The sequence below is a fragment of the Nicotiana sylvestris genome, chromosome 10 (genome assembly GCF_000393655.2).
Source record: "Nicotiana sylvestris chromosome 10, ASM39365v2, whole genome shotgun sequence".
NCBI classification, from domain to species: Eukaryota; Viridiplantae; Streptophyta; class Magnoliopsida; order Solanales; family Solanaceae; genus Nicotiana; species Nicotiana sylvestris.
In genome coordinates this window covers 75,916,917-75,988,637 of record NC_091066.1, presented here as the reverse complement: position 1 = coordinate 75,988,637, position 71,721 = coordinate 75,916,917, and the positions used below count along the sequence as shown (strand labels likewise).

General features: G+C 38.1%; 6 protein-coding genes and 1 non-coding gene across 9 annotated transcripts; 3 read left to right on the top strand and 4 right to left on the bottom strand.

The window, feature by feature from the left end:
* The first annotated feature begins 1,233 nt into the window (after positions 1-1,233).
* Positions 1,234-1,974, top strand: LOC104222711 (gibberellin-regulated protein 1-like). 2 transcript variants are annotated; one of them, XM_009773985.2, is made up of 3 exons: positions 1,234-1,381; positions 1,520-1,562; positions 1,634-1,974. In XM_009773985.2, exons 1-3 carry the CDS (start codon positions 1,298-1,300, stop codon positions 1,813-1,815), a joined length of 309 nt encoding a protein of 102 aa, XP_009772287.1. In that variant the 5' UTR covers positions 1,234-1,297; the 3' UTR covers positions 1,816-1,974. The 2 variants fall into 2 exon arrangements, with proteins under 2 accessions (XP_009772287.1, XP_009772286.1); XM_009773984.2 differs by having other exon boundaries at positions 1,235-1,384.
* A 2,174-nt stretch (positions 1,975-4,148) lies between these two features.
* On the bottom strand, positions 4,149-7,368 carry LOC104222710 (putative HVA22-like protein g). Of its 2 annotated transcripts, none has more exons than XM_009773982.2 (7): positions 7,127-7,368; positions 6,234-6,274; positions 6,049-6,147; positions 5,830-5,886; positions 5,685-5,748; positions 5,377-5,580; positions 4,149-5,028 (listed from the first exon to the last, which is right to left on the bottom strand). In XM_009773982.2, exons 2-7 carry the CDS (start codon positions 6,263-6,265, stop codon positions 4,624-4,626), a joined length of 861 nt encoding a protein of 286 aa, XP_009772284.1. In that variant the 5' UTR covers positions 6,266-6,274; positions 7,127-7,368; the 3' UTR covers positions 4,149-4,623. The 2 variants fall into 2 exon arrangements, with proteins under 2 accessions (XP_009772284.1, XP_009772285.1); XM_009773983.2 differs by having other exon boundaries at positions 7,131-7,352.
* An 11,545-nt stretch (positions 7,369-18,913) lies between these two features.
* On the bottom strand, positions 18,914-19,681 carry LOC138879552 (uncharacterized). The gene has a single exon (XM_070159167.1). It carries the CDS (start codon positions 19,679-19,681, stop codon positions 18,914-18,916), a length of 768 nt encoding a protein of 255 aa, XP_070015268.1.
* Positions 19,682-23,959: 4,278 nt separating this feature from the next.
* Positions 23,960-24,586, top strand: LOC138879550 (uncharacterized). Its single transcript, XM_070159166.1, has 2 exons — positions 23,960-24,262; positions 24,320-24,586. The coding sequence occupies exons 1-2, from the start codon at positions 23,960-23,962 to the stop codon at positions 24,584-24,586; spliced, it is 570 nt and encodes a 189-aa protein (XP_070015267.1).
* Positions 24,587-26,691: 2,105 nt separating this feature from the next.
* Positions 26,692-27,099, top strand: LOC138879549 (uncharacterized). The gene has a single exon (XM_070159165.1). It carries the CDS (start codon positions 26,692-26,694, stop codon positions 27,097-27,099), a length of 408 nt encoding a protein of 135 aa, XP_070015266.1.
* Positions 27,100-28,971: 1,872 nt separating this feature from the next.
* Positions 28,972-29,053, bottom strand: TRNAS-UGA (transfer RNA serine (anticodon UGA)). The gene has a single exon. It is a non-coding gene; the product is annotated as a tRNA-Ser (tRNA).
* An 818-nt stretch (positions 29,054-29,871) lies between these two features.
* On the bottom strand, positions 29,872-65,116 carry LOC104231803 (5'-3' exoribonuclease 3-like). Its single transcript, XM_070160029.1, is given in 24 exon segments — positions 29,872-30,977; positions 31,066-31,145; positions 31,603-31,678; positions 31,784-31,888; positions 32,473-32,630; positions 32,713-32,787; positions 32,864-32,904; positions 33,283-33,359; positions 33,472-33,600; positions 33,961-34,031; positions 35,119-35,214; positions 36,197-36,264; positions 36,267-36,291; positions 36,500-36,850; positions 37,483-37,569; positions 37,696-37,773; positions 51,744-51,908; positions 52,055-52,204; positions 55,868-55,930; positions 56,025-56,144; positions 56,283-56,474; positions 56,552-56,628; positions 57,053-57,155; positions 64,761-65,116. Coding segments are annotated over 24 exon segments (3,324 nt in total). The 5' UTR covers positions 64,965-65,116; the 3' UTR covers positions 29,872-30,244.
* Positions 65,117-71,721: the final 6,605 nt, after the last annotated feature.

Genomic DNA, 71,721 nt, shown 5'->3' with positions numbered 1-71,721 from the left:
GTAAACATTTTTCGTGGCAAGTGTGATACCTTGAATAAAACAACTTGATATATGTAGCTAAATTGTGTTAACAGTGTAAAAAGTTGCCTCCTTTCTTTTCTTATATGTATACAAGCACATCCAAGCTTCGATGGGTGAGATTAAGATAAAAAAACATAGTGTAAATTTCTTTCACAATATAGATGGATATAGCACCTTGCCTACTCATAAGTCATAAGTCATAAGTAAAGTTAACTCTTTATATTCCCTTCGTTCACTTTTAGTTGTTCATTTTTAACTTTGCACTTTCTTTAAGAAAAAATAAATGAAATATATATTTTATAAGTTTCTCCATAATAATTATTGTATAATATTTTATAAAGTGTACTGGCAAATGATTATCTGGGGAATAAATAGTTAATGATAATTAAGGGTAAAACAAGGAAAAAGAATTTTATCTTTCTCTTGAGTTGCTAAAATTGACAAGTAAAAATAATAATGTCTTTTTAGTATAATGAACAAGTAAAAATAAATGGAGCGAGTAATAATTAAGATAACTTGGCAAAAGATATGATCGTACCTAACTTGATTTTCACAAAATGGGCGAAACATATAGGATAACTTATATAAATCTTCTCATTTTTCAAGCCGAGCCAGTCCGTTAATTTGTTGAACTATTTAATGGAATTTATGGTCGACCTCTATTAGATATGACTGTGCCTATAGTGTTTGTAATTAACCTATAGTAGTTAACAGAGTCGTGCATTAATTGTGTGTGGAAAATTAAAACAAATGTCTAAATCAAATTGATCAGACCGCACAGTAACAATCCAAAAGACAATGCCAGCAGTACATTAACTTGAGTTGTCCAGTTCTTGTGTTTAATTGGTTCAGTCTGAGACAGCCCCTAGTTTCCAATAATATTGATACTATTATATTATGGAATAATAAAGCAGCCGATAGATTATAGGAGTAGTAATTTTTCAAAGAATATGTAAACATTAATCTTTTAATCAAGATAAAGTTGATCTTAAGATTACTTGTTTATAACAATTGGAACTTTCTGGTATGCAAAGAATTATTTTACTTCTATATATAAGATCAAGGGAAATGCATATCCTTTCCCTGTCTCCGCTAATGCCCCTATTTAGGTTATTGCCACGTCAAAGAAAGGAATAACAAAATAATTTTTAATTTTTCCAGCTGTTTACAGCTGTTGCTCACTTTCTCTCTCTATATAAGTGGATGGTTTTAAGCTTGAACTATAGTGCAAAAAGTTACTTCAGCTAAGTAGCAAGGACTTCGAGAGCTATTAGCCATGGCTATCTCCAAACGGATTCTTGTTGCTATGGTGTTTTTCTCTCTACTAGTTGTTCATCTTGTGGAAGCTGACAACCAAGTGGTGGTATTTTTTAATTAGCTTATGACTGTTGAAATATTTTTATGATACTACGTTTTTTCTTTTCTTTTTTGCATGCTTTAAAAATGATAGAAATTCCGTATGGTTACTAACGTCTGCTCATGAAACTTGATCATTCAGGTGAACAAGGATGCAACAAAGAGTTCTTATACCCCTAAATTAGGTATCCATATAAGCTACTTAATTTATTCTTTCCTTCTCTGAGTCTTGAGTTTTCTTTAACGAAATGTGCAGATTGTGGAGCAGCCTGTGAGGCAAGATGCCGTCTGGCGTCGAGGCAGAAAATATGCAAGAGAGCATGTGGGACTTGCTGCGCGCGTTGTAACTGCGCGCCACCTGGCACTTCCGGTAACCAAGAGCTGTGCCCCTGCTACTTTGCCATGACAACCCATGGTGGCAAGCGCAAGTGCCCCTGAATATATATAAGGACTTTAACAAATATGTATAAATATTAGACTTTACATTTACGAATACTCTCCTGTCTAAATATGCTTGCTATGATGATCACTCGTGTAATTTAATTTGCCTATGTGTATCGTTGTATATATAGCTAATAAGATGAGAAGCTTTTTGGACGTACGTGTTTGTCGCAAGATGCTACCTGAATTCTTACTAGGAGTACTATACGTGATAGTTACATATATAAGGTAATTGCATATCACGTTATGTTGATTGACTGGTGTTTTTGACATAACATCCGATCTGTGAAAATTGGGATGCTTGTAATTAAATTTTCGGAGTATCATGATTATCCTCTTTTTCTCTCGTATTCACTCAATTAACTAATAAGAACTAATTATACTATTTGTGGTGTGATGGATATTAATTCTTTTCATTTTTAGTCAAAATCTCGGGTTCGAGCCTAGGAATAAAAATAAAAAAAGTCTTGGTACAAACATTTCGCGGTGCAATTCAGATTAATCCGGCCCAACGCGAGTAAAAACTGATCATAAGAGTTAGTTACAGTTTCAGGTTTAGTTATAGGAATTTTGTCCATCTACATGCATAAATGGCCTTTCTTTGAAAATGCCATAGCTATAGCCTTTCTTTTTGTCCGAAAGTAGCTAGGTTCCAACAAGGTCGAGTGTCAAATCATTTCAAAAGTTAATCAAGTTGTTACTGAAAAGCAAAGTAGGATTATGATCAAAACAAAGAAAATATTAAGAAATTATCATGTTTTCTTGATTGATCTCTGAAGCTAAACAAAAAAAGGACACCTTCGAGTTTTCCATTTCTACGCTTGAAATTTGAAGGAAGCCTTATAATTACAACTACTATTTTTGGACATAAAAGGAAATATTAGTCGTAAATTTCTTTGAGGTATCGAAGGTAGAAAAAAATAAGAGCTAAAACCAATTAGGGCGTTTTCATAATAAAACTAAATATGCCCACAATTTTATTTTTATCTTAATCTTAGTAAAATCAGCCTAAGGAAATAAGTCAAAAAGGTTTTGAGAGATGATCTTTACTTGGTAAGGACAATACATTTGATTAAAGTACAACTTAAGTCATCATGGACATTTCTTAAATTTCTAACTTTATGAATAAGATGGTGTTTGGCTAAGTTTATAAGTCGGTCAAATTAGCTTATAAGTACTTTTTGGCTTACTTACGCATTTGGAAAGCATCAAAAGTGTTTATAAGTCAAGTATTATAAGCCATAAACTATAAGTTGGTCATCCCCGACTTCTTAAATTATAAGTACTTTTAGTTTGACCAAGACTTTTACTATTTTGTCCATAATATTATTTTATAATTCGAAAATACATTTAATGAAATAAAGCTCTTAACTCTATTCTTTACTTCCCTGCCATCTTCCCGGGCTTCTTTCCCAGAAACATTATCCACCGTAGACATGAACAACAAAAAGCACTTTACCTTCAATATTAAATCAATCAAATTGATTTGAGTAAGAAAAGTTCTATCTTTTGTTAGTCGATTTCTTCATCTCTTTGAAACGTTATTGTTTTCCACCATTCAAAGTTTTATTATGAATATGAACTAAATTATCCATTTTTAATTGCATTGTGTTTGTAATGAGCAACAACGCAGTAATAATCATCTCATTATTGTACTTTAGCTCATTATTGCTAAAATAATATATACTTAATCTAATCAATTTTGAACTAAAAGTAAATCCATAAGTTAATTTATACTTCATTAGTTTAGAATCAAAAATCTTGTATAGTTACGTATATATTTATTAAATAGTTTTAAGGGGCATTTAAGTCATTACACATTCCAAGAAAATGCTTATCATCACCTCTTTACTAAACACTTAACTGTTTATTATCGGTTTCAACACTTAAATCTAAACACATATCTGATTATTTATTAAATCATTTTCAGCATTTAAAAGTACTTTTCAGCATTTGATGCTTATCAGATACTTTGAATCAGCTAAGCCAAACGGGCTCCAATACTCTACAGCAGCATTCTTAATTTTTGATGGTTATTATGGACTGAATACATTATTCTTGGTACTTGGTTCAATGAAATTTCATGTATTATTAGTCTCACGGGTTACCTTCTAAATTTCGTTACACACGCAACAAATAAGAAATTATTAGCTTCAACAGTTCCTAAGAAGACCAGCATCAGATATGCTACCACCAATCCAGTGCTCAACAATTACACCTGCGAAGAGAGCACTCCTGAACAAACCTGGTCCACAGCACTTTTTTTTTTTTTTGTTTAGTCCACTGAGCTTCCAACTCAAGTGAGACGAGGAAAAGAGAAAAGTACCAACTTGTACAGACAGCAAAATTTTTACCGCAATCGGATTCAGAATTCAGTAACCCAATTACAATTAAGTAGTTAAAATCTCATCCCAAGACAACGTACAATGTATCTGAATTTACAGTAACTCTCTACGAAGCTGAAAGTTTCATCGGCTCATGATCATTGCCAGAGCAGGAGCAGCAAACTGGAAGTTTCCCCAGAAAATGAATTAAGTATGAATTAACATCTAAATCACTAAGCACCTAACAAAAGTACTTAAATTTGGATTTTGCATAGTTCATCATGAATGGTAATTGCGTCCGGTGGCCCCTCCCAACTTGACCCCCTCATACTTCTCAATCCATGCAAAAAAATCATGGACTCCTTCAGTACTCAATGTAAGAAGACATGACCTGTACATTGAACTCGCTATCCTAAAGAGCATCGTTTTACCCACCACCCAGATTTTCAAACTTACATGTGTAAGGACCGGATGCGACAAGTCAAGGATTGGGTGCAAGCCGTGTCTTCCTTGATCTGGCACGTGTTATTCGAACTGCTTCCTCCATCACTATCTCAACAGGAGGTTTTGCACTTCGATTGTCCGAGGAAGGCACTCGATCAATCTGCACCACTTGAGTTTCGCTGGAACTCGAAGCTTTGGTAGTTTGAGCGAGGGCTTCACTTGGAGTTGCTTTTTGTGCATTTAAGGAGGCGGCAGGGGCAGCTACTGGAGGCGGTTGTGAGGGCTTCAGCACTTCTATTGCGTCTGCTTCATTTTCACTTGAAGATTCAGTAGAAGCAGGAGATGCTTGTTCTTCAGTCTGTACCCGTGTTGTTGGGGCAGCTGATCTATGTTTTGGTGGTGTTACTGTGCGCTGGCAACCTCTACTGCTTTGCCTCTGTGGCTGCAATTCAAGAAAAAAACTCACAATTGACCCTCTAACACAGGAGTTAAATTCCAGCAATACAATTGTGGAGAGAAGATTGCAGGTGGGAGGTCATGATAGATAGGCAACAAAATGCATGCAATAAACATAGGCAAACAAATAAGATCTCAGGTGTGAAGCTACTAAAACCATATGATTTAATAAACAGCAAAGTCATTTGTATAACTGGACAAGCAAATTTGTGCTCCTAAGGAAAATAAGATTTCAGATGTCAAGCTACTAACACCATTTTACGTAAATAGCATGACTCAAAGACAGCACATGATTGAGATAGGAAGATCAACTCTGAGACACATTAATGAAAACCTGAGTTGCGCGAGGAGTTGACTGAGAAGCAATATATTGCAATATATCAAAAATCCTCGTCTGCACATAGCTAGCAGCATTCTGCCAGTATAGCAATGCCATATCTCCTGCTCTTGTCCTCAATTCCAACAAACTACGATCAATATCAGTCTCATGCCTTAACACTACGGGTCTAAAGAAGGAATCATAGACATATGTTGTTCCCTGCAATAATTTTATGCGAAGACAAGACAATTAGGAGAAGATGGCCAGCAGAACTAGTCAAAGATTGAAATTTCTTTCAAGTAGGAGAGGATATGTGTGGATACCTTAGTTTTGGGGCACCACAAGTATATGAAGAATGCCAACTTAGCTTCGCTGTACATTGGAACCCTTCAAAGCATAACAAAAGGGTTAACACTAGTTCGGTTTAACACTAGTTTATATGAACAGCTAAAACTTTACTATGATTACCATGAAACAAAAGCATCACCAAACCTCTCACAAACTGTCAATACAGCAACTAAGATCCTGAAAATTAGGAGGAATGACGAAGTTACAGGCAACATTCATGAGAAGATACTTTTGAGGTCTAAAGAGCGAGTGCTGCAAAATTAGGAGGAATAATGAAGTTATAGGTGACATTCATGAGAAGATACTTTAGAGGTCTAAAGAGCAAGTGCTGCAATATACCAATACTGGCACCAAAAGCGAAGTTCCTGAATATTAGGTTTATTCATTTCCACAGTTTTAAAGCACTCATAAGCAGGATAAGCATAACCAAAGACCAGCCTGCACAAGGAAAAGGAAGGATCATGATTTGGGAAACTAGGACTACTAATGTTCAAAACTTTATGATGGGATATTTTCAAACTCACACAAGCCCTCTAGTGAGAAAAGATCCAATCATCTTGAATTCCTGTGACAGGAAAAATGTGAGTGCTCGTTAAGCACGCTCTAACATTAGTAACATACAGAATTCAAGTGTTCAACACATAGGGGAAAGAAACTTATGAGGAGCAGTCAGTTTAAATTTAATAATACAAAGATAAGAAATACAGGAAGTGCCAAGAATGCCATTCCTTTGGGCCTTTTGTTTCAAAGGCAACGAGTAACAACAATAACAACGCCGCAATCACAAACTATTTTGGTTGGCTATGGGTATCCTCTATGCCCGATCCTTTTCCAATACTAATATGAGTATTCAATGAAATTGCTTTTGGCTTCTACTTAATTATTTATAGACCATATATTTCCATATAAATCCACTCAAGGATTATATAGAATCTTCTCATTAGCTAATGAGTTCCAAAACAAAAGGAACAACATTGAGCCCCAAACACACAATATAAAGACAACAATAGGCCACAACTTAGTCCAGAATCACAATCAAGCTAACTATTTACTTATTATATTTTTTATGGGAGTAAGACAATCAAGCATTCACTTTGTCAAACACAGAATCGCCTTGCATTGCACCACTCATTTCATATACTAAAAATTTACGCAGATTGTGATTCAAGACTTTATGGCACACTAAGCAATGGAGTTAAAACCAAAACAAATTCACTTACTACGTTCTCTAAATATCTCCCAAGTTATCTAAACGGCAGTAGAGAAAATAGTAAAAGCAAGGATCGATGTTGTATAAGGACAGACCTCGACTTGAACTATACATACTTAGAATACACACACACACACAGAGGGTACAAGAACGAATTAAATTAGATAGTGAATGAGGCAAAGTTTCACTTAGAAACCCGATCAATACCTACAGTTGATGAATCGAATAACTGAACAAAAATCTGTACAAGGCAATTGATCGTTGGTTAATAAACGGAGAAGCAGAGCATGTAGCTTAACGGAGTGATTGTTGTCTGTTTATGGAAGATACCGGCGCCGGCGAACCGTTGCGATGTCGGCGGCGAGGGAGGAGAGAGAGGGAAGACCAGATTGTGTCGTTTTAAAATTCTATCTATCTAGGAGTAATTCACTCCGGTACCATTTTTAATTAGACTAGTCTTAGGCTGGCGTTTTAGGCTATATATCTTATATCAATAAGTATAAACTTTATAAATTATATAAATATTATTAAATAATGTATTTGAGTTATAATTTTTTTTTAAAAACTATAAGCTCTTGAAAATGATGATCCTATTTAGTCAGCATTTTTTTTTGATAGCTTAGTAATTTATTATTTATCCTTATTTCATTTTAACTTAGGATGAAAATAATTGTCTAAGTAAATATATTCTAGACAGGGTAACTAAAGAAATAAAAAAAATATGACAAATAAATTATGTAGCTAAAAGGTAAATATTCATTGCTGAGTAGTATTTAACTATAGGTGTGTGATGGAGCCTATTAGGTAAGAGACGAATTTCAAAGCTAATTCTTATTTTAAAGTCAAATTGTGTAATAAACATTTTTTTAACCAAAAAAAGTCCTTTTCATCTAGTTGACGGAAATATGCACTACAGTAAATTATGGTATTTCCTTGGAAACAATCTAGGTAATTTTTAATTATTTAAAGTCCTAAATATAAGGACTTCTTAATTAATTCAAATAAAAAAATTTAAAATAATAAATTTGATTATACACTTAAATATTAGCAAGGAGAATAATTAAGTAACTATTTTGTTTAGTGTGAACTCTATTTTAAAAGGGTAAAAAAGACGAACGACATTTCGCTAAGGGCTTTCGTACTTTTAATAGAGTATATAGATTAGTGGGGTTTTGCATTTTAATTTGAATATTTGAGATGGGATTGATTATGTGAGGGTCTATGGTAATGGCGTGAGCTTCTTCATCATAACCGTCAAACTTGGAAATGTCGTAAGGTTAGTTTGATTTACAAATACATGTAGATATGTACTCTTATTCCATATTCTGTCTCACATGAGGACCCGTTTGGCCATAAGAAAAGATTTCTTTTGTCAATTTTTTTTATTTTTTTCTAAATCAGTGTTTGGCCATGAAATTTTAAATTTTCACGAGAAGCTGAATTTTGAAATTTTTCGGAATTACAAAAATTCAAAAACAGCTCCAAATTGTATTCATATCCCAACACAATTCTTATTTTCAAATATCATTTCAACTTAACTTTTATTTTTTACTTTTTTTCCGAAATTTTACAATTCTTATGTCCAAACGCCCACTTAATATGTTACTTCTCGCTTAATTTAATGTGACATATTATTTAATATCGCCAATCAAAAGTTGCATTTAGCTATGTGATGATTATTTTTTTATTATGCGGTCAACTAAACACTATACTTCCTCTATTCTAGTTTTGTGAATATTTTTGCTTTTCAAAATTTAAATTATGTAAATTTTGAACAATATTACTTTGAAATACATTTTTGTGTTATATTGATAAGAGAATAATTGAAGCTTATAATATTTTTTGTATAATTTTTGAATATCAGAATTTTAATTTTACAATATTGAGTTAATCCAATTCAATTTAACTTCAAAAATTAGTTAAATTGAATCTCGAAAAGCAACAAGGTTCATGTAACGTGGAAGCACATAGAGTATTATGTTACTATATGAGATGTTATGTTGGAATTAGGTATTCCAAACTATCAACCGAACGTGGTTTAATGTTTGTGGCTTTAAGTGAAAGATAGACTTCCTTTAGTACCTATGAACAACTCATGATTTGGAGAAATGTTAGCATCACTCTTTGATACCACTATCAAACGTAAAAGTAGGGGTAGCAAACTGACGGGTCGGTTGAATATGACCGGGTCAAAATAGATAATTCAAAAAACGAATAAATTATCTAATTCGATCCGTATTTGAAACGGATAAAAAACGGGTTATCCGGCGGATAATATGAATATCCATATTATCCATGACTTCTTGAATATTATCACTTATGGGAGAATTCCTAATCTTTCAAACTTGAGGAATCCCAATTTGAGGCATTACAAATATAAAAGTTAAACACATTAGTTGTCCATTGTTTAATCATTTTCTAAGTGAATAATATTGTTTTTATCCATATTCGACCCGTTTTTAAATGGTTCATTATCCAACCCATTTTTTTATGGATAATATGGATGAATAACTGTTTTCTTTTAACTATTTTGCCACCTCAACGTATCAGTGTATGAAGACCAGAGTATATCATTACCCTCCCAAAAGCAAAATAAGAAGTAAAAGGAATTAAAAAGAAAAGAAAAGATTCTTTCTTAGATTGCTCCCTAATAATTACTTGTACTATATACATACGTTTACGATGACAAAAACACCAAAAAGTTAATATGCCTAGTGCCCTTAATACTATACTATGATCACATAAACAAATTAAATTTAAGAAAGAAAGAAAAAAACACCAGCTACTTTTAAAAATATTAATATACATTAAATATTCACAAGGTTAATTGAAACAAAAACATAGGAGAAAGTTTAGAGATAAAATGCTGCAAAATTTTACAAAAGAATAAACTTGACTTACATCTCAAAAATGCAAAAAAATTATTGTGAGAAACTGGTGTATCTTATCAAGGAATGTGTAAAAGTTTTCATCAACAGTTAAAAATAATTATTTTTCGTTAGAACCTATTACAACCGTTATTGATCTAACCATTCTGCTGTGTGAAGGAACAGGTGGCTGACATATATAAGTAGCTCTAATAATATTTCATAATTCAAAAATGGGTAAAGTGTTTATCCTGTTCTTAAAATTTCATAAATTATTATAAACAATTAAGTCTTAATTTCAGTGTTCTGCTAAACTATCGCAATATCAATTACTTCCAATGAATCTGCTGGGAATAAAAGATTGAGGAGCCATGCATTTTGCACGTTTACTGTCTCATTAACTAACCAAAATTCAATTCATACTATATCGAGTTAAAAGTTTGATTAAAGTGTTTGATGCCCAAAAAAAAAAAAAAAAGTACTTTCAAGAAATATTAGTGTTGAAATAAATCTCTTGAGAAAACATATTTGATGTCTTCTTAATAGAATATATGAGTTCACCAACCTATATAGAGATCAGGTTCTCTATGAGTTTCTATAGAGAATGCTAATAAAACAGTAAGCAAATAAGACAGAGAGTTTTTATGTGGAAAAATCCCTGCTCAAGGGGATAAAAAATCACGATCTACACTGGTAGGATTTCAACTTCACTATGAGCAACTTTAGATTACAACCTATGCAATCTAGGAATTAAATTCTTAATCTCTCACTAACTTGTAATACACCTATTACAAGTCACTTTGCAGTACACCTATTACAAAGAATTCAACTCATGACTAACTCTAGTCACGACACAAACACTAAGGGTTTATGAATTTACAAGGGGTTCCTAAGTAACGCTTCTAGATAAGCAAAGTAGGAATTTCAATGAAGACCAATTACAAAGTTACAACTCAACTAAGGACATACAAAATACTAGCTCTAGGAACTGGTCCGTAGTAGTGTTAAACTTTGTTCTTGATGCATTTGAGAATTGAATGTTTGAATGTCAGATGCTTGAATGAATTCTCAAGTGTTCAAGTAATATTTTGTTGTAATGTTTAATGTTAATACAACATGGATGGCATCACTTGAATGATGTAATCACTTGGTAGGTCAAATGAGAAGTGACTGCAGAACTGTGCTGCACTATTTCTGTGCACAGTGCAGGCAGTCACTTTTCAGCTTTCCAGCTATAAACAGTTGACTTCATACTGCTGTCAGGGAAATACAAGGGTATAAGGTCCCTATGTTGATTTTCTATCTTCTGAAGTCGTAGCAATTCACATTAGCTGGAGTCCGTTGATTTGAGTTGTGTACCAAGTGTGTCAAGTTCCTTATCTGGTTCTTTGACAGTAAGTTTGTTAGATCATCAAAACATAAAGCAAAGGCATTGCAAACCCATCAATTTTCCCCTTTTTGATGATGAAAAACTTAGAAATTGATAACACATATTTAGAGCAAAATTAACCAGATGAAGCAACAGGAACCTCACAAGTTCACCCTAATTCTATGTTTCCCCTTTAATCAGATCCCTGTTTCAATTATACTTCCCTCTTTTGGCATCATTAAAAATACACAAGCAAGCAATCAACATAAAAAAGTCTAGCCTAGCTAGCTTATTACGCATATGTACACACAACATGATAGAAAAGAAAAACAGAGAAACATAAGCATTAAATAGCAAAAGAGGATAGTTTTTATAAAAACATATGCCTTTGCTATACAGCAAAGGCAAAGATTGGACTGTTATCAGCGGGAGTAGTACAAGTACATCCCATCCATACCATAAAATAAAATAAAAACAACTGTCAAAGTCATCAAAATAAAAACAGAATAATCCAGAAACTAGTCACTGAAGGGTTGCCTAAGGGACACTAGGAGGAGAGGTCTTGGAGGCTGCAGCAAGGGTGTTGAGAACTAGATCTATTCGGGCATTCGTCGACATTTGCTAGGTGAGCAGTTTCTCCTTCAGGTTCTCTACTTGTTGCCTGAGAGCAGCATTTTCTTTGGTCAGACTATCTATCTTCTCATTTGACCCTGGGGCCCCTTGGGCTTGCTGACTCTCCAGTATGGCATTCCTTGCCTTCAACTTTCAAATCTCCTCAGTAGCATTGTTTTGAGCATTGAAGAGCTGAGAGATTGTCGAAGTGCTGCCTACCCCTCCATTATTTTCAATACATTCGCATTCCTCCAAAGTAGTTTGAGAGAATGTCTGCTTCTTGGTCCCTACTTTAGACTGTCCCAAAGGCACTTTGAAGAACTTGAAGACGTGCGTGAGAAGAAATCCATATGGAAGACCGTGGCTTCCATCCTTGAATGTTGCCACCTTTTGCATCAGTTCAATCATGATGGAAGGCAAGTTACAGCTTTAAACCCATCCAGTACTTCCATCAGATAAAAGTCAGACTTGGAAATAATGGATCTTCTCTCAGCACGGGGTAGAAAAACCTTGTTCACCATCTCGAACAATAACTGATAAACGGAAAGTAGAGCTTTCTTGTGAACCCGTTCCCCCCGCTGGACTGCACCTTCCTTCACAATAGCATTTCTGAAATTTGACCCACACACATTTTTCATAGAAGACTTACCATCGGTAGGGACCTTAAGAATTTCCCCAAGCAAAGCAGCATCCAACATAATATCCACTCCATTAACTAAAGCACAGATATGGTCAGTGTCAATGGGAAAGAGGTGTGCATATAAGCTTTGGACCTCATCCCCATAGACCCTGGGTACATCCACCTTGAACAGATATCCCCACAATTGAAACTCGACCATGTCAATTATTTGTCTCATTCCGACCATTTCAGAGATTTCTGGGTCAAAAGTGTGACCCCACAAGACCTTTTGGTACCTCAGTCATTCTTTAGCAGATAGACTCTCACGCTTCACTCTCTTTGCAGGATCAGGTTCCCTCACTGCTTCCACTTTCCTCTTTCCGAACTTCACACTCGATTTACATTTTCCACTTGACTTTTCTAACACGTCCTCATTAGACAATAACTGTTCACCTATTACTTCTTTCATCTTTCCACCACTTTTCACTGATTTTGAACTTAGCGTAGCAACACCTTCCTCTCGCTTCTTCTTCTTATACATTTTCACCAAGGAACTTGGTTCCTCTGCTGCTTCCTCATCTACTTCCATCACAGGAATGTTTTGTCGTCCACAACCTCCCTATTTTTCACCAGCCTCTTCTTCTTCTTGTTACTCCTTTTACTCTTTTGCATGGCAGACTCAAAAGCCTTTTTTGCTTGCAACCTAGTAGTATGTCGCTTAGGAGAAGGCTCGGAAGTGGTTACTGCTCTCCTCTTGGCAATGAATGCATCTAGGGCAACATCATCTTGATCTTCTTCATCACTGGACTGCATACCAGGAGCCAAAATTTCCAATGGCTCAGCATCAAAATGTGGAGAAGGAGAAGGGTCACGACTGACCTGGGAAGAGGATCCTTGACCTGTTTCCTCAAGAAAAGGGTCATGTCCTTCAAGAGGGGTCCAGTAGTCTCTACTGATGCAGAATTTTCAAAGAGCACCACAACTCCTGCTTCCTCTGACAACTGTGTCTCTTTTCTCTAAGACTCAGGCATATAAGAAATCACCCCATATACTATTCCATCAGAAGATATGGCCAATATGTTGTCTATGGCCTCTTTCTCTTGAGACTCCATAGGTTCCACAAACTCAGAAGAGGGAACAACTATAGATTGATCAATACCAACCTCTGAGACCTCTACTACCTATGGAACGTTACTCTATTCTCCACCCTTGCTTTGGTCAGTGAGAATCTCAGGTTATAGAGATGATGGATTATCGAATTTTGGGGTTTCTGAGTTCTTAACATTTGGAGTGAGAGAGAGATCTGAAAGAGTCGCATGAGAACTAGAGGGTGTATGAAATTCTAGTTTGGAAGTATCTTCAGCAGTGGTGGTTGAGACAGGGATGGTGAGAGATGGTTCATCAGAAGCGGAAGAATCAAGGGTTTTCTCTAGGGTTTTCTCAACTAAGGAGGAGATTATTGGTTGATTTTCAGTCATGGCAGAGATGAAGTTGAGAGTTCTAGAAAGAGACTAAAAAGAAGGATATGATCGTTCCAAAAAGAAGATAGGGTTTTAATGGGAGAAGAGATAATTATGATGGAGAGAGAGAAACCGGTTCTGAAACAGCGGTAGAGTTGTGGGGATTTGCAACATTTTAGAGGGAGATAAAGGGATTTGAAATAAAAAGATGTGAAATATAGGGTCTGAAAAGGTTGATGACATGGCACTCGACTTTTTGCATCCTTTTAAGATATGTTTGAAAAATCACAAGACTACTAACCTGTGGTACAAGAACTAAGTTCTTGACCTGTCTTTGAAAATTTCAATCCTCTTTTACCACCCATGTAGTGTATCTACAGATCATCATGTGTGTCTACCTACAACGGTATTGAAGTGAGTTAGACTTGGCCGAAAAACCCTTTAGCTAATGTTACCTGAAAGTGACTTTCATAGCCAACTGATGGGAATTAGGTTCTCAATTAGGCTTTATTAGCCCCAGCTCCAGCCTATTTCTCTCAAAATGTTCTCTGCTCAGTGCTTTGGTGAAGATATCTACAATTTGGTCTTCGGTACTGCAGAACTTCATATAAATAAGCCATTTCTCCACATTGTCTCTCAGAAAATGATGTCTCACATCAATGTGCTTGGTTCTTTTGTGTTGAACTGGGTTCTTGGCCATGTTGAGTGCACTGGTGTTGTCACATAGAAGAGGCACATAGTTATTGTACACACCAAAATCTTCCAATTGTTGTTTAATCCATAAGAGTTGAGCACAACAGGAAGCTGTAGCAACATATTTTGCTTCAGCTGTTGAAAGAGCCATTGAGTTTTGCTTCCTTGTGCCCCATGAGATGAGACATAATCCTAGAAAGTGAGTCACTCTAGAAGTACTTTTCCTGTCCACAAGATAACCTGTATAGTCAACGTCAGCATACTCAATAAGATTAAAATTATCACCTGAAGGATAATACAGGACCAGGTCATGTGTTCCCTTAAGATATCTTAAAATTCTTTTGGCATCCTTCAGAAGAGATTCCTTGGGATTTGATTGAAACCGTGCACATAGCCCCACACTAAAGACAATATCAGGTCTGTTGGTAGTGACATAGAGAGGAGACCCAATAATGCCTTTGTACATGGTTTGATTTACAGGAGATCCAGATTCATCCATATCCAGTCGAGTAGCAGTAGCAATAGGAGTGTCAATTACTTTTGATACTTCCATATCAAACCTCTTCAGGAGTTTCTTGATGTATTTTTGTTGACTGATGAATGTACCTTTTGTGGACTGTTTTACTTGAAGACCCAAGAAGAAATTCAACTCACTCATCATGCTCATCTCAAACTCACTTCCCATGAGTTTGGCAAATCCTTCACATAGTGAATCAGCTGTTTCCCTAAAAATGATATCATCAATATATACCTGAACGATGAGCAGGTTCCTCCCTCGTTTCTTCAGGAACAAGGTGTTGTCAATTTTTCCTCTTGTAAAACCATTTAAGAGAAACTTTGACAGCCTTTTATACCAAGCTCGAGGAACCTGCTTCAACCCATACTATGCCTTGTCCAATTTAAACACATATTTCGGGTGTTCATGACATTCAAACCCTGGAGGTTTCTTTACATAGACTTCTTCTTTAAGAAATCCATTCAGAAATGCACTTTTGACATACATTTAGAATAGAGTGAATTCCATATGTGATGCAAAGACAATTAGGATTCTGATAGCTTCCATGCGAGCAACCAGAGCAAAAGTCTCATCATAATCAATTCCTCCATCCTAATTGTAACCTTGAACCACTAGCCTAACCTTGTTCCTTGTAGTGTTTCCATGTTCATCATGTTTATTCCTGGATACCCACCTGGTTCCTATGATGGTTCGATATGAAGGTCTAGGTACCAGGTTCCATACATTGTTCCTTTCGAACTGATGCAACTCATCTTGCATGGTTGTAATCCAGTCTGCATCTTTTAAGGCTTCCTTGATGTTTTTGGGTTCTATTTGGGAAAGAAAGGCTAAGAAGGCAAGTGAATTTTTAGCTTTTGATATGGTTTGCACTCCTGAATCTAGAGGGATAATTATGTTATCAAGAGGATGGGAGATTTTGTGTTTCCAGTTGGGCACTTGAGCCTCATTTGTAGAGGAGCGGGGTAAGTCTGACTGGTTCCCTTGCATTTTTCTCTCAGCTACCTGTGGAGTACTTTGAACTGCATCAACCACTCTTTCTTCAGCTTCAGTAGTTGTAATTGTGGTACCTGGTTCCTCTCTGGCTGATGAGAAAGAGGTTGCATTGTCTTCACTTGGTTCCTTCACTTGACTTATCATGTCTTCCTTTTCGTTTGTCATGTCAATGACTTCACCTGGAATTAGCAGAGGTTCTCCATCTTGATCATACTTGTTAATTTTCTCACAAGAGGGATAGGACTCGTCAAAGATTACGTGTACACTTTGCTCAACACACTGAGTCCGGTTGTTGTATATCTTGTAGGCTTTGCTTTGAGAAGAGTACCCCAAAAAGATTCTTTCATCACTCTTGGCATCAAATTTTCCAAGCTAATCCTTTCCATTGTTGAGAAAATAACATTTGCACCCAAATGTTCTTAGGTGAGTCAGCTTGGGCTTCCTTCCATTCAGCAACTCATAGGGGATTTTGTTCAAGAGAGACCTGATCATGCACCTGTTAACCAAGTAGCAGGCAGTGTTGATAGCTTCAGCCCAGAAGTTCTTAGCAATCCCACTGTCGATCAATATTGTTCTTGCCATTTCCTCAAGGGTTCTATTCTTCCTTTCCACAACTCCATTTTGCTGGGGAGTCCCTGGGGCTGAAAAGTTATGAGTAATGCCATTCTCGTTACAGTATTCATCAAACTTAGCATTGTCAAACTCTGTTCCATGATCTGATCTAATGTATGCCACTCTTGATTCCATCTTCACTTGGATTTTCTTCACAAAGGCTACGAACACTTCAAAGGTTTCATCTTTTGTTCTAAAAAATAGAGTCCTGGAGTAGTCATCCACTATCACAAAGATATATCTTTTTCCTCCCCTGATTTGCACTCTCATAGGGCCACATAGATCTACCATATGTAGGAGCTCAAGTGGTTTTGAGGTGATGGCATCCCTTTTTGACTTGAATGAGGATTTCGCATGCTTCCCTCTAGCACAGACATCACAGACTTTGTGTTCTTTGAACTTTTACATGGGCAGACCACGAACCAGGTCCTTCTGAATCAGTTTATTCAGAAGAGAGAAGCTTGCATTTCCTAGTCTTTTGTGCCACAGTTCAGCATCATCATCAACAGCTTTTAAGAAACACAGATCACCACTTTGTAGAAACTCGAAATCAGCAACATAGATATTCTTGTATCTCTTGGCAACAAGTACCACTTCACCAGTTACCAGATTTATAACTGTGCATATTTGGACAAGAATTTCACCTTGTTTCCTTTATCACATATCCAAGAGACACTCAAAAGACTGTACTTAAGGCTATTGACATAGTACACATTCTCAATTGAGTGAGTGAGTGACTTTCCAATTTTTCCAACACCAAGAATGTACCATTTTTTCTCATTTTCAAAGGATACACTCCCTCCTTGTAGGGATTTTAGTGAAAAAAAGTCCATGGTATTTCCAATCATGTGCTTTGAGCATCCACTGTCCATGAACCATTGTTGACTACTTCCTTTCATTGTTTCCCGCACAAAAAGATCACGGGTTAGATTTAGGAACCCAAGCAAGTTTGGGTCCCTTGTAATAAGCAAGAGGATGAATAAGTGCTCTTTTAGTCCATGCAGGTAGCATGCGCTTTTTATGAGTGGCACCTGGTCCCTTTTCAGCAGTTACTCTTTTAGCAAAAACTTTATTTTTTTGCTAAGACTGAACCTTGGCTTGGCAATTTTCTTTGAAATGTCCGTTGTTCCCACAGTGGGTGCACAGCCAATTATCGGGCACAATAACATATTTGTTGTGAGGGTTATAAGGAGTTCTCTCCTTTTGAAACCCTATTCCCTGCTTGTTACCACCATTATTAACATACATTGCAGTAATAGCTTCCGAGGACCAAGTCCATTTAAGGGACTTCTCAAGATCATTTTTTACTCTTTCCAATTCTGCTTGGAGTTGCCTATTTTCTCAAGTTCAACACACAAACTAGTTCTCACAACAATTAACTCTTTTTCAAGCTTAATGTGTGTCTCACTAGCTACCTCTTTCCCTTTTTCAGAATTTCCCGGCCTACACTCAGATCCAAGTTCCTCTATTGTTTCCTTTAAGTCTACAATCACTACTAAAAGGTCATCTCTCTCCTTCTCAATAGCAGTCACTTTCTCCACTAAGGCATCTTTTTCTTTACTGAAATTCTCAATAATTTCTTTTAAGTCAACAGCTACAACCACCAAATCATCTCTTTCATGTTCTACACTAGCAATTTTTTCAGTTAGAACCACCTTTTCATTCTCCAGATTGCTTATGGTTTCCTTTAGATCAACTACACAAACTACCAAATCGTCTCTAGTTTGTTCAACATCTCCTAGTTCTATGGTCAAGGCATCTTTATCATCTACAAGACTATGATAGGCATCAATTAATACATTTGCTAATGACATGAGTTTCTTAGGAGAGTAGGATTTCAGATTTCTCTAAACATCCCTGAAGTTTACCTCATCATTGTCATCATCTTCATCATCGTCTGATTGAGCCATAAAAGCAAATATTGAATCATATTTATTTCCTTCACTTTCAACTGCCATCGTAGAACTATCACCTGCATGAGTTTCTTCTTCAGACTCACTGAAGGAATCTCTTCATGCTGCAAGAGCTTGCTTCACAATATTGTCAGCAGATCTCTTCCTTTTGAATCATTTTTCAGGAACCGGGTTCCTCTTTGCTACCTTATTAGGGTTGTATTTGAAGTGTTCTTGCTTCAGGAGGGGGCAATCTTTGATGAAATGCCCTGGCTTTCCACATTTATGACAAAGGTCGTAATTCTTTGGTCTGCTGGAGTTGCCTTTTTTTGGTATCCCTCCATTTCTTCTGACCATCTTCTAAAACCTTTTGATTAAGTAGGCCATGTCATTGTTCTCCTCACTTGAGTCATTTCTTTTAGCTTTGAGTACCAAGTTCTTTTCCTTCTTTGGTTCTCTTCTTTCACTGTTTATCTTCCTCTTCATTTCGTAGGTTTTCAGATTTCCAACTAGCTTATCTATGGTCAACTCCTGCAAGTCCTTTATTTCAGTAATATCATTCACTTTACTCTCCCATGAACTGGGCAAGATATTAAGAATTTTCCTTACGAGCATGTTCCTGGGAATGACTTCACCAAGCGAGTGTAATTCATTTATGATGGAAGTGAATCTTGTATGCATGTCTTGAATAGATTCATCGTCTTTCATCCTGAAGAGCTCATACTCAGTGGTAAGCATATCAATCTTAGATTTCTTTACTTGAGTGGTTCCCTCGTATGTTGTTTGTAAAGCTTCCCATATTTCCTTAGCGGATTGACAAGCTAAGATCCTGTTGTATTCATCAGATCCTATGCCACACACCAAAAAAAAAATTGCACAAAAATTTTTCTCCACAACTTTCCTATCTGCATCGTTGTATTCTTTCCTGGTCTTTGGCGTCGTCATTGGAGGATCTCCGACCTTCTTTGTTGGGACATAAGGACCATCACATATAACATCCCACAACTCATAATCTTCTGCCATGATAAAATCATGCATTCTTGTCTTCCACCACCCATAGTATTGCCCATTGAACCTAGGTGGTCTATACGTAGACTGACCTTCTTCAAAATTTGGTGGAATAGCCATAAGGATCCTTCCTAGGTGTTAACCTAATAGAAAGAACCCGCTCTGATACCAATTGATAGAATATATGAGTCCACCAAATCATATAGAGACCAGGTCCTCTATGAGTTTCTACTAAGAATGGTAATAAAACAGAAAGCAAATAAGACAGAGAGTTTTTTTGCGGAAAATCCCTGCTCGAGGGGATAAAAAACCATGACCTACACTGGTAGGATTTCAACTTCACTATGAGCAACTTTAGATTACAACATATGCAATCTAGGGATTAAACTCGTAATCCCTCACTAACTTGTAATACACCTATTACAAGTCACTTTGCAATACACCTATTACAAAGACATCAACTCATGACTAACTCTAGTCACGACACAAACACTAGGGGTTTATGGTTTTACAAGGGGTTCTTAAGCAACGCTTCTAGATAAGCAAAGTAGGAATTTCAATGAAGAACAATTATAAAGTTACAACTCAACTAAGGACATACAAAATACTAGCTCTAGGAACTAGTCCGTAGTAGTCTTAAACTTTATTCTTGATGCACTAGAGAATTAAATGATTGAATGTCAGATGCTTGAATGCTTGAATGAATTCTCAAGTATTCAAGTAATGTTTTGTTGTAATGTTTAATGTTAATACAACATGGATGACATCACTTGAATGATGTAATCACTTGGTAGGTCAAATGAGAAATGATTGCAGAACTGTGCTGCACTGTTTCTATGTACAGTGCAGGCAGTCACTTTCCAGCTTTCCAGCTGTAGACAATTGATTTCGTACTGCTGTCAGGGAAACACAAGGGTATCAGGTCCCTGTGTTGATTCTCTATCTTCTAAAGTCGTAGCAGTTCACATTAGCTGGAGTCCGTTGATTTGAGTTGTGTACCAAGTGGGTCAGGTTCCTTATCTGGTTCTTTGATAGTAAGTTTGTTAGATCATCAAAATATAAAGTTAAGGCATTGTAAACCCATCACTTCTCAAAAGAGTTAAGTGGTCAAGAGACTCTATAACATAACAATTTAAATATAAGTGTCTCACCATGCATATGGTCGTACACTATGGAAAAGATGGTAAAAAGGCAAAGGCCCGGGAAAGAAGAATGAGTGTGGGAACTAATTGGTTTCATCAAAGCATTGGTTACCATGTTTATTAGGTTTTTGTCTCAAAGGAAACAATTCCAAATTAGGCCTGAAGAGTTAGGATTTAAAGCTAATGGTTCGAGATTCTAGTCTTTTTAAGTTATTGGATTCTAAATCAATAATTATACATTTTAATTTTTTTTAGATAAATAAAGAATTTGGATCAAAGTTACTGAAGTTGATCTAACTCGTAACCAGCATGCTAGCTCTTCCTCTGGACAGAAGCACGAATAAATAATGAAACGAAATGAATCATCATCCTATATATAATATAGAGACTTATAGAGAAATGCCTTCACTCGAGGAGGGCTAAGGCCATGGTCATACTTAGGGCTGTCAAATTTGGCCCAAACCCAAATGACCCGTCCAAGGTTGGGTTGGTTATTGACCCGCCTATTTATTGAACTCAACCCATTTAAAATTGGGTTAATTTTTAGCCCAAATTGATCCAAGAATAACTTTGCTAAAATATCTTTCAAATGAATTTATTTTTTTGTTTGTAATGTTATATATGACCATAACAAAAGAAAAAAAGGTTATTTAGTAATTATACAATTCTTAAGAAAACAATATATATTAACTAAAGATTGATAAAAATTGGGCGGGTTGGGCTATGATCCAAGTTTTAACGGGAGAAACACAAAAATAGCCAGATTTACATTTGGTAATTGAAAAATAGCTACAATTTCAAAAGTAATCGAATTTTAGCCACTTTTCATATAAAGATAAATCTGAACAAAAATATTGTTCAAAATCTGAAAAATACTCTAGCATAATATACTGGAATTCTAGTATAATATATTGGAACTCCAGTATATTATATTCGAGTTCCAGCATAAGTATACTGGAACTCAGTATATTATACTGAAGTTCTAGGATAATATACTGGAATTCCAGCATAATATACCGGTCCAGCATAATATGCTGGAAGTTCATACACAGGTGCTCCAATCTAGTGTATTATGGTGGAACTTTTTGCGTGTGAAGTTCCAGCACAATATGCTGGAAGTTCATACACAGGTGCACCAATCTCCGGTATATTATGCTGGAACTTTTCATGTTGCATCAAAATAGTGGCTATTTTCAATGACTTTGCAAACGTTGGTTATTTTTCATTTACCAATCCGAAAACTAGCTAACCCGTGCTATTTTTACAGTTTTAACCGATCTTGACCCAATCCATCTTAGTGTGATGACCCGTCATGTCATCATGCGACATAGGCGCCATTTGCATATATTAATGCTATGTGGAAGATTACATAGGAAGAAGGTTAGCATTTGTGAGAAGATTCTAGAGAAGTATCGATATTTCCTTAGGAAGATCCTAGATCCCTATAGATTTGCTAGGAAAGTCCTTGGAATCTTCTAGGTTTAGAGAAAGTTTTAGAGAAAGCTCTTATCTTGTAAGTACTAAGGACTTGTGTAACAATTAATATTTACACACTAGCCCCTAGGAGACTAGTATATAAAGGGGGCCACTCATTTGTAATTCACCAAGCAAAACACTCAAGTTCACTCTAATACAAAAGCTTCCTTTGGCAATTCTTTTGTGTTCTTCCATTCTCTTAGCGATCTTGAGTGTAGTAAGGCTGAATTGGCATAGCAAGAACGTGAGCAAGTTGTGCAAGATCGTGAGCGAGTTGTCAAGTGCCACATGTGTACTTAATTAACAACTAAGGACGTGACAACTTGGTATCAGAGTGAAGGTTTCAACTAAGGGAATGGTGAACGACGGAGAAATTAATGCTGTCAATACCAAAGCCAAGGTCATCCAGGATGTTGTTGGCAAGAGAGGCCATAGCAAAAGCAGGAATGCCACCAACAAGATCCAGGAGGTGCCATCTGAGATTGTGTCAAATGAAGGGCGTACATCCCAAGAACCATCTGCCACTGAAGCGAGCGAGGATGAAGTGGAGGTCCTTCCAGAGGACGTCTCGCTCGGTAAAGAGTGGGTGATAAAGATGGACGTCGTGGAGATCTTTGGCCAATGCTTGGGGAAGGTGGAAGACACTCTTAACGTTCTTGAGGGGCACACTCTTGAAGAGATTGAGAGTATCCGAAATGACTTGGAGGGACGTACACAGACTGAGATAGAACTAAGGCAAACCATCATTGCCTTAGAGTGCAGACTCATGGAGGCTTTGAGTACTATCGATGCTATGAAGGCAAAGACAGAGTCACTCGAGGACATCAATGCTGGTGTGACTGAGGCAGCCAGCAATGTTGTGGTGACAAGGGAGGCCAAAATCGAGGCTCCCAAACCCCCGGTGTTCAAAGGTGTCCGTGATGCACAAGAAGTGGAAAGATTCCTTTGGCACTTGGAGAACTACTTCAGGCACGACAAAGTGAGGGACGACGAGGCCGAGATCAACACTGCGATATTGTACCTCTCAAAGACTGCCATGCTATGGTGGAGAAGGAAGATGACCGACGTGGATAAAGGTCTATGTACGATTAGCATACGGGATCAGTTCAAAGCAGAGTTCAAATAACAGTTCTTTCCAAACAATATCTTGTACGAGGCAAGGCGCAAGCTTAGGGAATTGAAGCAAATAGGGAGCATATGTAACTATGTCAAGGAGTTCACTACCCTTATGCTTTAAATCCCCAACATGACAAATGATGACTTGTTGTTTCACTTCATGCACGGGTTGCAAAATTGGGCTAAGCAGGAGTTGCAATGCCGACAAGTCATTGATATAGGCCAAGCCATAGTGGAGGTTGAATCATTGATAGATTTCAAGCATTACAAGCACGACAAAGGCAATGGAAAGGAGTCAAAGGTTAACAATGTCAAAGGTGAGGGAGACCATGGCAAAGGCAAGGAGATACAACAACAATACTCCAAGACTCAAGATCCCAAAAAGTTGAGCGGTCGTCAGGGCTACGCTGAGAAGAAGGCATAGGCCGAGAAGAAGGGATGCTACATATGTGGAAGGTCGTATGACTTCTGGAATTGTCCCGACCTCAAGAGCCTCAGTGCCATAGTCCATGAACAGAAGGAGCAGCTGCACGGAGAGAGTTCGGGAACCACATGGTTGGGTATGATCTGATTATGTGGTGCTGTTACAAAGCAAGCTATCCAACCTACCGAGAATGGAAATTAGTACGTGGATCTGACCATCAACAACAAGCCCGATCGTACAATGTTGGATACTGGAGCAACTCATAATTTCGTGACTGAGGCTGCCGCAAAGAGACTAGAATTGAAGCTTGCTCCAACCAACTCTCGCGTCAGGACCGTGAATGCCGAGGTACAAAATGCTCGTGGGGTAGCTAATGGAGTTGGTGTCAAATTGGGAACTTGGAAATGTATGACAAACTTTACCGTAACCGCTATGTATATCTTTGACATCATACTGGGGCAAAAGTTCTTTAGACATTGTCATACTTTGATCGACCCCTACCTCCAACGTCTCTTGGTTATGGAGAGAGAAGGAGCTTGCGTGGTACCTACAGTGACTATGCCATACAGATAGATCCAAGCACAACTCTCAGCTAAGTAGGTTGTCAAGGGGATCAAGAAGGGGGAGCCGACGTTCGTGGAAACCATTGCAAGTCTAGAAGAAGACAAGAGTTTTCAAGATATAGTGCCGCCTTGCATAGAGAAGTTGCTTGAGGAAAACAAAGATGTCATGCCTGAGGAGTTGCCTAAGCACTTGCCTCCTAGGCGAGAGGTGGATCACAAGATTGAGTTGGAGCTAGGGGCTAAGCCACCCGCATTTTCCCCATATCGTATGGCACCGCCCGAGCTAGAGGAGCTCAAGAAATAATTGAAAGAGTTGCTAGATGATGGTCATATTCGCCCATCAAAGACACCTTTCGGCGCACCAGTATTGTTCCAGAAGGAGAAGGATGGATCGCTGCGCTTGTGCATAGACTACCGAGCACTTAATAAGGTTACAGTGAAGAATAAGTACCCAATCCCGCTCATTACTGACTTGTTCGATAGACTTGGGCAAGCCAAGTACTTTACCAAGGTGGATCTTCAAAAGGGCTACTACCAAGTTCGCATTATGGAAGGGGATAAGCCAAAGACAGCATGTGTGACGAGATATGGAGCCTTTGGGTGGTTGGTGATGCCTTTCGGCTTAACCAATGCACCGGCCACATTTTGCATATGAAAAAGATTTTTCATCCCTACCTTGATCAGTTCATGGTAGTCTACCTAGATGACATAGTCATCTACAACAACACCTTGGAGGAACATATGAAGCACTTAAGGAAGGTTTTCCAAGTCTTGCAGGAGAACGAGCTATACATCAAGAGGGAGAAGTGTGAGTTTGCTCAATCAAAGGTGCACTTCTTGGGCCATGTCATTAGCAATGGCGAGCTACACATGGACGAGGCTAAAGTACGTGCTATCTAGGAGTGGGAGGCACCTATAAAGGTAACTGAGTTGAGATCCTTCCTTGGCCTTGTTAACTACTATCGTCGGTTCATCGGTGGATACTCAGCAAAGACCACACCATTGACTGAGTTTCTAAAGAAGAACATGTCATAGGATTGGACGGAGCATTGTCAAAAGGCATTTGAATGCCTTAAGGCAGCTCTAACAAAGGAGCCAGTCTTGGCGTTACCTGACTTTGCCAAGACATTTGAGGTGCACATAGATGCCTCAGACTTCGCCATTGGGGGTGTCCTGATATAGGATAAGCATCCCATAGCATTTGAGAGCTGCAATTTAAATGAGACGGAGAAGCGTTACACGGTGCAAGAGAAGGAAATGACTGCCATTGTGCATTGCCTTCGTACATGGAGACATTATCTGCTTAGGTCGAGGTTCACGGTCAAGACTGATAATGTGGCTACTAGCTACTTTCAGACACAGAAGAAGCTCACACCAAAGCAGGCTAGGTGACAGGATTTCTTGGCCGAGTTTGATTATGCGCTTGAGTATAAGCCGAGCAAAGGTAACGTTGTAGCCGATGCCTTGAGCTGGAAAGCTGAGCTTGTTGCAATCACTTCAGCGAGATAGGACATTTGGGAGGCTATAAAAGAAGGCATGCAACATGATCCAGCAGCCAAACAACTTATCGAGTTAGCCAACAAAGGCAAGACGAGACAGTTTTGGATAGAAGACGGCCTACTGCTTACCACAAGTCGGCGGACCTGCGTGCCTAAGTTTGGAGACATTAGACGACGGATCATAAGGGAGAGTCATGACACAATGTGGGCTGGTCATCCAGGTAAACGTCGCACTAGGGCCTTGGTTGAGTCAGTCTACTATTGGCCACGCATGCGAGATGACATAGAGTGCTATGTACAGACTTGTCTTGTCTGTCAATAGGACAAGGTTGAACAACAACAACCCGGAGGACTTTTGGAGCCACTACTAATTGTAGAGCATCCATGGGAGAGCGTGATTATGGACTTTATCACTTGCTTACCGAAGTCTGATGGTTAAGGTACTATTATGGTAGTCGTGGATAGATTTTCCAAATATGCCACATTCATGCCCGCCTCACCGGGTTGCACAGCTAAGGAAGCCGCCAAGCTATTCTTTAAGAACGTGGTAAAGTATTGGGGCTTACCAAGGCATATCATCAGTAATCGAGACCCCCGTTTCACTGGGAACTTTTGGAGAGAGTTGTTCGACATACTTGGCACGGAACTGCATTTTGCTACTAGTTTCCACCCACAAACGGATGGACAAACGGAACGGGTCAATGCCTTACTAGAATACTACTTGAGGCATTATGTAAGCGTGCATCCGAAAGATTGGGCAAGGCTCCTAGACATCGCCCAATTCTCTTATAACTTGCAGCGGAGTGAGTCCACGGGGCGGACACCATTTGAGCTAGCCACAGGCCAACAACCACAAACTCTACATTCATTACCAGCCGCATTCGAGGGAAAGAGGTTGGGGGCTTATTAGATGGCCAAAGGATGGGAGGAGCAGCTCAACACTGCTAAGTCCTACTTGGATAAGGCAGCTAAAAAGATGAAGAAGTTTGCGGACCGTAAGCGGCGTCCCACAGATTATAGAGTTGGGGACATGGTCATGGTAAAGTTTAACCCAAGACAGTTCAAGGCACTACGGGGCATGCATCAGAATCTGATTCGCAAGTACGAGGGGCTATTTAAGATCGTCGCCAAGGTAAGCAAGATCTCATACAAGCTTGACATGCCATCGTATCTTAAGATCTACCCTGTCTTCCATGTCAGCATGCTTAAGCCATATTATGAAGATAAGGACAATCCGAGTAGGGGCCAATTAAGTCGAGCGCCAATGACTATCACCGCCTTGCATGATCGGGAGATTGAGGCTATCATAGATTACTAGGTCAGGCAAAAACAAGGGCAAAAAGCCACCGCTATGTTCCTCGTCCATTGAAAAGGGCAATCACCGGAGGAGGCCGCGTGAGAACGATATAAAGACTTGTGGCAATTCAAAGATAAGATCCTAGAGTTTATGCAGCAGCATTGCGCCGCAGTCATCGCAATATTGGGTGGGGGAGAGTGTGATGACCCGCCATGTCATCATGCTACATAGGCTCCATTTGGCATATATTAATGCTATGTGGAAGATTACATAGGAGGAAGGTTAGCCTTTGTGAGAAGATTCTAGAGAAGTATGGGCATTTCCTTAGGAAGATCCTAGATCCCTATAGGAAAGTCCTCGGAATCTTCTAGGTTTGGAGAGAGTTCTAGAGAAAGCCCTTATCTTGTAAATACTAAGGACTTGTGTAACAATTAATATTTACACACTAGCCCCTAGGAGACTAGTATATAAAGGGAGCCACTCATTTGTAATTCACCAAGCAAAATAATCAAGTTCTCTCTAATACAAAAGCTTCCTTTGGCAATTCTCTTGTATTCTTCCATTCTCTTAGCGATCTTGAGTGTAGTAAGGCTGACTTGACATAGCAAGAACGTGAGCAAGTTGTGCAAGATCGTGAGCGAGTTGTCAAGTGCCGCAGGTGTACTTAGTTAACAACTAAGGACGTGACAACCCAAGTAACTTTTGGGCGGGTCATTTGACAAATGACAAATGACCTGCTCAATTATTGACTCAATCCTTTTTGACCCGCCCAAAATCGGCTCAACCCGCTCATTTGACACCCCTGATTCATACTTCCTCATACCTTAAAATGATGGTTATACTGGCCATTTTGTCACATAAATTTCCCTCTTGTGATTTTCCTTAATTTTGTTGTTCAAGCTCTTATTGGTTCATCACACAGTAGTTTCTTTTTTAGGGACAATGTCCTTCGCAGGTGGTGGTGATTACTAGGGGTGGGCATCGGTCGGTTCGGTTCGGTTGTGAATATTATCGGTTCTTCATATCGGTTATCGGTTTATAAATATACTAAACCAATAACCGAATCGATAAGATATCGGTTATCGGGTGTCGGTTAGTCGGTTATCAATACTTATCGGTTCGATTATCGGTTTACCCGATAAGAATAAAAATTATCCAAAAAAATTATATTTTTATTATAGAAATCGCGACCATACTATTAAGAGAAAGGAATTGAATTTTTGCTCTTAAAAGAAGAGGGATTAAATTTCAACTTAGAAAATAAAACTTTCTTTGCATTTGAAAATCCCAATGAATGATCTCAATTTTCAAAGTTATATGTTAATAGGAGTAAGTGATAAGACATTCAACAATCTAATCTTACTAAGTATCTCACTGCGGGCGGGCATAATTCACAGGAAAATAATAAAATCTTAATCTTGTAAATACTAAAGAATCAGTGCAACAAAAGAAACAAATAGAAAAATTAAAAATACGAACAATTAATTCTCTAAATTTTAAAACTAAAAAATCTTAATTGAAAAATTAATATGAGAAATTCAGAAAAGTTTAAAACTTACTCTAAGGATTAAGGTTAGAAGATGAAGAGTAACTACCGAGAGAATTGAGAGAATGAAGCCATAAGGTGACTTTATATACTTAGTGGATAAAATTATAATTTTGATAAAGCTTATTGGGCTATCGGTAAAACCATTAATAAATTGGGCAAACCGAGACCCAAACCGATAACCCACTAGTCAAATAACATTAAATTGTTATCGAACTATTTACCCAATAACCCGATAGCATTTTATCGGTTCAGTTTATCGATTATACCCGAACTAAGTTCTTAAGAAAGGAGGACACAGTTCTTACCAAGAAATTAGGAATAAAAGAAATTGTCAAAAACTAATTCGTCGACAGCAGGGTTCGAACCTGCGCGGGCGAAGCCCAACAGATTTCAAGTCTGTCTCCTTAACCACTCGGACATATCGACCTTATTGTTGATTTATTTAGTTAAGACTTAATTATAAGTTTTAATAACGAGATCACATGAGACCTTATAGCCACACTCCCAAAAGTCTTCGCTCCTTGTCTCTGTGTAATTAATTTAAGAAGAGGGGGTAAGACATTCCAAGGTAAAGCAGCTTTGATTCGTGTAATAGGCATAGGATTGAGGGATGAGAAAGACGTCATCTTGAAAATGCTTGAAACCACTTGTAAATGTAACAAATTAATTAGTGTGCTTAGAGGTTGCTTCTCTCATTCGGCCGCTTAGTCAGTACCTTTTCCAATATGGTTAATAATATTACTTCCGCTTTTTCATTTCATGTAGCTAACGTGTTTGATTGGATAAAAGAGTTTTAAGATGTTTAACCTAACATGTGTGTTATTTTAATTGTGGCGGAAGAAAAGTTAAATTGATGGTTGAGAGTCATTTTCACTAGTTACAGAAAAGACAGAACACATTTTGATTACCTGGTTTTCCAGTAGTTATCTAAGAAAAGTTTCTCCATTTGATTGCATCTCTGCAATCTTATTTGCATACATACAAGTTAGAACGACGGAAGAACATGAACCATCTAGGTATATGACAGTCAACACAGCAATCGAGCAGCTCTTGGTGAATACGGTAGGCACATGACCTTTGAGTTTTTGCTTGAGAAAAGGGGACTAAGTCGGCTATGACAAGTAAATATTAATAGGACTTGCTCGCATAATTTGTTCTAAAATATGCAGTACTTTCACTGGAGGAAAACACCTGCAGTAGTTGTGGTTGTGACCGTGAGAGTGAGAGTGAGAGTAAGCGGGAGGTAGGGAGAAAATGTTTTCCTGAATAAAGCACTGATCGGAACACTGATTAAGCAGTCTACTTGGTGAGAGATTTCATCTTTATACATCCAAGATTGATCTTTCAAATAATACAATGTGTTTGCTCTAATATATGAAGCTCAATGACATCTGTGTTACAATAAAGTATGAAAAAAAACAGATCTAAAGAACTACTATTACCACATTACCGTTATGACAAGAACCAGAAAGTGGCCTGCAGATAATTATCATTGACAACCAACAACTATTTTCTTCTACCTGCTTCCGAAAGTGTAAGGAAGTCGTTTGCAAGATCCGTCGCATCCTATGGCAGCAAACGAGCTTAGCCTAGATTGTCCAGGCTAAAAACAACCCGCTACCGACTATGCCCTGAAGAAGGTGGCCTTCTACTTCCTCCCCTCCCTAAAGCTGAGAACTGATTTCCTGAAGGATGTGGATGATGATATCCTCTAACATTTTGGTTGGTTTGAGGGGCCCATCCACCACCACGTTGGTTATAGTTTCCAGCCCCGTAAGGTTCATAGCTCGTAGAAGTGCTATATCCACTCTGCTGGTGGAAATTAGCAGTTGGTGGAACTGGTACTTGGTCCACATGCTGAGGATGACTGGCATGCGAGGAATAACTGTATCCACCATTTTGCTGCATTCCATCAGTATGATGTCCACGAGTACGATAATCTCTGCTGTGGGTGACAGGTCGCCCACCACTCTCGTGGTGAGGGTGAGACCTACTGTAAGAAGCCACAGCAGCAGGGACATAAGACTCGCTATAGCTATGGTCGTAGTGATGCCGTACAGTCGAGGAACCTGAAGATCTGGGTTGACGTCCAGCATCTCGAGCAGAATGGCTGGAACTAGGCCGTGTGTTCTCATGAACATTGTATCTATGGGTTTGAAAGGGAGGACCACGTGCAGCAGGATAGGACGCTGGTCTGGCATGCGTATAGTCATCATGCCCCTGACCATTATATGCACGCCTGAAATCACTATGTCCCCCCCTATCTTCTTTCTTCTGCATACTATTAACCACCAAACGATGCGCAGCTTCTCCAAGCTGACGACCAGAAATTGCACCAGGGTGGTGGTTCCTGCAACAATGCACACAAGCTAAGTATAACCTAAATAGACAAGATTGGCGTACTGACTACACTGCATCAATTATATGGTGCAACATACCGTCCATTTTCCCAAGGTTTCTTCCTAGTATCTTCATGCCATAGTACAGGATCAGGTTTCATATCACCTAATGCGACCATCTGTATAGAAACAGTACATTGCTGAGAGAAAAAGATAAATGTGTGCAAGAATGAAGATTCTGAAAAGTTCAAAAAGGTGCACAAACTTGTAAAGGGTAATGAGACATGAATGAAACACACATATGATGATGTGTTAACCTTAGCTGGGAACATAACCACAGCTGGTTTCTCATTCTATATAGGTCATGTGAAGGCAACAACCAAATAGGTATAATTAGAGAACCCTCATCAATATCTGCACCAAACACTGCTTCGAGGGAAATCTTTTTTCATGTACTCACAGAGGAAATCTAAGAATAGCATTCTAGTAAAGAATAAGGCATCCCCCCCCACCCCCACCCAACACCCCTGGAAGAAGGAAAGGTGAATCTGTTGTTTTCACCAAAACCTAAGACATCAGAAACAAATAGATTCATGGTAAAAGATCGGTTGGAGTAAGTTGTTCAGCATTATGTACCTTCTTTGGGAAAATAACCCCTTCCATTGGCCGAGCGATATGTTTACGAGTATCGGGAAGTCTGTATATTGCACATCTGAAATGCAAGAACAGGAAAAGCTGATGAGCAAAACATAAAAGTTCTACGTTGGTCAGCAATGTCAGTTGATACAGATGCTGCTGCCAAAAGCTGGGTTCTTACATGACTTGATTTTGCTTAATATCCTCCATCCCTTCAATAGGTGATCTAAAAATTGGAGGACAAGGATCTCCCATGCAAAGGGATAGGTATCCGTTCATACCACCGCTGCAAGAAGACCTAGAGAGAATGAGAAGAGTCCAGATAGGACTTCAAATATTGCGGTTGGAGCAATGATTTACTCACAATAGACAATATTGAAGATACAGAACAAAGTGATGGAGAAGAAGATTTAAACATACTAATTTCACACATGATGAAGAAACATGATCCAACTCAGAGAAAGAGCAGATAACGAATAAAAAGAAATTAGCAAGAGGCTCTAGGCTGAGTCACGAGTGGAGACTCGGATCACAAAGACAAACACAGAAATAACTTTAAAAAGGTACTCAACAGCACAAGTTTTGCAGTACAGAACTCAACCAGGTTAGAAGATGAACTGAGACAAGTGTCATTGGAGCTGACCAGAAAACTGAAAGACAATTTCATCCACCCAACACAACCAATAGCACCAATTAACAGCTAGTCATGAGAAATGCTCCCTGACTTGATCAATTTTCTCATTTTGGCTAAAAGTCCTTCAACGTCCAAATAAACAAGAACCAATCGAAAACAAACAAATACACAAACAAAAGGAAAGTCCAAATTAATAAGCTATTCATTAGCACAGATAGCTATAGTTGCAAACAAACCTAGCTATTGGGTCCAACTGCTCCTTGACTTTGAAACGTTCGTTGTCTGTAAGCTTCTTACAGCGATCATCAAGAGAGAAAATGCATGGAGACAAAGGATGAGATAATGACACAAAAAGCATATCACACATCACACTGTTTCTTCGTGTTTCTTCTTCCTGTATGAAAATAACTAAATTAGCAAATAAAAATCCTGCGAAGAGAGTCAACTTACTGATTCAGAAACAAAAACTATCATACCGTCAAAGAATGTTCAATTTTTGCAACCTCTGCTAGGAGCCGCGCTTCTTCAATGAAAGGCAATTTTGCAATACCCTTCAATACAGAAAGAAGTCAACGCAAAATATGAGAATCCAGTTCTTAAAGAAAACTACAAGTGCTTAGTAAGTACCTGCCAAGAAAAGCGTTTTCCATTCATGTCCACCTCAAAATCTGCACACAAAGCATGATATAACTAAAATTGAGAAGAAGCACTACAACAAAACTAATACAAGCAGAGAAGGTATCTTGTACCATGTACTCCCTCCGTTTCAAAAAGAATGCACCTATTTCCTTTTTAGTCAGTTTCAAAAAGAATGAACCCTTTCTTAATTTGGAAATAATTTAACTTTAAAATTCTCCTTTTACCCTTAATAAATTGATTCATAGCCACACAAATATATATGGACTATTTTCGACCACAAGTTTCAAAAGTCTTCTCTTTTTTCTTAAACTCCGAACCCAATCAAATAGGTTCAAACAAGTTGAAATGGAGGGAGTATAATTTATTGACAAAATGTCAACTATCAAAACGAAAAAAGGAGATCATACCGGCAGGATAAAAATCAATAATGAGCGAAGTTGGGTCTGTCATCAACCTCCTATACTGCTCCGGAAGAGCATGAGCACTGTAATAAATAGTCAACATTCCCAAGCGTGAAAACTAGCTTTTTTTCTTTTTCTTTTTTAAATGACAGGAGAGACAAGTTGTTTAAGGACTGCAAAAAAAGAGGATTAAACCTGGCAGCAGGGAAGACCCCCAACAGCTGATTGAACGGCTTGAAAGGTGAACCTAGTTCAAATGTGATATTCAACTGGCCAAGATCCTTAAGATCAGAAGCAAATGGTGCGTAATGATAGGGATAAAACCTGCAGAGGAACAACGTATGCAATGAAAGCCAAAGCGCCACGATGATAAGCAGTGTCTAAAACTAGAAGCAGAATTAGAAGAAGGTCGTTCCATAGAAAAATGCAGCACGAAAATACACATAAATTGAAAGAACAAAATTTCAAGTATAAATAAACGTGATGGATGTGTATGATCATGTGAAATGCACACAAAATTTGACAGTGAGGTGCATCAGTCATGTGGTTCTTGGTCCCAAGTACATTATACACATGCAAGACAGTGTATACTATATACTAAGGGCAATATGTCCACACATTAAAGAGGGCTAGAAAAGGAAATATAAGCAAAAATAACCTCCTGTATTCAGAAGGAAGATTTACCACTGCCAGGAACAAACACCTTCATAATAATAGTGCATAACCCAGCATAGCCCTTCTGTATATTTTATCACCTACAAACAAAACAAATTTGTTGTAAGGTCCAAAGTTTCAATTGATTCATAAAACACCCTAAAAGCCTTACATAATGGCAGTAAAAGCCCAAACCACACCTACAAATAAGCAGCATTTGCATTTGTGGCCTAAAAGGCTGAAGTTTGTAGTCATTCAGATCTCCTAAGCTTTATTTGGATAGTTATTCAAGAATGCAATTTGGAAAAATTTCTTAGAAATGATTTTGTAAATCTTCTGAAAAGAATTTGTCGTTGGGCTAAAAAGGGTAGCCTAGTGCATGAAACATCCCGCTTTCATGCAGAGTCTAGGGAAGTGTGGCACCCCAAGGGGGTGTGATGTAGGCAACCTATCCTGAAATTTGTTGTTGGACTAATTTCTCAAAAGCTTTTCTGAATAACACTAAAAACAAACCAGAGTTACTTCCTTAATGGACCACACACTTTTAAATATATCACTTTGACCCTCCCTTTTCTTCCAAGTTATTCTTATTTATTTTTTACCCATTTTACTCTCCCTATTATTGGATTCAAAAATATTCGTAACTTTTCTCATCTTACACATTTTTTCAAATGTAAAATCTAGTATTAATTTCTTTTCAAAAAAAGTTCCTTATATAGCTGGGGTATAACTTATCGTGTTAATCCAATGCATGTTGCTTAAGAGGTATTATTAAAACATTTACATAATGGAGACAGAATTAATAATATGTGGGGGGGGGGGGACAGATTGTTTTATCAAGTAATAAGTAAATGTTTTACTTCCTGCTTTAGCAAAGAACTAACAACTATTTTCTAAACACAATTTTGGAAAAGCAGCTGGATATACAATTTTTTTTCTAGAAAGAACTTTTAAAAAACATTACCATATACAATAAGAAAATATCCCAAACAAATAAGGTTCAGATACATCATTCTCAAATATAGAAGATAGTAAACATAGCAGAAAAGAGTTCTGTACTCGAAAAACTATATCTTGGTGCAGAATCACCAAGAATAGTTAATCAACAGATGTCAAGTTCTAAATTTTCGACCGCCTCAATATTTCACCTTAACCAGTAAAGATGCTACCCAAGACCAGATAACTTACAACGTCTTTGCGTATTGCTTCCATTTCCTCGGGTGTTTTTGCAGAAAATTTTTCTTCATAATATCTCTCTTTCCATCCCGGTGCTCCCAGTTTGACCTACAAAGACAAATCAGATAACAAATTTGCAGAATGAATATTTTGACATTAGCTACTATAAAAGATTCAAGAGGAGCATGATTATATTGTGACTATTTGTTAAAGTTAAATACCAGAAGCTGCCAAAGATCTCAAACAAAAAAATAGCAACATCCAGCCCTCAGGCTGTTTACCAGTGGGGCTACTACATTTTAAAACCCACTAGAAAAGGTCACCTAAGCCAGTCTGCATCATGATCTCAGGTAGTTTAGTCAAAGTAGACCACATGTAGTTCCATTACTCTAGAAATGCATCGCTTTCTCAGGAAATTTCAAGGTAGTAATTCATCTAAATTGCAGTCATCAAGAGAAACTCGACTGATGCGACTCACTTTTTTGTTATTTCTTGTTTGATGAATAAAAGAGACAATTACTGATTTCATGGTAAACCACTAACAGGGCTTAACTCATAGCTCTAATTGAACACGCTCCTATACGATCTCAGTCCCAAACTTGAATAAACTAGCGCAGCAGCCCATGGTTTGACAAATTTTTAGTCAAGCACTGACTGTGACAATTCGATTAAAATAAAGATTATAGATTATCCTTTTGTAAGTAAAATAAACATGATCAAATCTAAGAAAGAAAAATTTCATATAATTTATCAATTCTAAATTGATAATAAAAATTGATTAAAACTTTGTGTTCAAGGTTTCTATTGCTTTGACTTTCTTAACGACTAAGTCGAACAAAATTTATCATTTTCCAATGGAAGCAAATAAATCACACTATGCAATTCAGCACAACTTTTCCACCAAATACTCAGATTATTTTCATCCCTCCAATACAAGCAACCTGAACTTAATACCCTATGTAAATCAATAGTTTAAATATTCAAATTCACCAATCTGATTGATCTATGATAATTTTAAATGCCACATTGGTTTCCAAGACAATCACGCGCACAACTTCCAAGGAGTGAAAAGTGATGTTAATTTTCAGACCTTGTCTTCTTCAGGATTATCTGAATTGAAAATATCATTCTTGTCACGGAGTAACTTGTTTAGCTTTTTTTCAGTTCTTCCTTGTTTTCAGAAACCTGAATGGCATAGAAAAAATTAGAAGATAATCGAATTTGTTTAAAACTAATAAGAAATACATGCTGTATGTGAATAACAAAGTTAAAGAAAACTATCAACACCTATAAGCAAACCTAGACAATTTAAGTTCATGAGATACAACCTAGCCCTAAAACTGGCTGGAGTAGGAATACATTAAAATGTCTCTCCTGAAGCAGGAAAACATACTTCAATTTCAAGGCTATTCTCAGCTTCAACTATTGCAGATCCTATCGTGGCCTCGGAACTCAAACGTGATACTTTTTGCGCACGGACAACAGTCCTTTTAGCATCAGAAGTCTCAGACTGCTCATTCTTAATGTCAAGGATGGAAAGACCAGAGGTGGCCTGCCCAAGCTGATCAGGTCTACAAGATTTTGAAGCTCCTCCTTGTTGATAGGGAGAAGGTGAAAGACCCGCAGCTAGACGAGAACCATGGAATCGAGCTACTGGAACAAGAGACTTCGGTTCAGCTTGAGGTGTAGAGTCATCTCCTCTTTTTGCCTGCGCCTTATCACGCTTGATTCTTTCAGATTGTCTCTGAATACACCATAAAATAGTAGAGTGAAGATCATTTTATATGCAAGGGATCAAGAACTAGAGGTATTGCGTCCTAGAAAGAAGAAAAACACTTTTTCCCCTGTGAAAGAAAGGCGCAATAAGAATAAATAATGACCTTTATCCAAAAAAAGAGTAATAAATGATACAATTGCCAGTTACAAAATAATTTCAATTAAAATAGAATGGTTAACTGCAGAATAAATCATAGAACATTGATGCTTTGTATTTATAGCTATAAAATCAAGTAATATACAGTAAAAGTAAATATATTAATTCATCTCTATTTTAATGATATACAATTGAAAATTGATCATAGTGCCACAAAAACTGCTACTAGGATTCTTCACGTGAACCTTTTCCCCAAAAAGAGGACAACAAAATTCACTAGCACTATCCTCCTTTTTTCTTTTCCCTGTTCTTCATTTGCTTTTGATGGATGAGGACTGCAAAGAGCATTGATAAAAACCTTCTATGTTTAAGATACTAGTCATCTCTACTATCAGAGAAACATGCCACTTAAAACCAAAAATAGAAAACAGTAAAGCTACAATGTCCTTTAATTTTTTTCAAAGGGAGGTGAAAAAGCAGTAAATGGTCAGACAAGAGCAGACCTGATGTAAGCGAGATCTCTTTTGGAATATCTTATCTTCATATGATCCTACCGCCTGAATAAAAGATTCTACCCTGCCAAGGTTTGGCTGAAAAAGAAGCAAAAGAGGCAAATCAAAAGGTTAAGTACAATTTGCAAGAATAACTAGGTAGACAGGCTATAACAGGCACATATCTAGATTAAAGGGTCACCGATCAAAGGAGTAACCAAATACCTGGCTTGCATCAGTCAGATACCCTCCCAAAGACCTAAACTCCTTCTTATAAACAGCCATCAACAAGTTTATTGCGCCCTGATAAGGAAGAGGACAAAGAAGGACGATGATTATTATGACGAGTATCCTACAACTGGTTTGCCAAAGAAACTTGAAGAACAATGTTGAGGTTTCTTAGAGCAAAAAACAATCTCATTCGTTCATAAACATAATACACGTTCTCCAAAAATCGAACTTCAAGAAAAAACACTCATCCGTTTATCCTACGTTTTTGAAGCATGTTGTATTTCATCAAATCGTATGACAAGGTTCCTAGAGAGGTTGGTGGAACAGCATAGGGAGAGGAAGAAGGATCTGCACATGATGTTGATTGACCTGGAGAAAGCGTATGACAAGGTTCCTAGAGTGGTTGGAGAAAGCGTATGACAAGGTTCCTAGAGTGGTTCTCTGGAGATGCTTGGAAGCAAAAGGTTTGTTGGTTGCCTACATTAGGGCGATTAAAGACATATATGATGGAGCTAAGACACAGGTTAGGTCAGTAGGAGGCGACTCAGAGCATTTTCAGGTTGTCATGGGATTACACCAAGGTTCTGCGCAGCCTGTTCTTATTTTCCCTGATGATGGACGCACTCACACACCATATTCAAGGGGAGGTGTCATGGTGTATGTTATTCGTTGACAACATAGTTCTGATTGATGAGACGCGAGCCGGTGTTAACAAGAGGTTGGAGGTTTGGAGACAGGCCCTTGAGTCAAAGGGTTTCAAGCTGAGCACGACTAAGACGGAATACTTGGAGTGCAAGTTCAGCGTCGAGCCGAGGGAAGCGGGCGTGGATGTGAGGCTCGAATCACGGGTCATCCCAAGTAGAGGCAGTTTCAAATACCTTGGGTCGGTTATCTAGGGGGTAGGGGAGATCAACGAGGATGTCACACACCGCATTGGGGTGGGATGGATGAAGTGGAGGTTAGCATCTGGAGTCTTGTGTGACAAGAGAGTGCCACTGATACTCAAAGGTAGGTTTTACAGAGCGATGGTTAGGCTGGCGATGATGTATGGGGCTGAGTATTGGCCTATTAAGAACTCACATATCCAGAAAATGAAAGTAGCAGAAATGGGGATGTTGAGGTGGATGTGTGGGCACACTAGAATGGATAAGATTAGGAATGATGATATTCAGGAGAAGGTGGGTGTGGCTCCCATGATGACAAGATGCGGAAAGCGAGGCTCAGATGGTTCGGGCACGTACAGAGGAGAAGCTCAGATGCTCTAATAAAGAGGTGTGAGCGGCTAGCTTTGGAAGGCACGAGAAGAGGTAGAGGTCGGCCTTAGAAGTATTAGGGAGAGGTGATCACGCAGGACATGGCGAGGCTTCACATTTCCGAGGACATGACCCTTGATAGGAAGTTGTGGACGTCGAGTATTAGGGTTGTAGGTTAGGAGGTAGTTGAGTCTTTTTCTATTTCGTACCTTTGTGAGGCTAATTTTTGTCTTAGACTGCTAGTGGTTATGTTGTGTCTTACTACTCTTTCGTTTTTCATAGTGTTGGGTCTTTTTACTAGCTATCGCTTTTGCTTTTCATCTATTTTTTGGTCTTTATGATGATGTTGTTATTCTTATGTATCTGCTGGTGGTATTGATATTGTCTCTTTTCGTCTTCTTGAGTCGAGGGTCTCTCGGAAACAACCTCTCTACCCCCTCGGAGTAGGGGTAAGGTCTGCGTACACACTACCCTCCCCAAACCCCACTAGTGGGATTTTACTGGGTCGTTGTTGTTGTTGTCGTATTTCATCAAAAGATTGGGTCACTAAGTTCATCCCTAATCCCTTCACAATGGATTACAAACCAAGGGAGCTCAAGAACTACATTGGTGTGACTTATTTATCCTAACACCCATATATTGCATCAAGGTTCAATAATCCAGAATTTTTCCTATGGTTCTGCCCGATACATGACCTTTCTGTGCATCAAAAATTGAAGGGCCGATGATAGTAACCAGAAGTAGATAATAGAAGAAATAGAATACAGAAGTTAATATTAATGGCAATAGTTTGTGCAAGAATCTTAAGCACAATTACACCTATAAATTTGTCTGTATGGAGAGGACAAGGCTCCAAATAAAGTACTTTTACTTCTGATAGAACATGTCTAAATAACTAGTACTAATTACATATTTATAGAACCACATAGTAAGATAAGATCAAACAACTAAAAACTAGGAATATACTAAACTGCTGGAGCAGTTCCAAAGAGCAGTTTTTGGTTGACAGTTTCATCAGATGTGCATTTCAAAAACTGCAGCAGTTGTACTTCATCAAGATTATTCAATTCTAGAATAAGTCTTTAGAAATGGGACTCTATCAGTGCCCCCCCCCCGAAAAGATGGCTTGTCCTCAAGCCAGAAAGAAGGAAATTGAACAGCAAGCAGGTCATAGTCTTCCCAACTAGCCTCTTCAATAGAACGATGACGCCATTGAATAAGCAGTTCCAGAGTTGACACTCCGGATTCTTTCACCCAACGATGCGATAAAACTTTTTCAGGTTCCAACATAAGTTCCAATTCGCCCAAAAGTGGTAAGGGTGGGGGAGAGGTAACATCATAACAACCAAGAGCAGGGCGAAGCAACGAAACATGAAAAATGGGATGAACCTTGGATGTTTGAGGCAGCTGCACTTCATAAGAAACAGGACCAACTTTGCGCACAATTTTGTACGGGCCAAAATATCGAGAAAGCTTCTCATTAGGACGTTTGGCTAAACTCTTCTGCCGATAAGGTTGCAAACGAAGGAAGACAGCATCACCCACATTAAAAGATAAGTCACGCCGCTTGGAATCAATTGAGATTTCATCCTGGATTGTGCCTTCAAGAGATTGGAATTTTGTACGGGCCAAAACATCTGATCTTGCTCCACGAGCTGCTGTTCAAGGTCAACAATTTTAGTTTCGCCATGAACAAAAGAATGCAAGGGCGGTGGCTCTCTTCCATACACAATCTGGAAAGGGGTCATATTGGTTAAAGAGTGGTAACCAGTATTGAAAGAGTATTCAGCCCAAGGTAGATATTGAATCCATGGTTTTGGCTTGTCGTGTGCAAAACAGCGCAAATACGTTTCAAGGCATCAATTGACTACCTCCCTTTGACCGTCAAATTGGGGATGATATGAAGTACCCATACGGAGACGCGTGCGACTCAGGCGAAAAAGTTCCTGCCAAAATATACTTGAGAAAACAACATCACGATCCGAAAGAATGGAGCGAGGTAAACCATGCAATCTGACAATTTCTTTACACAAAACACCAGCCACTGTTTTGGCAGTAAAGGGATGAGATAAAGCTGGAAAATGGTTGTATTTGCTAAACCTGTCCACCAATAGTATCAAAGCCATTAGAAGGAGGAAGTCCAACAATGAAGTCTAAGGAGATATCCTCCCAGACTCTGTTAGGAACAGGCAGAGGTTGTAAGAGACCAGCTGGAGCTAATGTTTCATATTTATGTTGCTGGCATATCAAACAATTCTGGACAAACAACTTAACATCATGCTTCAAACAAGGCCAGAAAAAATTTGCAGATACTCTTTTGAGAGTTTTCAAGTATCTTCCATGCCATCCTGTTGGAGAATCATGCGCCTCTGCTAAAATCTTGGCTTTGAGCTCAGGATAATCGGGAATAACCAGCCGAGATTTGTAATAAAGATGGTTAGCAGACAACGAAAAATCTGGATGAGTTGAAGGATCAGAAGAAAGTTGATCTCGAATCTGCTTAGTATATGGATCAGCTTCAATTTCTTCTCTCAAATCACTGAAGTCTAATGGAATAGGCATCACCAAAGTAAAAAAATCAGCATGTTGAGGGCGACGGGATAAGGCATCAGCTCCTTTGTTTTCACTTCCAGACTTATAGACAATAGTGAAATCAAAAGACAACAATTTAAGCAACAACCGTTGTTGTTGAGTAGTAGTCACCCGCTGATTCAAGAGGTATTTGAGGTTGTAATGGTCAGTGGTGACAATAAAATGCTGACCCAGAAGATAGTGCTTCCATTTTTGCAATGCAAGGACCAAAGCTAATAACTCGCGATCATAAGTAGATTTAATGTGATTAGAAAAGGAGAATCCCTTACTAAAATATGCAATGTGATGGTACTGTTGCAGTAGAATAGCCCCTACTCCATCAGATGAAGCATCACACTCAACTATAAATTGTCGAGTAAAGTCGGGAAGACGAAGCGCTGGAACTGATGTCAAGATCCTCTTAAGATTTTGAAAAACCTCTTCTACCTTTGCATTCCAGTGAAAAGCACCTTTCTTGGTCAATTCTGTTAAAGGACGAGCAATGATCCCATAGTTCTTAACAAACCGCCTGTAATGCCCTGTGAGACCTAAAAAACCGCGAAGTTCCTTGACATTTTTTGGCACAAGCCATTCCAAAACAGAGGATATTTTGTCCGAATCCACGGCTACTCCATCTCGGGAAATCACATGGCCCAAAAATCCAACTTGGGGTTGTCCAAATAGACATTTTTTTGGATTAGCAAAAAAAAAATTAACGGAGAGAAGATGAAGGACTGTTTGCAGGTGGTGTTGGTGTGTTTGAGGGTCAGGACTATATATTAGAATATCGTCAAAGAAAACCAGGATGAATTTTCTAAGATATGGTCTGAAAAGATCGTTCATGGAAGCTTGGAACGTGGATGGTGCATTGGTGAGCCCAAAAGGCATTACAAGAAATTCGTAATGGCCTGAATGAGTGCAGAAGGCAGTTTTATGGACATCATCAGGTTGGACTCGGATTTGATGGTATCCTAAACGTAGATCAATTTTTGAAAAAATAGTAGCTCCATGTAACTCATCCAGTAATCAATATTGGGTATGCGATATTTGTCTGGTACAGTGATTTTGTTAAGGCTACGGTAATCCACACAAAACCTCCAAGAATCACCTTTCCTTTTCACTAACAGAACTGGGCTAGTAAAAGATATTGAGCTAGGACGAATGAAACCGGAATCTAATAAAGCAGCAACTTGGTTCTCAATTTCAGTCTTTTGGCTATGTGGGTAACGATAAGGTCTTATGTTTGGAGGTTTAGAATTTGGTAACAGAGGAATAGCATGGGAATATGTTCTAAATGGTGGAAGAGAGGTCGATTCAGAAAACAGACTGAAACTCATCTAAAAGTGTCTGAATTGGATTACCTGGATTCTCTGATAACTTGTTAAAAGATTGGAGGGAAGCCACAGTGAAATTCGCCGATCTCACCCCTTGTAGTTTGTAGCGTTTCCCTTGCCAATTGAAAATTATAAACATATTCTTCCAGTTAGCTTGAATAGTGTTAAGAGAAGCTAACCATTTGATACCAAATACCAAATCAGCCCCTCCAACTGCAAAAGGAAGTGATCCTGAGTGATGGTTAAGCCTGACAACTGAATTTGAAGATTCCGACAAACTTTATTGCAACGTATGATGCCCCCATTCCCTATCTGCACACCAAATGTTGGAACATTTCTACTGGAAGTTTATGCTCTTCTACAATGGATTCAGCCACAAAGTTATGCGTGGAACCACTATCCAGAAGTATTATAACCTATCTCTGGTTGATTGCACCCTGAAGCTTCATTGTAGTACCAACTGAGTGTCCCAAAATGGCATGAAAAGAAATTTCAGCAATGTCAGTTTCTTGAGGGTCACCGTTGGTGGCGTTGATGTCATCAACATCATCTAATTGATCTCCTCCTGTAAGTTCCATGAGAGACAGTTTCGTAGATTTGCATTTATGACCTGGTGCAAATTTCTCGTGGCAACGATAACAGTCCCTGTGCCATGAGATTTCTCCTCTCGATATCCGATGTTCGTGTTTGAAATGGTTGGGAGGTTGCTGGGTTGGTAGAAACACTGTTTGGTGAATTTTGATGTGCAGAGGAAGAAGCAACATTATTCAGGGCATTTTTAATAGAGTGCAATGGGTTTTGTGTAGTGGGTCTACTGGTTGGGGTCCAATTAGGCCCTCTATTGCTGCGAATTGAGCTTAATTTGTTTTCAAATTCAAGTGTCAAACTCATTGCTCTGTAAACTGTTCTGGGTTTGTGAATTCTAACATCAGATTTAAGTTCTTCCTTTATCCCATTTAAGAACACGCCTAACAAACAATGATCTGGCCAATTTGTGACTCTAGAAGAACGTTTTGCAAATTCTTGACGGTACTCCTGTACAGAACCTATTTGCTGGATGCTACAGAGATGCTCGTCCGGGTTTTGGAACTCCACAGGACCATAATTTTCTTGCAATGGTTCCACAAGCTCTTCCCAGTAAAGCAACGTCTGCTCACGATTAATCCAAGAAAAGAGATCAAGAGCATTGCCTTCCAGATACATTGTTGCAATGTCAACTTTGTGTTCTTCTAGAATTTGATAGTAGCAGAAATATTTTTCTGCTTTCAAAATCCATCCTCTAGGATCACCTCCTTCAAATCTAGGGAATTTCATCTTCGAGTGTGGCCTCCGTGAAGGATTTTTTGGCCACCTTGGACTATCGATATCTTCTTCCTCTTCTTGCCAAGCGGACTTTCCTCCCTGACGGGTTCGGTAACTGGTTTCCTCTTGTTGGGTGCGACTAGTCTGGGCTTTCAATGTAGCAACTTCTGCTGCCAGTGAATCAATTGAATTTAGTTTTGATGCTATGATAGATAATTGTTGGGCAAGGGATTCAACATTGGGAACGTCTTCTTGAGAATTAGAAGATCTGGTATTGACCATTTTGGATCGATTTGCTCTGATACCAAACTGATAGTAACCAGAAGTAGATAATAAAAGAAATAGAATAAAGAAGTTAATATTATTGGCAATAGTTTGTGCAAGAATTTTAAACATAATTACACCTATAAAGTTGTCCCGTATGGAGAGGACAAGGCTCCAAATAAAGTACTTTTACTTCTGATAGAACATGCCTAAATAACTAGTACTAATTACATATTTATAGAACCACATAATAAGATAAGATCAGACAACTAAAAACTAGGAATGTACTAAACTGCTGGAGCAATTCCAGGGAGCAGCTGTTGGTTGACAGTTTCATCTAAGGGTGTTAAACGGGCCAGGTCAGCCCGGTTCCGGACCGGTTAAAATCGGAACCGGCCCGGACCGGTAGAAAGGGGCTGGGTTGGGTTGGGTTAAGGGTGTAGGGCGGTTTGCATCGTTTACCTTCGAACTACCGGTTACCCGAACTGGTCAAACCCGGTCAATGAACAGTTTTCTTCAACTGGTTAACCGGCCCGGACCAATTTAACGGTAAAATTTTTTTTTTTTTTTTAAAACTGGGCCCAGATTTCTAACCGTTGGCAACGGTCCATTTCAGAATATGGTCGTTGCCCAACGGCTGAATTGCACAAATAGCCCAATTTTGGTTTTTTTTTTAAATTAACCCCCTTTGAAAAACTATAAATAACCCCCCCTCCCTCTTCCTCATTTCTTCACTCATCTCTCAATTCTCATATTCTCTCATTCTTCAATCTTCATTCTTTACCTATTAAAGTGCAATCAACTATTTGGCTATTTTTTTTGGAATTTAATTTATCGTAGTATTTATTATTTGAAGTTTGAACAATTGAACTTCAAAATTGGAACAATTGACGTTTTTTCGTGGTAACATTGGAGTTGCGAAATCATCAAGTGCTCAATTTATTGCCGAATTCGGTGCACTCCCTCCAACTCTTTCTCTTATTTACTATTTTATTTGCATATTTATTTGTTGCTAGTAGTTAAAATTTTTACAATATGTTTAATGCTGCAAAAAGAGTTTGTTACAAGGTTACTAATTGGGGAAATAAAAAAAGAGGTAGTACTTCAGCTTCAGCATCTGGTAGTAATTTAAATACCTCTCCAAATATTCCTGAAACATTACCTGATAATAATATAGATTATGAACAATTCCAGGAAGATTTTGGTATAGAAGATAATGAATTAGAAATGGAAGATGAGATACCACTTACACCTAGTAGTGTTGGAGCTGCTAGCAGGGGTGGTGGTCGTGGTGCTACTAGTAGACCACCTGTGGCCCCGACTAGTAATCGTAGAAAAAGAAGTAAGGTTTGGAAATTTTTTGAAGACATACCGAATAGTGATAGAGTTAAATGCAAACTTTGTAATGATACTTTTAAACATAAGACTGGAGGACAATTAGGGGGACTGGGACACTTAGTAGACATATGAGAATTGAGCATCCTATAGAATGGGGATCTAATGGAGATGGAAATCAATCAACTCTAAACCCTACTACTGGAGGTCTTGTGAAATATGATAAAATGAAGGATCGTGAGGAGTTAGCAAAAATGATTGCTTTGGGTTGTCTATCTTTTTCTTTTGCTTTTGCTTCTTCATCATATCTTATTATGTATATTCAAAGGATTTACAATCCTTTATTTAAATGTATCCCTAGAAGTACTTGTAGATCTGATATCTTTAGACTTCATGGACAATATCAAATATACATACGTTATTTGTTTAGCCACCTTCCTTGTAGAGTTTCTCTAACTTCTGATATTGGCCATGCTGTTAATGGAAATGATTATTTGACAATTACATGTCATTGGATAGATGATACTACTTGTATGCAAACGTATTATCGCTTTTAAATATTATGAAGATCAGAGTCATACTGCTGCGTTTATTAGTAGTACTATTTGTGAAGTTGAATTTTATAATCTCAAGCAAAAAGTATTGTGTGTGTCTTTTGATAATGCTTCTAACAATAATGCCGCAATTTCAATATTAAAATAGCATTTGATACCACCTCTTGATGAAATTTTTCATGTTAGGTGTGCATGTCATGTTTATAATTTAACTAGTATTACGGTACGCGCTTTGCACGTGTACCCTATATCAATGAATATATGATTTTTTAAAAATACGAAAAATATTAAATAATGTGAGTTATTGAATAAAATAAAATAAAAAGTATAAGTTCTTAAATATGATGAACATTGATCATTTTTAGCCCGTTAGCTTGATAAATAAATAATAATATAAAATCTTAAAAAATACTATAATATTAGAGTTAATACTTTATAAAAAATAACGTAAATATAGGAAGCTGTCATTTATTAGAATGGTTATAAAAAGAAAAACAAAAAAAAAGACTTCGTATGTAGGTTATCATACGAAAATTTTAATCGAATGGTCATATAAAATAAAGGTCACAAAAAATAAGGTAGAAAACCAATGTTTATTGTTATTTTATTATAATCATTCAAATTTAAATTGATAAAGTTATTTTTTTAGACTCTTGAATTATAGTAAAAGAGAATGATAGCTGAAACCATGGTAATATCACAATGGAAGGATATCACAATGGAAGTTTAGCTTTGCTTTGAACGGCAAATACTCATGTTAGTTTTGATTTAATAAATATATTACACGTCATATAATTCTATATATTAAGATTTTTACATAGTTCAAATAAAAAAAATATAATAAGTAAAATTTCAGCTAATTTTAACGTCCTAAAAGTTAGAAAAATAATTAAATAATTATTTTGAGTGTAAAATTAATTTTCTTGATTTCTTTTTATACTTCTTATATTTGTCGAAGGATATCTAACAATGGAAATGTAGCTTTTCTTTGGATGGAAAATTACTCATGTTAGGTTTGATAATTAATGTGTTACATGTTGCCAAATATTATGACTTTTTACATATATACTTCAAAAAAGAATTAAGGAAAGATATAATAAGAAAAATTTTAGGTGATTTTAAAGTCCTAAAAAAATTAGGAGAAATAATGAAATGACTAATTTGTCTAGTATGAAATCAAGTTTTAGAGGGTAAAAAAGGCGAACGACATTTCGCTAAGGACCGTCATGCTTTTAATATAGTATAGATTGTTAAAAGTGGTCTTGATTTATTTTCAACTGAGATTACTCATGTTAGAAGAGCAGTTGGTGTTATTCAAGGAAATAATAGACAATCTAGAATAAACGAATTTAAGAATAAGTGTGTCCAGTATAACCTTAAACCCAGATTCATGCCAAACGAAATTGTTACTAGATGGAATTATACATATATATTTTTAAAATGTTGCTACAAATATAGATTCCTAATAATTGAAGTTGCTAATGCGCATTGTACTGATCCAAACCGTATGTTAACAACTACTACTTGGGAGGTCATTAATGATGTTGTTAAATTTTTACATAAATTTTATACAGCTACTGTTGAGTTTTCTGGAGCATATTACCCTACTGTTACTATGGCTTTAGTACATATAGCTGAAATTTCTTTTCTTCTCTTTGAATTTAAGAAGAAAGAAAAATATAGGGATGTTGAAAAAATGCAAGCAAAATTCAAAAAATATTTCTTTCCAATTCCTCCGATTTACTTAATTGGTGTTGTTTTAAATCTTTCTATTAAGATGTCTGATTGTCATCAATTAATGAATGCTTTATATACTTATATGGAGATTGGACCAACTAAAACCCCAGATTTATATACTTGTATGAACAAGCTAAATGAATATTTACAACAATTATATAATTATTATGCAAATGTAATTGATGATGCTGCTCTTAGTGTAGGCAATGTTAATCCCACTATGCACTGTACCACTTCTGCTACTGTGGATGATGAAGAAGGCCTTGATAGTTTTAATATTTTTTCTACATTTTCTAACACTAAAACCAGTAGCAGGAACATTGATGAACTTCAATTCTACTTGCAGAAGCAAAAAGAGCCTCGCACAAAGGAATTTTCACCGTTGGGATGGTGGCATGAGAATGGAAAACAATTTCCTGATCTTTTCGCTATGGCTCGGGACGTGCTGAATGTGCCAGTTTCAACTGTTGCATCAGAGAGTGCATTTAGCCAAGCAACTTGGAGACACCCGTCATTCATTGGGAAGCAATGCTTTGGAAGTTTTAGTATGTTTCAGAGATTGGATTATATCGGAACGAAGAAATCAAGGACGTGAAGATGTTGATAGCCCAGAAGACGAGGAACTTGGAGATATATTAACACATGGTAACCCATCCGAATTTAACACTCCAGAAGAAGGTCACTCAGTTCATATTGATTATGAAGAACTTACAAAGACAATGCAAAACCTTTGAATTTACTCTTTTTTGGCTATTTTACTTGTTAAATGTAAACCTTTCAATTTGTATGTTTGAATTTTGAAATAAATGTAGCACTTGCAATTTATAAGTGCAATTTTTTCTCATCTTCCTTGTATTCTTTATATTTTTACTTTGTATTAATATAACTTACAATAGTTATACAAAATACAAAAAAATCAAAAATAACACTAAACCCGGCCCAGCCCGGCTCCATCAACCCGTAACCCTTACGGTTCAAATTTTACCCGGATGAACCCGAACCCGTTAAACCCGGTAGGCTCCCACCCGTAACCGGCCGGACCATAACCCGTACGGGTACTAAAATTCCCTACCCAGCCCGGCCCGGCCCACCCGTTAAACACCCATAGTTTCATCAGATATGCATTTCAGAAACTGCAGCAGTTGTACTTCATCAAGATTATTCAGTTCTTTATCCTTTTGCTGATACTTTCTTCTAGAATAAGTCTTTAGAATTGGGACTCTATCAGCCGATTTAGGCATCACTCAGTTCATCCAACAAAACGGCAGGAACACCCTCCATATTTCAGTAACAACCTTGCAGCGTAACAACAGATGATTGACCGGCTCCATCTGGTCTTTACAAATAACATAATCATATACATATTCTTTTCCTTTTCTCTGTAAATAGTCTTGAGTGAGGATAACTTCCCATATCATTGTCCAGGCAAAAAACATTAATCTTGTGGATGCTTTGGTTTTGCACATTGTTCTACAAGGAGCACCTGCTTACATTGCTCTTTGAATGACTTGACAGGCGAGTACCTATGTTACTTTCATCCCCTATTAGAACATCAGGTTTGTGTTGTATAGGCAGAATACCTGAGGACACCCCCTAAACTTGACATGTTTTATTTAGTGCACAACTAAACTTTTCCTAGTCCTAATCCCTGAAGAATTGGCATTTCAATAGCCTTGACCCCCAAACCAATCTAACCTGATGGCATTGTTTTAAAATAAAATATATTTATTACCTTCTAAAATTTGTTAACTTCTTATCCTTTGCAGGCCAGTAAGTTTTTTTTGGCTGAAACTCCATTATTTGAGCTAAAAAAAATTATTTAGCTAAACGTAATGGCGTTTCGGTCAAATTATTTTACAAATTTGACCCAAAAGAGAAGATGCACAATTGAACAAATTGTCATTGCATCTAAAGAAGGAAAAAAAACATACACATTGGAAAAATAGCCATTGCATCTAATGAAGAATAAAAAGAAATACACCGTTGGAGCTCCATTTATTTGCCTAAAGAATTTTTTATTTGGCTAAAAATAATAGAGTTCCAGCCAAATTTTTACAGTTTTGGCTCAAAAAAGAAGAAATACACAGTTGGAGGAACAAATAACCATTGCCTCTAAAGAAGAAATAAAAGGAAATACAAAGTTGGGGTAAACATGCATTGTATATTAAGAAGAAGCAAGACGAAATACAAATTTGGAACAAATAAATCATTGTATATGACTGCGTGGAAATTAGCGGTTGAAATATACCATACTTAGAAGCTGATTTTTGTTTTGGTTCACCTCCACACGTCTAACAGAGTGTGTATTTATACTCTTTGCCACGTTAGCGTCTAAGGGGATCAAGAGTATCAAACTGCTAAGTTCAGGGGGGTAATCAGCACAAAAGATAGTTCAGGTGTGCACCGTATAAATGCTGCCAAGTTCAGCGTAATTCCGACGTATTATGATTTTCGTAAATTAACAGTCCCACTGAACACTCTCAAGAGAAAATTGAATCTTTCCATCATCCAACCATTGTATTTCTCTGAAATCTCAAATCCAACACATGATGCAATTGGTATAAACAATGTCATGTTCAGTTGCTTATTCCAGATAAGAAAAACCAAATATCAAACAGCTCCATGAATCCTTCATCACCCAAAGGAATGTGGCCAATCAACCAATCCATCCAAATCCTGTTGTTTCCTCCATTGCCCACTTTCAAGATAGTCTCTTGAAAAGTTTTCCATAGGCTAACACCATGCAACATGGAGAGTGCCCTGGAAACACCAAGTTGTTTCCTCAAAAAACTGTATTTTCCTTGCTACCTTATGAAAAAAGAAAAAAAAAAACTGTATTTTGCTTGCTATGACTATGTGCTATCCTTTTTTAGACGCAAATCTCCAAAAGCCATTATCCAACAAAACTCAAGTTTCCTACTTGAAAGAAGGAACAAAAAATTGCAGGTCGCATGTCATAACCTAACATTGCACCCGAAATACTTTATCAGCGGGCTAATTAATTTTTGCCATTCACAAAATTGGAAGCTCCATTCCACACCACTCCGTTGTTATGTATCTCTCAATCAGACACACCTTCACTAGACAGGGAGTGCAAAAGCACCATCATTTTCCACTCTATATGCATGCAACGCCATTAAGTACACTCAATAACACGAGCAGTACTCACTGCTTGCTTTTCATCAAACTCAAAAAGTTAACACAACTTCCTTCGGTAAAACCAGTTACATACATGTCAGATAAGAAAATAATTTTGATCTCACAGGAAGCAAACATCCTACAGTTCTCATCTTTTCACCTGGGGCGTTATATATATGAGTACTACGACAGTACATTCTTCAGGGACAGTTATGCATTTTGCAGCATCTTTCTCTTTTTTTTTCCCACAAGATGTTCTGCACTTGTTGCCTCATATATGATCAGTACTTGTCTTTCCCCCAAATTTAGTTTTTCACATTTAAAATTCATTATCAGCTCCAAAAAGCAGGCAACAGCTTTAGTTACAAATTTCTTGAAGTTAGACTGTTAGAGAAATATTAATCCATAAATATAGCGAAAACCATCAAAGCATGTCAAGAAATATATATATATATATATATATATATCATTTTTTGGTACAAATCTAGTAGTTAGTGGGAAACGCCAGTCATAACAAATACATAAAATGAAACCAGTTCTTATAGAACACACACCTCGCGAATCTCCAGTGTGGGCATATGTGGTAGAAAATCATTGCCAACGAAGAAGCACATAAATATGAAGTCATCAACAATACGCTCTAAATCAATCGCAAAAGGAGGATTGGGAATTCTCAAATCATATTCCAAATACTCCCGCAAAGTCCAGATGTTGAGAAACTGAAAATGATGCACCAAAATAATTCTGAAAAGTTACATTGGAATGAATAACCACAAGAAAATCAGAAGTTAATGATTTTTTATTTTTTTTTTGAGAATGAACAAGAAAAACAGAAGTTAATTTTTTTGGCAGACTGAAATCTTACCTGGAATGGTTTTTTCGCCACAACCTCAACATCTCCTTTCTCATCAAACTCCCCTGCTTTTCGCTTTGCCTTCCCTTCGCAATTTGCAGCTAAATGACCCATTTGACCACAAAGGAAACATTTGTCCTGCTGGCCTGGAATAAATACGACCTGAAAGGTAGACAGGTTAGATAAAATTAGAAATGAGGTTATTCGGGACAAGGTGGGCGTGGCCCCGGTGGAGGACAAGATGCGAAAAGCGAGACTTCGATGGTTCGGGCATGTGAAAAGGAGAGGCACAGATGTCCCAGTGAGGAGGTTTGAGAGGCTGGTCTTGGAGGGCCCTAGGAGAGGTAGTATTGGGAAGAGGTGATTAGGCAAGACATGCCGATGCTCTAGCTTACTGAGGACATGACCTTAGATAGGAAGGCGTGGAGGTTGAGAATTAAGATAGAGGGATAGGCAGCCGAGCCTTGTCCTTGCGCGTTCTAGTAGCTTTAGGGCATTACTAAGTGTTAGTCTTGTGTTTTCTTATGTTTTAGATCTCTGTTATTACTTGTTGTTTCTTTCACTTCAGTTTCTTATTGCACCACTTAGTATTAGTCTTGTATTATCGCTTCGGTTTTCTGATGGGTTTGCTTGTTGTTGCTTCTTCCTTTTATCTTTCTTGAGCCGAAGGTCTACCAGAAACAACCTCTCTACCTTCCTATAGGTAGGGGTAAGGTCTGCGTACACACTACCCTCCCCAAACCCCACTTGTGGAATTTCCGTAGGTTTGTTGTTGTTGTTAATTACATTTAGGCCTTAATGTCACCCTTCTTCCTGAGGTTATAGACCTTAGTAACTGAAGGTTAACAGGAGTCAACAAAAACTCAAACTCTGGAGAAGCACTTCAGAGAGTAAGGATTTTAAGATAAGTAGAAACAAGACTAATAATTCAGACGGAATAAAAAGTGAAGTTGAGATGAAATTAGACGGGATTGTGATGCCTAAATGCAAACAATACATATATCTAGACTCCTTGCTCCAGGAGAATGCTATGAATATGATAGATAAAGATGCTAAACCTAGAACGAGATTTTAAGGTCCTCCCAGGGTGTTATGTGAGAGATGTTGTTTGAGATGGTTTGGTCAAGTCATGCCGACCTCTAGATGCATTGGTCGGTCTGTAAGTGTGAAGCTATGGTGAGTGAAGGTGTTAAAAGGAGGCGAGGAAACTTAAAATCACATGGAAAGGAGCTATCTCAAAAGACCGACAGTTTCTTAGAATGTGTGTAGACTTGGCAGAAAATAAGGCAACATGGAAGGAAATGATCTGTATAGGCAATAGCAACTAGTTCAAAATATGCTTTAATCATGTTAGTACATCTACTATAGGTCATATGCTTGATGCTAAGAGTCATTTCATGTCAGAGATTTATATGCCAATAGAATATATAGAAAACCATACTTTATATTTTAACTTTCTTTTGTGAATATTGGCCAGTTTAAATGAAGAAACATGGTCCATGAAGATTCATAAAGTCGATCCCGATTTGTTTACGATTAGAGGTGACAAATGGGCTGTTTGGGTTGTATTTGGGCTAGTCAAAATGGGCTGACTCATTAAATGGGTCATTGCCCAACCCAGCCCAAAGTTCACTTGGGTTAAGATGGCTGGGTCAAAATGGGCTAAACAAATGGGTTGTAAACCAACTACCCAAATTTACCCAAATCTTTGCAATATTCTCAACTTTTAAACAAGCATATATATATTATCTTATGTTTTGGAATACAAGTCAATTCATGCCAAATGATCTCTTTCCTCAATTTGGATTTAGAATTTTATTTGATAGCTCTTCTTCTTATAATACTAACAAAAATCAAATCAGAATAATTAAAAAGTAGTAAATTTAGAACTTACCACCCACCCCATCCCACCTCCCACCACCCCAACCCCTATCTTACCCCCGAACCCCTACCCCTACCTAAATAGAAATATTATTTAGAGTACTTTCTTTTAATGTTGTAGATAGAGTATTTTCTTTTTCATTTCAACAAAATAAATATTTTCTTTTTATAATGTAGAAAAAGTATTTTCTTTCATCTCAATAAAATAAATATTTTCTTTTCATGATGTAGAAAAATTATTTTCTTTTGTTTTAACAAAAAGATAACTGTCTTTTCATGATGTAGAAAAAGTATTTTCTTTTTCACAAAATGAGTACTTTCTTTTCATGATGTAGAAAAAGTATTTTCTTTTTCGCAAAATGAGTACTTTCTTTTCAAGTTGTAGATAAAGTATTTTTTTCGTTTCAATAAAATGTGAATACTTCTTTTATTCTATTGTGATACCTGAAAAATAGCTCAGTACCCGTCCTTTATTTTACCGAAATAAATTTATTTGTTGTTTTTTCTTTTGCGATAATGTGTTTCTTCTTTAATTTCAGATTTTTTTCACATTTGATGATTATTTTTGTCAACAACAATTAGTTAAATTCGACATCATGAAACGGAAGTACTCATTTTGTTGAAATGAAAGAAAATACTTTTTTTACGTAAAAAAAAAAAATACTCATTTTATTGGAATGAAAAAAATTATTTTTTCTACGTCATGAAAAGAAAGTACTCTAAATATTATTTTCATATATTTAGGGTGGTGGGTCGAGGTAGGGTTGGGTGGTAGGTGGGTGAGAGTGGGGGTGAGGTGGGGATGGGGTGGGGTGGGGTGGGGTGGTAGGGGTTGGTGGAGATGGGGAAGGTTGAAAAAGCGTTTTCAATTGATAGGGAAAATATTTTCCTCCAATTGGAGAAAAACGAATTCATAAAGAAAATGTTTTTCAAACACTTAAACCAACCAAACATGTAAAAATTAGAAAATATTTTCCAGAACATGGGTCAAGGTAGAGCTCTAAGATTGAGCATTTTCATGGGTCAATTTGGGCTAATGATTTTTATGGGTTAACTTGGGTTAGCCCAAAACAACCCATTTTCAAAATCATTCTAGCCCAAACCCATTAAAACTTGGGGGGGTCAAATGGGTTTGTGTTAGTTCTGCCACCCCTATTTAGGATTTACGCTTAGTTGTTTTGTTGTATCCAATGAGTTTTTATTAACAAATGAATTAATTATTAGGATTAAGAGGATTCTATCTAGTTTATAATGAAAATACAATTGTTATCCCATTTTATTGTACAAAAATGCAACCTAGATAAATAAAAACCAATTCATAACAACAACGACAATAGATCAAAAGACATCCAACATTTGCACCAAATTACTGTCAGGAAAAACAATATTGGTTGAAATACAGATGTAACAGTATGTTCAGAAGGAAAAAAAAAGATTACTACTTCAAAATAGCAAATAAATATAAGTTGTAGATCAACCAATACTGCTTAGACTACTACACTAACCGCATAATCAAATATTCTTGTATACTTAATTGCTTTACTATTATTATTTAACAAACAAGTATTGTAAATCAGAAACTAATATAAGTATGATCTAATAGCCAAGAGTAAAACAATCATGGAAATTAAAAGAAAATATACTGCTAACAGTATTTACAACTTCTAAGGAGATTGTTAGGTTTAAGCCCTTGCAAAGAAAAGGACATTGTTAGGAAAAAATACAGCTTCTTAGTTCCGAAATTTTCAATCAGACATGAAACTTTACCTATGGGAAAATAGGAGCTATAAGCATTCTCTTAAAAGTGAAGGTGAAAACAATGAGAATTTTCTTAATCCGCCTTAAAAAGAAGGCTTTTCGTGAACAAAAGGATTCAACTTTTTTCTTCTTATGCACAAATTTATAACCGACATGCTAGCATATGTAATGATAAATGTCCCTAACCTCTCTGAGTATAGAGAAGTGAACTTCATGTGTAGCCAAGCCCAACATAATTAAATCTGCATCCTGTTGTGGCACCAGATATCAAGTACAATATTCATGAAAATCAGGAAGAAGATTCCATCCAAGAATTTACAAGTCATCCAAAGATAAGACGTACCAAACCATAAAGACAATGGCGTGTATTTGGATCATAACCAGAAAGATTCCTTTGGATACGAATATAGGACATAATTTTATGCTCACCTTCACCAGGGACATTTGCATCAGAAAGTATAACCTTCGAAAAAATAGTTGAATAATAAGTACACAATAATCTTTAGTATCATACCAAGAGAAAAGAAAGTGACTGCATCAACCTACAAAACAAAACCAAATAATCTCAAATTGAAACAGCAAGAATTTACAGGAACAATACCTTAACTTTTTTCCATCCAGGATCATGGTTTAGTCTAAGGTGAATATAATATTGAAGAGCGATTGACAATGTGGCCATGAATTGTGTCCCTGGAGTAATTACATTTGAATCAAAAACTTGGGACACCTGTTTAGGAGGAAGCTTCCTACCCTCCCTCTCAAATTCCTCACGCAATGTTTCCTCCTCAGCTGCCTAAAAGAAGGATTCCATGAGATAGTACTTGAGCAGAAATTATTACTCCATGATTAAAGAATATTAAGGGCATGTACCGCATCTGCTGCATCTTTCGCTGATCTAAAACGTCTAGATCTTTGCTGGTTCATTTTTGCCCTTGGCGCAACACCATCTACCAAAATATATACCGTCAGTAATTAGCGCAGAAATCTATCCACTTATAATATATATCACTGTTTTGTACAGGAAATTGCTCGATGGGAAAAATGATTAGAAAAGAAAATCTGGGGCCCATCTTCAAAAACTTACAGGAGGGACAAAGAAATATAAAATAATTTGATTTTATAAAGATTTTAGAAGTCGATAATTAAGTATTGAGAAGGAAAGTAAAAGCAGTTTTAGTTCCGTCTTTATGATTTCCAATTTCATTATTTCCTATGCAGGGAATTTTGACAAGAAGAACCCAAAGTTTTCTTCGACTTCCCCAAGCAATAATAACCCACCCCTTTCTTAATACATCTGACCCATATTTCATTTCCTTTGGTAAATATAGAATTCTTAATATAATTGAAAGGTAGTTTGACCGTGTTACCCACCAATAGCCATAAATAGCAGCTTTCGAGGACGCACCATAGAGAAAAGCCTGTCTATGTAATCAAACATGCAATGGAACACCTCATCAAATGTTGTTGGAGAAGGCTGCATCAGAAAGCACGGAAACTTATGCAATAGATAATAGAGAAGATAGCACAAATAACGAAAAAATCTTACAGATATAACATGAAAGCGGTATCCCCCAAACATGTATACAATAGTAACATATGTCATCAATAAAAGGGCATAATGCTACACTGTGTTCCAACTATTTATCTTAACGTTCCTCTTCTTACTATAGCAGAAACAATGTGCATGCATAATTCATTTTTTTTTAATAAGGTAATAAATTTCATTGAAAAAAGGCAAAACATGCCCATATACAAGGAGTATACCAAAAAGTAAAAAACCTTACAAAAGGACATGGTTTTCTATGAACGACACCCAATATTCCATACAAATAGGAACCTCATGGGTGCACCAAAAATAAATAAGGGAAAAGAGGCTACTCCTCAAGTGAATAAGATCTTTTTCTACTGCATCAAAAACTCTCCTATTCCTCTCATTCCAAACAACCCACATGAGTACTAGGGGGCAACATCCCATGCTTTGCGTCTTCTCTTTCGTCTTCTGAAGCCCCAACTAAACATAGCTTCTTTCACCGTGACTGGCATCACCCAGTTGAAACCAGACCAACTCAAAATTTTCCCCCACAAATAAGATGCTATCCGGCAACAGTATAAGGAGATAATTCATATCGTCCCGATTCTTTGCATATGAGTCACCAACCAAACACCGATAATCTTCCTCTTCCTCAAATTATCCGCCATCAAGATCACCCCTGTTGTAGCTAGCTAGTAAAGAAGCACACCTTTCTCGATACCCTGAGAATCCATATCGAATTATGTGGGAAGACCGGCTCCTTCCTAGATAGAAGCTTCTCATAATAAGACTTCACAAAAAAAATGTCATTTTCCCCGGCACCCCATCTCCATGTATCATGACTATCTAGTGAATTTTTTTGATTGTGAAGCAGTCCGAGCAAGTTTTGAAATTCTTCTACCTCCCAATCTTGCAAGTTCCTTCTAAAATCTCACATCCCACTGCACTTCTTCTCCTTGTAGATTCCACAACCCGTTGGACATGTATCTTCTTTTGGCTTGAAATATTATACATATTCAGATATGTGAATGTGATTACGCAAGACATGGCGCAGCTTCAGTTGACCGAGGACATGACCCTTGATAGGAAGGTATGGAGGTCGAGGATTAGGGTAGTAGAGTAGGTAGCCTAGAGTGTTCATAACAATAGTATTGGCATGCAGTATCGCTTTCTGTTGGTAGTAGGTTTTTATGACTAACTGTTGTTTTCTTTCATTGTTGATCACCTTACTATCTTGTTGTCTTTATTATGCTTTTATCGGGCTTTTGGTGTTGTCCCTTCTTGTCTTTATTTTCATTAATGTGGTGCTTATGCTTTCTTAAGCCGAGGGTCTATTGGAAACAACTTCTCTATCCTCACAAGGTAGGGGTAATGTCTGCGTACACACTACCCTCCCCAGACCCCACAATGTGGGATAATACTAGATAGGTTGTTGTTGTATTCAGATATGTGAATGTGATTCTCAAAGCTTTGTTCCCGCACCACCTATGCTCCCAAAAACTTATCATCCTCCCATCCTACACCCTGAATGAGATGTTGTCATTAAACTCTTCCCACCCCTTTAAGATATTCCTCCATAGCCAACACCTATAGAGAAGTGAGATATTTTTGTCCTCCACAGCCCTTCTAAAACCCCGTACTTCTCTGCAGTTACCCCTCTCCAAGAGTAACCACCTCTACTCCAAATCTCCATAGCCACTTACCCAATAGTGTCTTATTCAAGACTCTCAGGTCTTTAATCCCAAGCATACCCTAACATTTCGGGATAGTGACGGTCTTCTAATTGACCAAGTGAAATTTTCTCTCCATGTTTGTGCCATCCCATAGAAAGTCCCTTTGAATCCAACTTGCATGTAACATTAACTGGGCGTGCAATAGGGACATGAAATATGTGGATATGCTTGATAGAGAACTCTTAATTAAGAGTTCCTTTCTCCCTTTGGATAAATACCTCCTTTGACAACCCACTAGCCTCTTTTCTACCCTCTGGGTTCCAAACTTGGTACTTATTGAATGCTCCTAACGGGAGACCTAGATAAGTAGAAGAAAGTGTCCCAGTTGTGCAATTCATCATCTAGACTCTTAATATTCCCCACCTCACCAACTAGTATAATCTCGCATTTTCTGAAGTTGATCGTTAGGCCCGATACCACCTAGAACCATGTCAACACTTGTCTCAGGAAAGGCAACTGAGTATTGTCAGCATCACAAAAAACTAAGGTATCATCGAACAAAAGATGAGACACCTTCACAGTGCCTTGTCCACTGATCACTGCCAAAAAAAAAATCTTAATAACCCCTGCTACAGCTCTGTCCATCATCCTGCTCAATGTTTCCATCACAAATACGAACAACACTATGGGAAAATGGGCCATTATGTCATATAACTCACAAACTACCAAAGAAACCACATGGGTTACTGTTCACTAGGACAGAAAACCTGGCAGTAGAGATACAGAATTTGATCCATTTCCTCCAAATAGCACTAAATACCATTTTCATCGTAATGAAATCAAGAAACTCCCAATTAACATGATCAAAGGCCTTCTTAAGATCTAATTTGCATAAAATCCCAGCTTCCCCTTGCTTTTTTCTCGAGCCCACCACTTCAATGGCCACCAGAGCTGCATGTAGAATTTGCATGCCTTCCACAAAAGCATTTTGAGAAGAAGGCACTGACATATCTAATACCTTTTTTAGTCTATTGGAAGGCATTCGATCTAGTGATTGCAAACTCGAGTTTTCTGAAGCGAGAGGAGCATTTGGTTACGTACCAAAGTTCGGTGGCGAAGACTCAAATTGACTATCTCCTCCTCAGGAGATGCGACAGAAGGTTGTGCGAGGATTGCAAAGTTATCCCAGGTGAGACCCTTGCAACGTAACATAGGCTCTTGGTGATGGACGTTAGTATTATGATAAGAAGGAAACAGAGGTCAGTACGAGGCCGCCCGAGGATTAGGTGGGGCGCCTTGACTAAGGTTAAAGCCCAGGAGTTGGAAGGAAGGTTGTCGGCAATGGGAGCTTGGAGAAGTAGTGGGGACGCAAACACTATGTGGTCGACGACGGCGGACTATATAAGGAAGGCGGCGAGAGAGGTGTTAGAGGTATCTTCAGGCCGCACCGGTGGCCACAAAGGAGACTGGTGGTGGAATGCAGTTGTACAAGGTAAAGTGGAAGCGAAGAAGGTGGCTTATCTGCGGTTAGTGGGGAGCACTGGAGAGGAGGAGAAGAGAGCGAACATTGCGAGATATAAGGTAGCTAGGAAGGAGGCAAAGATGGCAGTGACGGAGGCAAAGACGACAGCTTTTGCTCGTTTGTATGAGGAACTAGGGAACAAAGGCGGGGAGAAGAAGTTACTCCGACTCGCTAAGGTGAGAGAGAGGACGGCTCGGGATTTGGACCAAGTGAGGTGCATAAAAGATGAGGACGGCAAAGTTTTGTTGGGGGATGACCAGATAAAGAGGAGATGGCAGACCTACTTTCATAAACTTCTAAATGAGAAAGGGGATCAGGATATTGTACTAGGTGAATTGAGGAACGCCGATAGCCCCCATGAACTAAGTGACTGTAGGGACATTGAGGTCGATGAGGTCATGGAGGCAATGCGTAAGATGAGAAGGGGCAGAGCTACCGGACCAGATGAAATTCCGGTTGAGCTTTGGAGGTGTGTGGGTAGAGCAGGCTTGGAATGGCTTACTAAGTTGCTTAATGTTATATCCAAGACTAATAGGATGCCCGAAGAGTGGAGGTGGAGTACAATGGTCCCGTTGTATAAGAACAAAGGCGATATCCAGATCTGTAACAACTATAGGGGTATTAAATTACTAAGTCATACCATGAAAGTCTGGGAGAGAGTGGTAGAAATGAGAGTGCGAAGGACGGTGTCTATTTCAGACAACCAGTTCGGGTTCATGCCGGGGCGATCTACCACAGAAGCTATCCACCTTATTAGGAGGATGGTGGAACAATACAGGGATAAGAAGAAGGATCTCCACATGGTGTTTATCGATCTAGAGAAAGCGTACGACAGGGTTCCTAGGGAGGTCTTATGGAGATGCTTAGAGGCTAAAGGGGTCCCGGTTGCCTACATTAGGGCGATTAAGGACATGTATGATGGAGCTAAGACTCGGGTTAGGACAGCAGGAGGCGATTCCGATTATTTTTTGGTTATTACGGGGTTGCACCAAGGGTCTGCGTTCAGCCCTTTCCTATTTGCCCTGGTGATGGATACTATAACGCATCATATTCAAGGGGAGGTGCCATGGTGCATGCTATTTGCTGATGACATAGTCCTAATCGACGAGACACGACGCGGCGTCAGCGAGAGGTTAGAGGTTTGGAGACATACCCTTGAGTCCAAAGGTTTCAGGTTGAGCAGGACAAAGACGGAATACCTTGAGTGCAAATTTGGGGCAGAGCCGACGGAAGCGGGAGTGGAAGTGAGGCTTGATTCTCAAGTCATCCCTAAGAGGGGTAGTTTCAAGTACCTGGGGTCGTTTATTCAGGGGTCCGGGGAGATCGACGAGGATGTCACACACCGTATAGGGGTGGGGTGGATGAAATGGAGGTTAGCGACGGGAGTCCTGTGTGACAAGAAAGTGCCACTGTTACTGAAAGGTAAATTTTATAGGGCAGTGGTTAGGCCTGCTATGTTGTATGGGACCGAGTGTTGGCCGGTGAAGATCTCACACATCCAGAGGATGAAAGTTGCAGAGATGAGGATGTTGAGGTGGATGTGCGGGCATACAAGGAAGGATAAGATTAGAAATGAAGATATTCGAGAGAAGGTGGGTGTGGCCCCCATGGAGGACAAGATGCGGGAAGCAAGACTCAGATGGTTCGGGCACATTCAGAGGAGGAACACTGATGCACCGGTGAGAAGGTGTGAACGACTGGCGGTGGTGGGTACGAGGAGAGGTAGAGGGAGACCTAAGAAGTATTGGGGAGAGGTGATCAGGCAGGATATGGCGCGACTTAGGGTTACTGAGGACATGGCCCTAAACAGGGAATTGTGGAGATCGAGCATTAAGGTTGTAGGTTAGGGGAAATTGTGATGTCTTTTTTACAGCGCACTAGAGTGAGACTAGCCAGTTAAGAATTAGTCTTAGGATGTTATTGATCAACTACTGATGATGGTCTTTATCTTCTGTGTATTAATACCTTACATATTCTCGTATTTCCTATATCTCTTATATTGCTGTTACTTTGTTTTTATGGTATTTATGTTATGTTATGGATTTTATGGTATTTTATGTTGTTTTATTATGAGTCTATTGATAGTACTAATATAGTGTCTCTTGTCGCCTCTTTGAGCCGAGGGTCTCCTGGAAACAGCTTTTCTGCCCCTCGGGGTAGAGGTAAGGTCTTCGTACACATTACCCTCCCCAGACCCCACTTGTGGGATTTACACTGGGTTGTTGTTGTTGTTGTTGTAGTCTATTGGAAAGCACCTTAGATATGATCTCAAAGAAGCTTCTCACTAGACTAATAGGTCTAAAATTGTTAATATTCGAAGCTCCCTCCTTTTTTTAAAAGAAAAATGAAAGAGGCATTAACTCTTTTCAAACTCCCAGTAGTTTGGAAAGCATCGATGGTCTCCAACACCTCGCCCTTAACAATATTCCAACACTGCTAGAAAAATGCCAAAGTAAAACCATCAGGTCCCGAAGCTTTATCCCCTGACTCTCAACCGAATTCCTCTTCCCCAACTGTCCTCTCAACTCAAGCCATTCTATATTTTCTTCCCCGATACGGTTAAACTCTGAACTTCCCAACCTAGGTCTCCATTTAGCCTCCTCCTTAAACAACTGCTCATAGACACTGCAATAGCCCTCTTACCTCCTCTTCCAAAAGAAGAGTCTTCAGATCTAAACCACGTATATCTGGCACCTATTAAAGAAAGGTCAACAAGGAACTGGTTATCAATAAACTCAAAGAACTCCTCCATAGCCTTCGAAATCACCCTTCCCCCGTACCTCTCCTTCGGGAACCGCCTAGTATTAAAATCCCCTCACAACACCCAAGGAATATCCCACTCCTCCATAAAAGTGGAAATCTCCTCCCAAAACAACGACTTAGACCCTTCCCCTATAGGACCATAAACCCCCTCGAAACCCTACTCTACGCCAGCTCCACAACTACGCAATCTCACAAGTAAACAGAACACGCCCCTTTTAACCTCCCAACATTTAACTTTTCTCTCATTCCATAGTAAAAGAATTCCCCATGCATAGCCTCTAGCCGGAATAGTCTCATATTATCTTCCTCCCGACAAACTTCTAACAATGCTATCTGACACCAGTTCCATTTTAGTTTCTTGCAGGCAAACAATATCTGTCTCCCATTCTTTAAGTCCCACCTTGATGATGGCCCTCTTGCTAGGGTCATTCACCCCCTTAAGTTCCAACAAATGATTTTACTATTCATTAACAACTTTTTTGCTTTACCCCCACTCAATCATTTTCTATGTCATTTAACTGCTTTTTCAAACACCATTTGTCCAAAGTTCTACTATCATTTAAAGTAAAAGATCCTCAATGTTGTGTTTGTGACAACCTCTAGCTACATCAATTTTTTTCTTTGCCTATGAGTCATCCTCCAACAATATTAAGTGTGAGTGGAATCGACATTTAACACATAGGATAGGGAAATGGCAAGGATGCACTGAGTATCTCAATTCCATGCACTTTCTTCCCAAATATCACGTTCTGGGAATATATAACCAATACATAAGCTCAATTCTTGCAAAAGCAAATCGATCCTTTTATATATAATCAAACTTCTCCTCGCCCCAAAACAAACATCTTGATTAACTCAAAGTATCCGATCCAACAATAAGGGACTATTATATAGTGATTGTTAGCAAATCCAGAGAGAAACACCAAAAGACTTGACACATTTCATAATCACTTGAAAGTTAATAATCAACAGAGCAAGATTTTTCTGTCTTTTAACCATAAATATCTACACTGCCCTGATTTTTCATAAAATTGTTCGTGATGTATAGAGCAATTGACAGTGATTAAATGAAAATCATGTATTAAAGTAGCCACAAGCAGATGAAAATGCATGCACCACCTCGTCCCCCTCATCCACTGTGACTTCTTAAAACAGTACAAAAGCACCAGCAGTTATACCACGGTGTTCAACTTAATAAAGAATATAAGACGTTAATTTGACTGTGCGCTAAACTAAATCATTGATAGTTGAAAACAAAAAAATATTAAAGTATTGTTTGAAACCTGAAAAGTTAGTAACATCTATCAAAGTTTAAAACGGTAATAGCTTAACCAATTTGAACTTTTGTAACTTGTGAAAGTTGTATAGAAATGACATGGAAAGAGTGTTTATATAAATTGGATTGGTTTAACAGTATTTAACACGTCATGATGAAGCTCACAATTCAGCATACCCAAATTCATACTCAATTTATATTAGAACAACCAACAATTCAAAAACACAACACAAACACAGTCAAATTCTAAGAAAAATTTAATCAAAAGGGACTAAAGTACACTAAATTGAAAGCAAGAGGATTAAAGTGCGTACTCGATCTTCGGGGTGAAAACAGGGATGAATAATACCATTCATATCCAAATAAAGGTTATCATATTCGATGTTGTTTGGGTTAGGTTTACTCGTATCAACTGGAACTTTAATTCCTTCAATAACAGCTGCTTCTTCTTCTATGACGTCTACTATAACCATTGAATACTTCTCAGCTAACCACCGGTAAAATGCCGGTACTCCCATTGTAATTAACCTCTCAAACCCACTAATTAACGGACTTTTAATTAAGAATGGTATAAGAGAAAGATATTAGGAGAGAAAGGAAGTGATATGGGAATGACAATGGCGGGCTACGATTTTCAGATCGAGGAAAGAGGTTAGGGCACGGAAGAATTGTGAAAGGACGACAATGACCTTTCTTTATATAGACGTCACCTGAGGGGTTTATAAGATCTTTAGTTGACAGTTAAAAGAGCTGAACGAAAATATCTGTGCGAAAAGCATGACAATTGAAAATCTAGCAAAGATACGTACTAAGCAGTCTGTCAAAGTTAAACCACGCGCAAATGCAAATTACGAGGTGTGATAATAGACACTTCTGCATACTAAATTTTTACTTTTCTAGATAAGTTAAGTCCGTACCGTGTACGCGGACTCACAATTTTCATTTGTTTGAGATTGAAATGTTGTATTTTTCGGTTTACCGCTAAAAACTTTTTTATTTATTTTTAGTCGCAAACAAAATACAATTGCAGTCACTCGTTTATGACAAGTCCATAAGGTAGGCTTAGCAGGTAAGAACTTCACCGGGTGTCCTACCCGTTTAATATGTACTCATTTTTTTTATAAATTTCAATTGATACTCAATTTTTAGTTAACTTCAAATACTCACGATTTTCTCTTCTTTTTCGCTATTGCTATTTTCTTCTCTGTATATGTCACATATATTCAGGAACTTTGTTGTTGCTTTCTTTTTTTCTGTATTCATAACTCATGTATACATGAGCTGCTTGGTTTCATCTTTTCTTCTTAGTTGCAAAACACCATTGTAGGGTGTGCTTAAGGTTTCTTCTTCTTCTTAGTTACAAAATAGGTTTGTTAGATTTGTTGTTTTAGAAAATGTTATTCTTTGTATTATTTGAAAGTTATGTTTCAAATTTGAGCTCATTTGGAGTAGATTGTGGGGTTAAATCGTGAATTGGATTGTTAAAATTCGAAAAAACAAGTTTAGTTTCAGAAGTTAAGATTTGATTTCTAAAGTTGCATTGAACAGATAGAACTACTTAAGATTCGAATTTTCTGAAGTTGCATTTGAAAGATAGAAGAACTTCAGATTTGATTTCTGAAGTTGCATTGAATAGATAAAACTACTTAAGATTCGAATTTTCTGAAGTTGCATTTGAAAAATAGAAGAACTTATGATTTGATTTCTGAAGTTGCATTGAAGAGATAGAACTACTTAATACTCGAATATTCCGAAGTTGCATTTTAAAGATAAAAGAACTTAAGATTTGATTTTTGAAGTTGCATTGAAAAGATAGAACTCCTTCAAATTCCGGTGGATAAAATTTATAAATTTTTATACAATACGGTTATAACTTCAATGGCAGCTCCAAAAAATAAAGGAAATTTTACCTCTTATAGCAAACTATTATACCCTATTTATTATAAACCAAAACAATTTCAAAATATTATCACTTATAGCTACCTTTTTAATTTTATTGCAAAATAGGTATTTATTTATACCTACTATTGAGGTATGAAATACGCCAATTATGTTCTTTCTCCCCCCCCCTCTCTCTCTCTCTCTCTCTCTATATATATATATATATAATACAATGTATACAGTATTTTGCTTGGCCGGAAAACGCCATCTCCAGTGAACTTTCTTCTCTTCTTTGCTATTTTAGTCACATGCAATAATTCAAATACATTGTATTTTGTACAAGTACACTCAAATATATTGTATTTTTTTATAAATACATTATTTTTTCGCCTGTCTTTATGTATTCTAAAGGTTTATATTTTTTAATACTACTGAATATCACTGTGTTTTATGATTTTTTATTGTGCGGTGAATTTAATATAATGTATAATAGTGAATAATGAATATATGCGAATTGAATACAATGTATACGGTCAAATTGAATAGAACGATATACACCCTATTTCTTGATTACCTCACTGTATTTATCAATACAGTCGCCTGAATACATGGAATACAGCATAGTAGCAGCGAAATTGATGTAGAATTGATTTTGTTGAGTTAAATTAGGAGTGATACACGCTAATTAATCCTCTTTTCCATTATTAAACAGCTGGCCTCCCCTATTTTTTAGGCGGATTCTGCTGTTGTATTCATGAATACAGTAGCGCGAATACAGTCGCACAACTGGACTCCCATATTTTTAGGTGAATTCTTCTACTATATTCAAGAATACAGTAGCGCGGATACAGTCGCGTAGCAATGAAATTTATGTAAAATTGATTTTGTTAAGTTAAATTAGGAGTGATACACGCTAATTGATCCTCTTTTCGTTATTAAACAGCTGGATTCTCCTATTTTTTAGGTGAATTCCACTATTGTATTCATAAATGTAGTAGCGCGACTACAGCGAATACAGACGCACAACTGGACTCCTCTATTTTTAGGTGAATTCTGCTATTGTATTCATGAATACAGTAGCGCGAATACAGCGAATACAATCGCGTAACAACTAAATAGTAGCTATACAAAGTAATTATGTATATGATAGCTATAGAAAATTAATAGCCACTAAACAATAGTGGTTTTTGAAAATTCTTCAAAAATAAATATTTGTGAAAATGCCCGCTCAACAGTCATTAGAAGGGGATCTTTGCAAACCCACTTTTACGCCTTAACTGGGCCTGTAGACCCAAATCATGTCTAATTTGGTGGTAGACAACTAAGAACTGGGCCTAGATTGTAGATTTCTTATTCGTGATAAAATATAGTAAGTCGTATGCTCAATGATTGTAGTTATTATTGCGTCAATTGGGAAACCCTCATCCAGCAAGTCATCGTGAACAAAACAGAGTTGTAGACCTATATTAGTTAAAGAAGGTGCAATGCTACAGCAATATAATCATTTTGTACTCTTTGTATACATATGTGTATAGGTCAAAATCTGATCAAAGTAATTCTACTTAAGGGAGAACGATCAGGGGTCAATCAAGCCAAAGTCACGTACAAGAAACAATATATCAGCGAATGACTCAGCTCGGCCCGAACGGCTAGTTCAACACTTAGACATTTCAGAGGAATACTCTAGAGGATATTCCAAGAACTTAGGTACTTCGGTTAATGACCGATGAGTAAGGGAAGTGTTTTGTATAAATATCATGAGAGAGAATAACAGAAAGGGGGGGGGGATGAGAGGAACACATACATAGACATTCATCCCTCTAAAGGAGAAGATCTTCCATCCTCCCAAGCTCTTCGCCAAAAGGGGATAAATCTCAGGATCTTGGCATTTATCTGTAGTTCAACTTTATCAAATGTATGGAGATCTATCTAGTTCAAGAATGGTGATTCTTTTCCTTTATGTATTCGTTGTTATCATTTGATATTATTGAAGCCGTCTTCCTTTTCTTACATTATGGAATACAATCGCGACTATAATCAAATTTTACATTCAGCTATACTTGTCTATTCTTGTCTTCAATCTCAAATCTAGAATAAATTATCTCTGGCTAGGATTTACCCCATATCTTCTTATTTAATTAGTTTAATAAAAAGGCTTGAAACTTTTTGGTCAAACAATTTGGCACCGTTTTGTGGGAATTTCCTAGCCAAAGTTTTAGTTTCCTCTAGATCTAAACTCGATTCTAGTTCTACTTCCCGTTCGTTGTAACTTCATCCCTTCGCCTGTGTGCTTGTGGTGCGGCTTATGTTTCCGTATCTTCATGCACTCGGGACTGGATCAGATTGAGACTTGAACTCGAAGATCTCAAAGGGCGAAGTAAGTCATCAGCCCACAAGGTGCCCAAATTCGACTAACGTCGAAGCTAAGTACGAGGTTGAGATCGAATCTAAAGCTAGCACTCTTAGTTCATTGCCAATAAAATCGAAGGGACTCTCTAGACCCAAGTAGCGGAGACGGCAAAAATACCAAGCCAAAGACCCACAAGATCTCATCTGAGTTCGGTGGATATTAGCTCAACCAATGATAGCAGCTACGAAGCATATCCAAAAAAGGGAACATGATCGCTCCCTTCCACTCATCAATCAATCAGTCGAGGTAACAAATGATTTCGTTTGGCTTTAACTTGCTATTTCTTTTCAGGATGGGACAGGAACAGGGGCATACTCACCAACACGTGAACAGGGAACAAACGTCGTCAAAATAGCACACCAAGAAAATGCTCCGCGCCATATCATCCTATAGGCAACGGTCGAGCGAAACCCCCCATCCCCCAATAAGTTGGTACTCAACGCCATAAAGGAAAAGTCTGTATAGACTAGGACTGGGTCACCAGCCCAGAAAACATAAAATCTCTCCAACATGCAGACAAAACACAAGTGCGTAAAACTCACCCACGCGCTCGACAAAGCACTATGCGACGACACAACTAGCTAAAATTCGGTCTTGTACATACATTAAGACGTCCCGAAGCTTGAAAGATGAATGTACTAGATATACTGGACTCCTCGAATGTATGTACGAACCGTACAACGACATGTAGTATTCTCCAATAAACGATTAAGCGAAGCAGTATACAAAATTCTTACATAACTCCACCAAGTTTACACATCACGCCAACACAGGAAATATACATTCAACCTCGCTCGAATTAGCAAGACAAATTCGACCTCGCTCGAATCAACAAGTCTAAATTCGAGCTCGCTCGAATTATCAAGATAAATTTGTACTCGCTCGAATCAACAAGTCTAAATTCGACCTCGCTCGAATTAGCAAGATAAATTTGACCTCGCTCGAATCAACAAGTCTAAATTCAATCTCGCTCGAATTAGCAAGATAAATTCGACTTCGCTCGAATCAACAAGTCTAAATTCGTCCTCGCTCGAATTAGCAAGATAAATTCGACCTCGCTCGAATCAAAAAGTCTAAATTCGACTCGCTCGAATTAGCAAAATAAATTCGACCTCGCTCGAATCAACAAGTCTAAATTCGACCTTGCTCGAATTAGCAAAGATAAATTCGACCTTGCTCGAATCAACAAGTCTAAATTAGACCTCGCTCGAATTAGCAAGACAAATTTGACCTTGCTTGAATTAACAAGTCTAAATTCAACCTCGCTAGAGTTGGCGAGTCAAATTCGACCTCGCTCGAATTTTAGAAAGCTACATTCGACCACGCTTGAATTAACTACCGAAAGTCGGGAACTTATTGCAAGAAGATCCTAGAAATTCGAAAAGAAAAGAGAAGGAAAAGCCAAAGACGTACAACCAAGGACAAATCAACTGTTCCGTTCAAAGGAAAAATAGCGTCTTACAAAGGGTTAAAAGGGGGTCCCACCTAACTAACTAAGTACAGAAAAACTAAATACAAGAGGAAAAATTAAGTACAAAAGCTCACTCAGCATTATCCCCCTCCACACCATCATCTCTCTCTCTGCTTGGTTCAGCGGCTTCACCTTCACCATCATCATCTCCATCAAAATGTTCATCATCAAAGGTAAGCCCGTCCTCGCCCTCATGGTCTCCACCGGCCTCCGGTGTCGCGGTGTCATAGCCGCAGGCAAGCCGGGCCTCACGCGCTTTAACACGAACTTCTTTTAAAGCAGCTTTAGGAACATTCCATGTTGCCAACAAGCCCTTATATATATCCCACTGAGCCTCAGCGTGGATCCACATCTCGTACAAAGGGTGAGGAACGTCAACAGAGGTAGACACCGGAGGAGTCAAAGCCAACAAGTGCGCCCTCTCAGCCTCGAGAGCAGCAATTTGATCGCCCAGGCTCGAGACGTCTCTCTCAAGCCCACAAATTCTCTCATCAAGTCGTGCCTCCCTCAGAGTGGCCGTTTCCATCTTAGTTGCACGTTCAGACCTGAGAACGCGGATAGAATCTTCCAATGCCGCAGCCCTCACCAAGGCCGCTACTCGGGATCCCTCAGCCCTCTCCAACTCGGTCACCTTCTTAGCCAATTCAACACTTAGACCGATGACTCTAGTGGCACTCTGCTTATGCTCCGCCCGTAGGGCCACCACTTTCGCCTGAAGATCAACACACTCAGCCACAACCCCCTTGCCCAGCTCGAGCTCTTCTTCTTTAGCCCTAAGCAGCCCCTCGAGTTTGTTGCATCTGCCAATGGACCAGATCATGACCTCTCCTCGCGGCGGATACTCTCGGTCTCCAAAATGAAAGTTTGAAGAAAGAAGAGAGAATAGAAAGAGAAAGTCAGCAAGAGTGGAAAACGTAAAACGAAGAAAGCAATAAACTCACCCTCAAAGCCATTCCGGCTACGCCCCGTGATAAGCCAACATCGTTGATCTCCTGAAGGGCCCTGCTTTCAATAGAGGAACAAAGATGGGCAAATTAGGGCACCAAGATCACCGTGTCCTCCACCAAATCGCAATTCGAAGAAATCTCGATCACGCTGGAAGAATCGTCCGTTCTAGCCTCCTCCCAAGTGAACCTCGCCTCAAACATGCTTATGTCTTCGGGGTCAATATCTGAACCGAATTCATAGTCGTCTATAACCACGACCTTTGCCCTCTCGCTGGCCGAAGAGGGAGCACAGTCCTGTTGTGAAGTTGATGGACCACTCAGAATGATCGCAGCAGCCTCCGAGCTCTGCCCCTACCACGGTAGACTCTCCCACGCCAGAAACGGGCACCACCTCCATGCCCCAGGGGGATATATTCTCCTCATCTAAATCAACATCACCAGCAGGCTCAGACACTGCCAACACGGGATCGCCCCTCGAATGCCCCTCGATCTTGGGTACCCCATCAACCCTTATTCGCCGCCTTTTTAATGGAGCTTCTTCGCCATCGTCTTAAGATGATCCGTCC

Excerpts from the sequence above, each read along its gene's own strand:
- LOC104222711 (XM_009773984.2), top strand. The coding sequence starts at position 1,298 with ATGGCTATCTCCAAACGGATTCTTGTTGCTATGGTGTTTTTCTCTCTA. Across the intron at positions 1,385-1,519 it reads AAGCTGACAACCAAGTGGTG|GTGAACAAGGATGCAACAAA; the intron begins GTATTTTTTAAT and ends TTGATCATTCAG. Across the intron at positions 1,563-1,633 it reads TTCTTATACCCCTAAATTAG|ATTGTGGAGCAGCCTGTGAG; the intron begins GTATCCATATAA and ends CGAAATGTGCAG.
- LOC104222710 (XM_009773982.2), bottom strand. The coding sequence starts at position 6,265 with ATGATTGGATCTTTTCTCACTAGAGGGCTTGT. Across the intron at positions 5,749-5,829 it reads GGTGATGCTTTTGTTTCATG|GGTTCCAATGTACAGCGAAG; the intron begins GTAATCATAGTA and ends TATGCTTTGAAG. Across the intron at positions 5,029-5,376 it reads CAACTCCTCGCGCAACTCAG|CCACAGAGGCAAAGCAGTAG; the intron begins GTTTTCATTAAT and ends CTTGAATTGCAG.
- LOC138879552 (XM_070159167.1), bottom strand. The coding sequence starts at position 19,681 with ATGGCTATTCCACCAAATTTTGAAGAAGGTCAGTCTACGTATAGACCA.
- LOC138879550 (XM_070159166.1), top strand. The coding sequence starts at position 23,960 with ATGTTGGATACTGGAGCAACTCATAATTTCGTGACTGAGGCTGCCGCA. Across the intron at positions 24,263-24,319 it reads AGAGAGAAGGAGCTTGCGTG|GTTGTCAAGGGGATCAAGAA; the intron begins GTACCTACAGTG and ends TCAGCTAAGTAG.
- LOC138879549 (XM_070159165.1), top strand. The coding sequence starts at position 26,692 with ATGGCCAAAGGATGGGAGGAGCAGCTCAACACTGCTAAGTCCTACTTG.